We start from the raw sequence: 72,089 nt of genomic DNA, 5'->3' as shown, positions 1-72,089 counted from the left end.
TCTGTGAAAAATGCCCTTGGTACATTTTAAGGGATAGCATTGAATCTATATTTTGCCTTGGGTAGAGTGGATACAAAAACAACACATGTATAAATATGATGTCTTTAAGAGACTCATTACAACTCTAGTGAGACATACATATTGAAAGTGAGAGGATGAAATAAAATATTCTATGCAAATGGGAATCAACAAAAAGCTGGAATAGCAATACACATACGAGACAAAATAGAATTTAAAATGAAGAATATTTAAGGGACAAAAAGGTCATTACCTAATGATCAAAGGATCAATCCAAGAAGAAGATATAACAATTTTAAATATCTATGCACCCTACATGGGATCACCACAATATATAAGGCAACTGCCAACAACCTTAAAAGGAGAAATCAACAGCAACACAATAACAGTCATGATTTAACACACATACAGCAATGGACAGATCATCCAGACAGAAAATCAATAAGGAAACACAGGCCCAGAATGAAGCATTAGACCAGATGGACTTAATAGATATTTATAGGACATTCCATCCAAAAGCAACAGAATACACATTCTTCTCAAGTGCACATGGAACATTCTCTAAGATGGATCACATCCTGGGCCTCAAATCAACCCTCAGTAACTGTAAGAACATTGAAATCATATCAAGAATCTTTTCCAACCACAATGCTATATGACTGGAAATCAACATCAAGAAAAAAAAATGCAAAAAACACAAACACGTGGAGACTAAGCAACATGCTACTAAACAACCAATGGATCACTGAAGAAATCAAAGAGGTTATTAAAAAATACCTAGAAGCAAATGACTACAGAGATACAACACTCCAAAACCTATGGGATGCAGCAAAAGCCATTCTAAGAGGAAAGTTTATAGCAATACAAGCCCACCTCAGGAAACAAGAAAAACCTCAAATAAACAAGCTAACTTTACATCTAAAGCAGCTAGAGAGAGAAGAGCAGACAAGACCTAAAGTTAGCAGAAGGAAAGAAATCATAAAGATCAGAGCAGAAATCAATGAAATAGAACCAAAGAAAACCACAGAAAAGATCAATGAAACGAAAAGCTGGTTCTTTGAAAAGATCAACAAAATGGACAAATCCTTGGCCAGCCTCATCAAGCAAAAAAGAGAGAGGCTTCAAATCAATAAAAGTAGAAATGAAAAAGGAGAAGTAAGAACGGACATCACAGAAATACACAGGATCGTAAGAGACTAACCATATGCAACTATATGCCATTAAAACGGAGAACCTGGAAGAAATGGGCAAATTTTTAGAAAAGTACAATCTTCCAAGACTAATCCAAGAAGAAATAGGAAAGATGAATAGACCCATCACAAGTAGTGAAATTGAAGCCGTGATTAAAAACCTTCCAACAAACAAAAGTCCAGGACCAGATGGCTTCAGAGGTGAATTCTATCAAACAGTTAGAGGAGGGCTAACGTCTCTCCTTCTGAATTTATTCCAAAACATCACAGAGGAAGGGATACTCCCAAACTCATTCTATGAGGCCACCATCACCCTGATACCAAAACCAGACAAAGACCCCGCAAAAAAAGAAAACTACAGGCCAATTTCACTGATGAACATTGGTGTAAAAATCCTCAACAAGATACTAGCAAACTGCATCCAACAATACATGAAAAGGATTGTACATCATGATCAAGTGGGATTTATCCCAGGGATGCAAGGGTTCTTCAATAGCCACAAATCAATCAGTGTGATGTGACGCATTAACAACCTGAAGAATAAAAACTGTATGATCCTCTCGATACATGCTGAAAAAGCCTTTGACAAAATCCAACACCCATTTCTTTTTTTTTTTTTTTTTTGTCTTTTTGCTATTTCTTGGGCCGCTCCCGTGGCATATGGAGGTTCCCAGGCTAGGGGTTGAATCGGAGCCGTGGCCACCGGCCTACACCAGAGCCACAGCAACGCAGGATCCGAGCCACGTCTGCAACCTACACCACAGCTCACGGCAATGCCGGATCATTAACCCACTGAGCAAGGGCAGGGACCGAACCCGCAACCTCATGGTTCCTAGTCGGATTCGTTAACCACTGCGCCACGACGGGAACTCCCCAACACCCATTTCTGATCAAAACCCTTCAGAAAGTGGGCATAGCAGGAACCTACCTCAACATCATAAAGGCCATATATGACAAACCCACAGCGAACATCATTCTCAATGGTGAAGAGCTGAAGGAATTCCTGCTGAGATCAGGAACAAGACAAGGATGTCTGCTCTTGCCACTACTCTTCAACACAGTTTTGGAAGCCCTAGCCATGGCAATCAGAGAAGTAAAAGAAATAAAAGGAATCCAAATTGGAAAAGAAGAAGCAAAACTATCACTGTTTGCAGATGACATGATACTATACCTAGAGAATCCTAAAGACTCTACCTGAAAACTATTAGAGCTCATCCATGAATTTCGCCATATGGCAGGATACAAAATTAATACACGAAATGGAAGCATTTCTATACACTAACAATGAAAGAGCCGAAAGAGAAATTAGGGAAGCAGTCCCATTTACTATCGCATCCAAAAGAATAAAATACCTGGGAGTAAACCTACCTAAAGAGACAAAAGACCTGCACTCTGAAAACTATAAGACACTAATGAAAGAAATCAAAAGATGACACAAACAGATGGACAGGCATACCATGCTCTTGGTCTGGAGGAGTCAATATTGTCAAAATGACTATACTACCTAAGGCAATCTACAGATTCACTGCAATCCCTATCAAATTACCAAGGAAAGTTTTCACAGAACTTGAACAAAATATCCTAAAGTCTTTTTGGAAGCACAACAGACCCAAATACATCCTGTAAAAGAAAAATGGAGGTGGAGGAATCAGGCTCTTAGACTTCAGATTATACTACAAAGCAACAGTCATCAAAACTGCACGGTTTTGGCGCAATGACAGAAATAGACATCAATGGAACAGGATAGAATTCCCATAATTACAACCTTGCACCTACAGCCAACTAATCTATGACAAAGGAAGCAAGAATATACAACGGAGAAAGGACAGCTTGTTCAATAAGTGGTGCTAAGAAAACTGGACAGCCACATGGAAAAGAATGAAATTAGAACACTCCCTAACACCATACACAAAAATAAACTCCAAATGGATTGAAGACCTAGATATAAGACCAGACACCATAAAACTCTTAGTGGAAAACATAGGCCAAACACTCTCTGACATAAACGACAGCAACATCTTCTCAGATCCACCTATCAGAATATTGACAATAAGAACAAAAATAAATAAATGGGACCTACTCAAACTTCAAAGTTTCTGCACAGCAAAGGAAAGCCTAAACAAATTGAAAAGACAACTCACAGAATGGGAGAAAATCTTTGCAAGTGAATCCATTGACAAGTGATTAATCTCCAAAATTTAGGAACACCTTCTGAAGCTCCATATCAAAAAAACAAACAAAAATATCAAAAAATGGCCAGAAGGTCTAAACAGACAGTTCCCCAAAGAAGACATACAGATGGCCAAAAAACACATGAAAAGACGTTTAACATCACTCATTCTTAGAGAAATGCAAATCAAAACCACTCTGAGGTACCACCTTACACCAGCCAGAATGGCCATCATCCAAAAGTCTATAAACAATAAGTGCTGGAGAAGGTATGGAGAAAAAGGAACCCTAGTACACTGTTGGTGGGATTGTACATTGGTGCAACCAGTGTGGAAAGCAGTATGGAGATTCCTCAGAAAACTAAACATAGAACTCCAGCAATCCCACTCCTGTGCATCTATCCAGAGAAAACCATGACTCGCAAAGACACATGTACTCCAATGTTCTTTGCAGTGCTATTTACAATAGCCAAGACATGGAAACAACCTAAATGTCCATCGACAGAGGAGTGGATCAAGAAGAATTGGTACATATACATAATGGAATATTACTCAGCCATTAAAAAGAATGAAACCAGCATTCTTAGCAACATGGATGGACCTAGAAACTATCATGCAAAGTGAAGTCAGCCATACAATGAGACACCAACATGAAATGCTTTCACTGACATGTGGAATCTGAACAAAGGACAGACAGAACTTCTTTGCAGAACAGTTGCTGACTCACAGACATTGCAAAACTTATGGTCCCCGCACGAGACAGTTTGGGGGGTGGGAGGATGTGCTTGTGTTGTAGGATTGAAATCCTGTGAAATCTGATTGTTATGATCATTATATAACTACAGAATTGATAAATTCATTTGAGTAATAAAAAAAGAGCATCGTTAAAATTATAATGTGAGTAAGTGCAACAAGCTCACTTTTTTGGACCATTTTTTCCAGGTTTATTGAAATGTTGACAATTAATTTTATATAATTTTAGGGAATACAATATACTGATTTAACTTGAGTATTTCATCAAATTATTTCCATGATTCATTAAGTTAACACCCTTCATCTCACATAGATGCAAAAATGTATTAAAATGATATTTTTTCATATAATGAGCAGTCAGGATTTATAGTCTTAACAATTTTTCAAAACTCATACATCAGTGTATCTATATTTACCAATTGCACATTTTATCCATAGTACATATATAACTTACAGTGAGTTTTGACCTATTTCGTCCAATTCCATGTCCCTGCACTCAATAACCCCAAATCTGGTCTCTCTATGAGATTTTATTTGTTTGTTTTTTGTTCCACATATAAATGAGTTCATATAGTATTTGTCTTTCTCTGTATGAGTTATTTCACTAGCATCATATGCTGAAGATGCATCCATGCTGTTTCAAGTGGCACAATTTCCTCATTTATTTTTTAGCATTAATAACATTCCATTGTATACATGTTGTTAAGTAGAATTCATATTCTTCTGTTCTTATATGGAATGTTATGAGTATGTCTTTTAGGTCCTGTTGTTCAAATCTGCTATTTCCTTAATTGATTTTCTATCTTGATGATCTATCCATTGTTGAGAGTGTGGTATTGAGTTCCCCAACTATTGCTCTATTGTTGTTTATTTCCTCTTTTAGCTCTCTTTTTACTTTTTAATTTGTATGTTATGTGCTCTGATGTTTGGTGGATAAATATTTAAAATTCTTATACTTTCTGGACAACTTGACCCCTTTATAGTTATACAATGAACTTTGTCTCTTTTTACCTAGTTTATTTTATAGTCTACTGTGTGTGATATAATTACAGCTACTTCTACTTTTTTTTGAGGATGGATTACCATTTACTTGAAATAACTTTGTCAACTCTTTACTCTCAAAGACTGTCTTTCTCACTGTCTTTCAGCCTAAAGTGAGTCTCTTGCAGGGAGAATATTTGGGTGGTGGGATTGTTTTGTTTCTCTTGTTATATATTCAGCCATTCTGTCTTTTGGTTGGAAAGTTCAGTCAGCTTATATTTAAGGTAATTATTGATAGGTAAGGACTTACTAATGCCATTTTGTCATTAATTATTGTTCATTGTTTTTTAGACCTATTGTTCCTTATGTTTTGTCCTATTGCATTTTTCATGTGTTTTGATATATTTTAGGATCTGTATCCTTGGATTTTTCACATTCTTTTGAGTAATTATTACAGTTTTTTTCTCATTCTGATTAACATGAAACTTACTTAAAATTATTAAATTTATAACAGCTTGTTTTTAAATGGATAACAACTTAACTTCATTAGATTTTATAAACTTTACTCTTTTATATCCACCCCTCTCATATTTTAGGTATTGATATTAGAGATTAGTTATTTTGTATATGTTGTGACTAATAATATATTATTGTAATTATGGTTATTCTCAGTACATTTAGTTTTCAATTTTTAGACTAGAATTTTAAAGTAATTATTTACCACAATCACTTTATTGTAGAATCTAAATTTCACTGTATATTTACTTTTACTGGTAAGTTTTATGCTACTTTCTTATGTTATTATGATGTTAATTAGCATCATTTTATTTCCACTCAGAGAACTTCCTATAGCATTTCCTGTAAGGCAGTTCTAGTGATAATAAACTCAGTCAACTTCTGTTTATTCAGCAAAGTCTTGATCCTACATTACTTTTGAAGGACAGCTTTGCCAGATATAGAAGTCTTGACTGACAATTTTATTTTTTCTTTCAATATTTTAAATGTATTATCATTTTCTCTTCTGGTCTGAAAAGTTTCTGTTGAAAAAATCTTCCCATGGTGTTACGAAGTTTCCCTTATATATACATCTCTTGTTTCTCTTACTGCTTTTAGAATTATTACTTTTTAATCTTTGACATTTGAAAACAATTATACTATGTGTCAAGTTCAATATATTTGAGATTTATGGGTAATGTGCATTTTTCTTCCAGGTTTGGGAAATTTTAACTTAGTATTTTTCTAAAATACTTTTAGTTATTTTCCTTTTACTTCCCATTCTAAAAATCTATAATGTGGCTATTAATTTTTATGATTGTGTTTCATGATATTTGTAGGTTTTTCCCACTTTTTTCACATTGTTTACATCATTCTTACATTATTTTTAATAACAGATATAAATAGTAAAATTTGATATAAATTACAATTAGTTGTTTTTTTTTCTAGTGGAAGAGTATGAATTTGGGATCTTCACTACATTTAAAATACAACTTAATCATAATTCGTTATTGTGTTTTCCTTTCTTCAACATCAGTTAAAAGTTACTATGGGTACATCAAATTTATACTATGAAATAAATGAAAAGTTATGAAATCCTTCTGCATTTTCTATAAATATTTCTATAGTAATTTCAAAATATGGATTTTTTTTTTTTGCCTTTTAGGGCCACACCCATAGCACATGGAATTTTCCAGGCTAGGGATTTAATCAGAGATACAGCTGCCAGCTTACACCATAGTCACAGCAATGCAGAATCTGAGTTGCATCTGCAACCTACACCACAGCTCACAGCAATGCTATATCCTTAAACCACTGAGTGAGGCCAGGGATTGAAACTACAACCTAATGGTTACTAATAGGATTCATTTCCACTGTACCACAATGGGAACTCCCAAAATATGGAATAATTTTTGAAGAAAACTATTTTTGAGGTATATTTAATCTTTAATCCAATTTGTATGTATGGTGTATAAGTCCAGTTGCAGTTTTTTGCATGTGAATATCTAGATTCCACCAACATTATTTATTGAAGAAATTCATTTCCCCCTGGTCTATTCTTGGTATTTTGTCAAGGATTATTCAACTGTATATATCTACATTTTATTTCGAATTCCCCGGTTTTTTTCCATTGTTTGTATCTGTTTTTATATCCATAAAATATGGTTTTGATTATCATAGTTTTGTAATATATTTTGCTACCAGGAGTATGACACATTCAACTTTGTTTTTTTCTGAATATATTTTTGGCTACTCAAAGTATTTTTTTGTGGTTACAATTGAATTTTATATTTTTTTATTGTTTTGTAAAGAATGCCATTAACATTTTGATAGAAATTAAATTCATGGATCAATTTGAGTAGTATGGAAATTTTAACAATATTTTATTCCAATCCATAAATATGAATCTTTAGATTTATTTGTGCTTTCATATATTTCTTTCATCAAAGATTTTCAGTGTTCAGTGTATGAGAATTTCACTTCATTGGATAAGTTCATTCCTAAGTATTTAATTATTTTTGGTGCTATAAATAATATTTCCTTAGTTACATTATCTGATAGTTAATTGTTAGCATAAATAAGCATGACTGATTATTGTATGTTGATTTTGATTTTGTATCTTGCAACTTCTTTGAATTTATTATTTCTAACTCTGTGTGTGTGTGTGTGTGTGTGTGTGTGTGTGTGTGTGTGTGTGTGTGTGTGGAGTCTTTATGATTTTCTATGTATAAGATTGGATGCATTCCAAATCAGATGCTATTTATTTATTTATGCCTAGTTTTTCTGGCTAGGCATTGTTTTCTACATTAAAGGGAAGATACAAAAGTTTCTTCAACTTTTTACTAGTCTTAGAGGAAAAGCATTTAGTTTTTCAATTGAGTTTGAAATTAGCTCTGGGTTGGACTTTTATTTTCAAGATAGAAGCAAATTCTTTCTATACTTAATTTTTTGAGAGATTTCTGTTTGTTTTTTTGTTCTTGTTTGTCTTTTTAGGGCTGCACCACAGCACATGGAAGTTCCCAGGCTAGGGGTAGAATCAGAGCTGAGGCTGCCAGCCTATGCCACAGCCACAGAAATAACAGATCCTTAACCCACTGAGTGAGTCCAGGGATTGATCCCACATCCTCATTAATACTGTTCAACTTTACTACCACTGATTCACAATATGGATTCCTGTTGAGTTTATATCATTAAAGTATAAAATGATTTTTCTACGTCTCTTCAGATGTGGGAAAATGTGGTTTTTATCATTTATTCCCTTAATGTGATTTATTATGCTGACTGATTCTTCATATGTTTAACTATCCATTTATCCCAGGGATGTTACCTGGAGTTTTATTTTCTTGTAGTGTCTTTTACTGGCTTTAATATAAGGGAAATCCTGGTGAGTTTGGATGTGCTTTCTCTACTTCAATTTTTTTTTGAATAATTTAAGAGGAATAGTATTAAAACTTTTTTAGTCATTCCTGTCATTGCTCAGTGGTTCACAAGCTCGACTAGCATCCATGAGGATGCAGGTTCAATCCCTCGCCTGGCTCAGTGGGTTAAGGATCTGGAACTGCTGTGAGCTGTGGCGTACAGCGCAGATGTGCCTCAGATCCCTTGTTGCTATGGCGGTGGCATAGGATGGCTGCTACAGCTCTGATTGGATCCCTAGGCTGAGAACCTCTGTATGCCATGGATGTAGCCTTAAAAAGACTATATATATAAATAGTAGAATTCACCAGTGAAGCCATCTGATCATGGGCTTTCTGTTAGGGGAGATAATTTAATTACTGATTTAATCTTATTTTTTTATTGATATGTTCCATTTTCCTATATTTTTGTGATTGTATAATTATAGAAATGTATTCTTCTCTTCTGGATTGCCCAACTTTTTTTCAGTATATTTACTTATAGTAGTCTCTTATTGTCCAAATTTATTTCTAATGCATTTGTCATGAAGTTTCCTTTTTCATGCATAAATTTACTTATGAGTCTTCTCTATCCCTTCCTGTTTGTCTGCATCTATTTCTGTCTTGTTAACTATTGCTTTAGTTTGTCAAATTTATTTATGTTTACAAAGAAAAACAACTTGTATTTTTTTACTTTTCACATTGTTTTCTCTATTCCATTCATTTCTGCTTTTATCTTTGTTATTTCCTTCTTTTGCTATCTTTTAATTTAATTTGTTATTCTTTTTCTACTTTTTTGAGGTATAAATTTAGGTTATTTACTTGAGATCTTTCTTGAAATCAGTAAAAACTTCCATCTCAGTGCTGCTTTTTCTCCATTCTAGAGGTTTTTTTTATGTGTATTTGTATTTGCCTGAAAGTATTTTCTGTATTTTCTATTTTTTCTTTTGATTTCTTCTTTTACCCTTTGGTTGTAGAAGAGTGTGTTGTTTAATTTCCACATATTTGTGAATTTTCTAATTTTTATTCTGTTGTTGATTTCTTGTCTATGTCATTGTATTCTAAATGTTAATTCAACATCCTTAAATTTGTTGAGACTTGTTTTGTGACCTATATATGATCTATTCTTGAGAATGTTCCTTGTGTGCTTGAGAATAATGTCATTGCTGTTGTTTGATGGATTATTCTATATGTTTCTGTTAGGTTCATTTTGACTATAGTGTTATTTGAGTCTGCTGTTTCCTTGTTAATTTGCTGTCTGAATGATCTATCCTTTGATAAAAATGATATATTGAAGTCTCCTACTATTTTTCTATTGCTAAATATTTTCTCATATTTATGAAAAGTTGTTCTACATATTTATATTTTTTTATGCTTTCTGAATATTGTTATATTTTCCTGATAAATTGAATTTTTATTACTACATAATGACCTTTTTATTTCTTTTAAAATATATTGGAATATAGTTGATTTACAAAGTTGTGTTAATTTAAGTTGTATTAATTTTCAGTTAATTATAGTAAATCAGTTATATATATATATATAATATATATGTAAAATATATATATAATATACATATATCCATTCATTTTTTTATACTTTTCCCACATAGGTTGCTACACAGTACTGAATAAATGTCCCTGGGCGATACAGTATGTTCTCGTTATCAGTGTATTTATATATATAAATATATATATACATAGTAGTGAGTATATATATCATTCCCAAACCCCTAATTTATCCCTCCATGTTCTGCTTTGGTAAACATAAAATTGGTTTCAAAGCTTTAAGTCTATTTCTGTCGTGCAAGTTCTATTGTATCTTTTCTATCAGATTCCACATGTTAGCGATATCATATGCTATCTGTCTTTCTCTGTCTGACTTACTTCACCAAGTATGTGAAAGACCTATCAGGTCTGCTCATGTTGCTGCAAATGGCATTATTTCATTATTTTTTATGGCTGAATAGCATTCCATTATATACATGCAACACATCTCCTTTATCTAATCCTTTGTTGATGGACATTTTCATTGCTATTATAAATAGTGCAGCAGTGAACATTGGGGTGCATGTATCTTTTTTATTTTTTATTTTTAGGGCTGCACCTGTTGCATATGGAAGTCCCCAGGCTAGGGGTTGAAACGGAACTATAGCTGCTGTCCTACACCACAGCCATGTCTGTGATCTACACCACAGCTCACAGCAATGCTGGATCTTTAACCCATCGAGTGAGGGCAGGGATCAAACCTCCATATCCTCACAGATAATAGTCAGGTTTGTTACCACTGAGACACAATGGGAACTTCCACTTGTGTATTTTTGAATTAGTGTTTTCTCTAGATGGATGCCCAGGACTGGTATTTTTGAATCGTATGGTAGTTCTTTTTTTTTTTTTTTTTTGTCTTTTTTCATTTAGGGCTGCACCCGTGGCATATGGAGGTTCCCAGGCTAGGGGTCTAATCAGAGCTGTACCTGGCAGTCTATGCCACAGCCACAGCAATGCCAGATCCAAGCTGCATCTGTGACCTACAACACAGTCCACCACAACACCAGATCCTCAACTCACTGAGCAAGGCCAGGGATCGAGCCTGCAACCTCACGATTTCTAGTAGGATTCGTTTCTGCTACACCACTACAGAAACTCCTGAATCATATGATAGTTCTATATTGTTTTTTAAAGAACCTCCATACTGTTCTCTGTAGTGGTTGTATCAGCTTACATTTCCACCAACATTGTTGTTCCCACCAACAGTTCCCTTTTCTCCATAACCTCTACAGCATTTTTCATTTGTAGACTTTTTAATGAATGGTCATTCTGAGGGGTGTGAGGTAAAACTTCGCTGTAATTTTGATTTGCATTACTCCAATAATTTTGGTGATATTGAGCAAATTTTCATGTGCTTCTTGGCCATCTGTCTGTTTTCTTGAAGAAATGTCTATTTAGATCTTCTGGAAAATTTTTAATTGGATTGTTTTTTTGATATAAACTTGTATGAGATATTTGCATATTTTGGAGTTTAAGCCCTTGTTGGTCATTTCATTTACAAAAATTTTCTCCCATTTTCTGTTGTGTTTTTGTCTTCTAATGGTTTCCTTGGCTGTGCAAAATGTTTTAATTAAGTCCCACATATTTATTTTTGTATTTATTTTCAGTATTCTAGGAGGTGGATCAAAAAAGATATTCTTGCAATTTATGTCAAAGACTGTTTTGCCTATGTTATCCACTAGGAGTTTAATAATATCTGGTCTGATTTAGGTATTTAACCCATTTTGAGTTTATTTTTGTACATGGTGGCATATTGTAGCTATCCAGGTTTCCCAGAGCCAATTATTTTCTTTTCCTTTTTGCTTTCTTTCTTTTTTTGAGGGGTGTGTGTGGGGGTCTTTGTGGCATGTGGAAGTTCCCAGGCTAAGTGTCAAATCAGAGCTGTAGCTGCTGACCTATGCTATAGCCACAGCAATGTGGGATTCAAGGTGTGGTCTGTGACCTACACCACAGCTCAAAGCAATGCTGGATCCTTAACATACTAAGTAATGCCAGGGATCAAACCCACATCCTCATGGATGCTAGTTATGTTTGTTTTTGCTGAGCCATAGAAAGAATTCCTCCAGCACCAATTATTGAAGACTTTGTCTTTTCTCCATTATATATTCTTAATTCCTTTGCGGTAGATTAATTGACCATATGTGTATGGATTTATTTCTAAGCTTTCCTCCTGTTCCATTGATCTATATGTCTGTTTTTGTACCAGTACCATGCTGTTTTGATGAGCTGTAGCTTTGTCATATACTCTAAAGTCAGGGAGCCTGATTCCTTAAACTCCATTTTTCTTTCTCAAGATTAGTTCTTTTGTGTTTCCATATAAGTTTTTAAATTTTTTGTTCTAGTTTTTTGAAAATGCCATTGTTAATTAATTAATTTGCTTTTTGGGCTGTACCCTCAGCATGTTCCAGGCTAGGGGTCAAATAAGAACTGTAGCTGCTGGCCTACACCACAGCAGCACAGGATCCAAGTGACATATGCACCTATACCACAGCTCATCGCAATGTTGGCTCCCCAACCCACTGAGCAAGGACAGGGATCAAACCTGCATCCTCATGGATACTAGTTGGGTTCATTTTTGCTGAACCACAAGAGGAACTCCTGCCATTGGTAATATAATAGGGATTACACTGAATTTGTAGATTTCTTTGGGTAGTATAGTAATTTTTAATGTTACCTCTTCCCATCCAAGAACATTGTATACCTCTTTATCTGGGTTTGTAGACAGCATGTGCATGCGGCTTCTTTTTGTATCCATTCAGATATTCTATGTATTTCATTTTCAGTTTGTTTCAAAAGTGTCTTATAGTTTTAAGAGTACAGATCTTTTGTCTCCTTAGGTAGATTAACTACCAGGTATTTATTTCTCTTTGCTAAAATTATAAACTGGATTATTTCCTTAATTTATTTTTCAGATCTTTCATTGCTGGTGTATAGAAATACAAGAGATTTCTATATGTTAATTTTTTATCCTGAAACATTACTGATTTCACTGATGACCTCTAGTAGTTCTCTTTCTGGTAGCTTCTTTAGGATTTCCATGTATATTATCTTGTCATCTGCAAAGTGTGGCAATTTTACTTCTTTTCCAATTTAGATTCCACTTATTTCTTTTTATTCTGTAACTACTGTATCTAGAACTTCCAAAACTATGCTGAATAAAAGTGGTGAGATTGGACATCTTGTCTAAATCCTGATCTTAGAAGAAATTCTTTCAGGTTTTAACACTGAAAATAATGTTAGTTGTGGGTTTGTCATGTATAGCTCTTATTATGTTGAGGTAGGTTCCCTCTATGTGTATGTATCAGAAATGGGTGTTCAATTTTATCAACAGTTTTTTCAGAATCTTATGAGATGGTCATATGGTTTTTATTTTTCAGTTTTTTGATGCAGTGTATAACAATGATTGATTTGTGTATATAGAAAAACCCTTGCATCACTGAGGTAAATCCCATTTGATCATGGTGTATGGTCCTTGTAATGTATTGTTGTATTATTTTTGCTGAAGTTTTATTGAGAATTTTTGCACCTATACTCATCAATAATATTAGGCTTTTGTTTTCTTCCTTTTTTTAAAATGTTTTTATCTGGTTTTGGTATCAGGGTGATGGTGACCTCATAGAATGGGTTTATGGGTGGTTCTTCTGCTGAAATTTTTTGGAAGAGTTTCAGAAGGATAGGTGTTAACTCTTCTTTAAATGTTCGATAGGATTCCACTATGATGCCAACAGGTCCTCCTGGATTTTTTTTTTTTTTGAAGCTTTTAAATCACATTTTCAATTTCAGTACTTGTGACTGGCCTCTTCATATTTTCTGTTTTGTCTTGGTTCATTCTTGGAAGCTTTGTGCCTTTTGAAGAATTTGTCCTTTTTTCTAGGTTGTCCATTTTATAGGCATGTAATTGCTTGTACTTGCATCTTATGATCTTTTGTAATGTGGTGTTTGTTGTAATTTCTCCTTTTTAATTTCTAATTTTATTGATTCGAGCCCTCTCCCTTTGTTTCTTGATGAATCTGGCTAAAGATTTATCAATTTTACTTATCTTTTCAAAGTACTAGTTTTGATTTCATTGATCTTTTCTATTTTTTTGTCTCTCTCTCTCTCATTTATTTATGCTATGATCTTTATGATTTATTTCCTTCTACTAATATTGCAATTTGTTTGTTCTTTCCATAGTTATTTTAGATGTAAAGTTAGGGGGTTTATTTGGGACATTTTTGTTTCCTGTGGTGAGATTATCTTGCTATAAATTTTCCTCTCAGAACTACTTTACTGTGTCTCATATGTTATAGAACATTATATCTTCATTCTAATTTCTGCACTTGAGAAGAATATGTATTCTGCTGTTTTCAGATGGAATGTTTTATAAATATTAATTAGATCTATCTGGTCTAATTTGTCATTTGAAGCCTGTGTTTCTCTATTGATTTTCTGTTTGGGTGATCATCAATAGATGTAATGGGATGTTCAATTCCACTACTATTGTTGTGTAGTAGAATATGGTAATATTATTATTACATAATAATAATAATAATAATGTATTACAGCTTATTTCTCCTTTTATGTCTGTTAGCAGTTGCATCATATAATGTGGTACTCTGTTTTTGGTCATATATATTCACAGCTGTTAGATATTCTTCTTGAATTGATCCCTTGATCATTAAGTAGTGTCCTTCTTTGTCTCTTGTAATAGTCTTTATTTTAAAATCTATTTTGGTTGGTATGAGTGTTGTCACTCCAGTATACTTTTGAGTTCCTTGTGCATGGAATAGATTCTTCAGTTTGTTTTTCTCCCTAGATCTGTAATGGGTATCTTTTAGACAGCATGTGCATGTGGCTTCTTTTTGTATCCATTCAGATATTCTATGTATTTTGTTTGAAACACTTAATCCATATACATTCAAAGTCATTACTGCTATATATGTGCTTATTTTCATTTTATTAATTGTCTCAGATTTGTTGATACTGGATCTTTTTTTCTTCCCTTCCTCTTTTGTTTTCTTCTCTTGTGATTTGATGAATATCTTTGGTATTGTATTTGGATTACTTTTCATTCTATTTTTCTTTATATTTGTGTCTATTTTCCTTTTTTTGGTTAGTTGTTCCCACTAGGTTTTGATGTAGCATTCTGTATATACACAAAATTATTTTAAGTTGTTGGTATCTTTATTTCAAATGTTTTTCCAATATTCTGCATTTATACTTTCCCACAGGTGTTGATTTTGATATCATTTTTGTGTGTGGATTTTTTCCTACCTTTTCTATTTCCCTTTATTTGTAAGTTTTTATATCCATAATGTTCTTATTTCTAGCTATTGCCTTTTCTTTTAAACCTAGATAAGCTTGTTTAGCATTTATTGTAAAGCCAGTTTGGTAGTGCTGAATTCTTTTAGCTTTTGCTTATTTGTAAACTTTTGATTTCTCCATCAAATCTGAACAAGAGCCTTGCAGTTTAGGTTATTCTTGTTTCTACCTTACATCATATTAAACATATCTTTTCATTCTCTTATAGTTTGCAGACTTTTTCCTGAAAAATGATCTACTATCCTTGTGGGGTTTCCCTTGTATGATATATGCTGTTTATGGCTTTTAATATTTTTCTTTGTACTTAATTTTGTCACTATGATTAGTATGTGTCTCAGCATGTTCCTCCTTGAGTTTATCATGTATGGGATTCTCTGTGCTTCTGCAACTTGAGTGAACTTTTCCTTTCACATATTAGGGAAGTTTTCAGCTACAATCTCTTTAAGTAATTTATCTAGCACTTTCTTTCCCTCTTCTCCTTTTGGGACCCCTATAATGTGAATGTTGCTCTGTTTAACTTTTTCCCAGAGGTCCCCTTAGACTCTTCTCAATAGTTTTTATTCTTTATTCTTTGTGGAAGTGATTTTCTCCACTCTGTCTTTTACTTTACTTATTCATTTTCTGCTTCCATTATCCTGCTATTGATTCCTTCTAATGTATTTTTTTTAAATTTCAGATAATGTTCTATTCAACTGTGTTTGCTTGCTCTTTAAATCTTCTGGATTTTTTTTGAACATTTCTTGTAACTTCTTGATCTGTGCCTTCATTCTTTTCAAAGATCTTGGATCATGTTTACTATCATCAATCTGAAGACTTTTACAGGTAGATCACCTATATCCTCTTCATTTAGTTCTTTTGTGTATTTTAACTTTGTTCCTTTGTCTAAAACATATTTTTCACTATTTCATATTGTCTAACATTATATGTTTGTTTTCCCCTTGAGAGCAGATGTAGATGAAGCATCTGGTGTTTAGTCGTGGCCTTCTCAGGGGTGGTGGTGGCTCATGTGTACCCAGAGAACATGATAGGAGCTTCTGTATCATGTTACCGCTCCTGGAGCTGGGGGGATGCTGGGGATGGGATCCCTGAGGGAGATGGCTAGCAGTTCCTCCAATTCATAGGACTGCTTTTGGAGCAGGGGGAGCAGAACTAGCTCCCATAACACCTCATATTACAGGTGGCTCTCAGGACCACTCCCTGCAACTGGCAACATCAGAAGCTGCTCCTGAGCTCCCTTCTTTTTCCAGGTGGCCCATAGGATAAATCTCTGTACCTATGAGGGCATATGCCATTCCTGTGGGCAAATTTCCTCCCTTTGGTGGGTGGTTCATGGAAGAGCTCTCTGTAGCTGCAGGCTCACATGATATTGGCAGGGTCCCTCCTTTTGCTAGGTGGCTGATGGGATCACTCTCAGTAGCTGTGATGGGGCTGGTGGCTTCTCCTCCCATCACTAGCCAGCAGCTGATTATGCAATGACTCCTGGAGCTAGAGCAGGTGGTGTCCTGATGCCTGAGAATGTTTGTAGGGAATAAGGCTGTAGTGGTGTATCCCACCCCTTCTTTATAGAACCCCCAAACAATGAAACTTGGCCTCCAAGCCCAAGCTGGTTTCCTCAGCTTACATTCTCAAATCTTATAAGCCTAGATTCTTCTACATCCAAGCTTTTTCTGCATGGCCAACCCAGGTTTTACCTTTGATGCCAGCCACAGCTCTCTTTCTGAGTCTGATCTCCAAAGCCTGAGTTTTCTTTTTTCCCCCAACCCATCTGCACCAGTCTTCTCAGCCTGGGAAGTGAAGGGCAGTAGTACTGACTATGCAGGACTCTTTCCATTTTAATTACTTCAAAATAATTGCTGTGTTCTCCTCTGAGACTCTAAAGTTCATGCTCCATCTGGGCTGATCTCCCCAATGAAGAGTGTACTTCTCAGGGTCCAGGAGTTTCTCTTCTTTCCCAACTCCATCCAGGGGGTGGAGGTCCCATCCTGCTTCCTTTTTCATTTTATTTCTCTCTTCTTCTTTCTTTTGTCCTACCAGGATTTGTGAAGATTTTCTTGCTCTGTTGGAATCCTAAGGTCTGCCAATTTTATGTGCAAATTGTTCCACACATAAGTATACCTCTGATGCATTTGTGGGAATAAATGGGTTTCAAGTCCTACTACTCCACCATCTTCTCCTCAATACTGTTGTTTCTTGTAAGAGTTTTTTCCTTAAAGTCTCTTTTGTTTGATATAAGAATAATCAGATCTCTCTTTAGATGATACTTTGCATGGAATTTCTTTTTTCCACACTTTCACTTTTAGCCTATGTTTTGTTTAATTTCAAAATGAGTCTTTTTTTAGATGGTATATCGTTGGATTTTTTTCATACAATCACCAACTATTACTTTTGATCAGCAGTTTGACCCATTTATATATAAAGTAGTTATTAATAGATAGAAATTTACTGTTGGCATTTTGTTCATTGTTTTAGGCCTAACTTGCTGTTCTTGTGTTTTGTTGCATATTATCCTCTCTTACCATCTCCCTTTGTGACTTTTTAATTTTTTTTCAGGGAATCCTTTGATTTTTTTTTCTTTTGAGTATCTCCTGTGTGTGTTATTCTTTGTGATTACCAGGGAAATTGTCTAAAACATTTTAAAGTTATAACTATCTTGAACTTATAGCAACTTAGGTCACATACAAAACACTATATTTTTACTTTCCCTACATGTTTTGTTTTTGATGTCAGCTTACTTCATTTGTACTGTGTAGCTCTTAACACAATTTTTATAGTTATACTCATTCTTAACACTTCTGTCTTTTAATTTTAGAATAATAAGTGATGTATTTATTTATTTATTATTTATTTTTATTATTATTTCCCCAACACCTTTTTTTCCCACTGTAGAGCATAGGGACCCAGTTACACATACACACACATATATATTTTTTTCTCCCATATTTGTGCTCCATTGTAAGTATCTAGACATAGTTCTCAGTGCTACACAGCAGGATCTCATTGTAAATCCATTCTAAAAGCAATAGTTGGCATCTATTAACCCCATGGTCCCAATCCATCCCACTCCCTTCCCCTCCACTTGGGCAACCACAAGTCTATTCTCCAAGTCCATGATTTTCTCTTCTGTGGAAATGTTCATTTGTACTGTGTATTAGATACCAGATATGAGTGATATCATATGGTATTTGTCTTTCTCTTTCTGACACACTTCATTCAGGATGAGTCTCTAGTTCCAACCATGTTGCTGAAAATGACATTAATTTGTTCTTTTTTATGGCTGAATAGTATTCCATTGTGTATATATACCACATCTTCTTAATCCAGTCATCTGTTAATGGACGTTTGGGTTGTTTCCACATCTTGGTTATTGTGAATAGAGCTGCAATGTACATGCAGGTACATGTGTCTTTTTAAGTACAGTTTTGTCTGGATATATGCACAAGAGTGGGATTGCTGGATCATATGGTAGTTTTATGTATGGATTTATAAGGTACTCCCATACCATTTTCCATAGTGGCTGACCAGCTTACATTCCCACCAACCGTGCCAGATTGTCAAATTTGTTGGCATATAATTGTGCAATTCTCTCATGGTTTTTGTATTTCTGTAGTATCTATTGTGATTTCTCCCTTTTAATTTCTTATTTTGTTTCTTTGGGTTCTTTCTCTTCTCTTCTTACTGAGTCTAGCCAGAGGTTTGTCTATTTTGTTTAGCTTTTCAAAGAAACAGCTCTTGGTTTGGTTGATTTTATCTATTGTTTTTTGAATCTCTATTTTATTGATTTCCTCTTTGATCTTTATGATTTCCTTCCTTCTGCTGACTTTAAGGTTTTTTTGTTCTTTTTCTAATTCATTTAGGTCATAGGTTAAGTTGTCAATTTTAGATCTTTCTTCTTTTTTGAGCAAAGCGTGTATTGCTATGAACTTCCCTCTGAGCTCTGCTTTTGTGTCATCCATTAATTTTGCAGAGTTGTGTCTTCATTATCATTTATTGAGGTAATTTTTAAATTTCCTTCTTGCTTTCTTCATTGATCCATTGATTTTTTAGTATCATGTTGTTTAGTCTCCATTTAATATTTATTTTGTCATTTTTTTCCCATTGTTGAAATTGCTATTGTGGTCAGAGAAGACACTTGAAATAATTTCTGTACTCTTAAATTTGTTGAGGTTAGCTTTGTGCCCCAATATGTGATCAATTATTGAGAATGTTCCATGTGCACTTGAGAAGAATGCATATTCTGACTTTTTATTTTTTGTATGTAATGTCCTGAAAATGTCAATTAAGTCTAAATTTTCTATTATTTCCTTTAGGATCTCTGTTGATTTATTGGTGTTCTGTCTAAAGGATCTGTCCATTGATATGAGTGGGGTGTTATTAAAGTCTCCTACTATAATTATGTGCCAATCAATTTCTCCTTTTATGTCTGTTAATGTTTGTTGTATGTATCTTGGTGTTCCTACATTTGGGGCATATATGTTGATGATTTGTAATATCCTCTTCTTGAATGGATCCTTTAACCATTAAATAGTGTCCTTCTTTGTCTTTCTTTATGGCCTTTGTTTTAAAGTCCATTTTGTCTGGTATGAATATTGAAACTCCTGCTTTCCTGTCTTGTCCATTGGCATGAGATATCTTTTCCCATCCCCCTCACTTTCAATCTATATGTGTCCTTTGTCCTAAGATGAATTTCTTGTAGGCAGCAGATTGAAGGTTTTTGCTTTTTTATCCAATCTGCCACTCTGTATCTTTTGGTTGGAGCATTCAGTCCATTGACATTTAAGGTGATTACTGATAGATGTTTATTTATTGCCATTGTAAACCTCATTTTCCGGTTGATTCTATGATTCTCCATTCTTCCTTTCTTTTTCTTTGGTTGATTGGTCTCCAATTATTTTCTGCTGGAATACATTTCATTTTTTGTGAATGTAATATTTGGTTTTGATTTGTGCTTGCCCTCTTTTTAAAGTATGTTAACCCTTTCCTATTGTGCATTTCAGCCTATTGGTCTTATAGGTTCAAACACTTCATTGCCATAAGAAAAGTTAAAAAAAAAAGAGAAAAAAAAGAATATATTTATTTCCTTACTTTCCTTGCCCACATTTTATGATTTTGATTTTTTTAAATTATATTATATTTTAAACATCTTAATAATTAGATCTGTATGCTGGCTTATTCAAGTGACTGTTCTCTGATTGTGTTTTCCTCCATCCTAGCTCTTCCTCTTTTTTTTTTTTTTAATTTAGAGGAGCCCTTTCACTATTTCTTTTAGAACAGTTTCGTATTGCTCTTTTAACTTTTGTTTGTTGGTGAAATTCTTTATTCCCCTTTCTATTTTAAATGATATTCTTGATGGATAGAGTATTCTAGGTTGCATAATTTTTTCTTTCAGTGCTTTAAATAACTCTTGCTGTTCCCTCTTGGCCCATAGTGTTTCTGTAGAGAAATCAGCTGATAGCCTTATTGGGGTTTCCTTATAAGTGACACTTTGCTTTTCTCTTGCTGCATTTAAGATCCTCTCTTTATCATTAACTTTTGCCATTTTTATTATAATATATCTTGCTGTGGGTCTATTTGGGTTCAACTTGTTTGGAGCTCTCTGTGCTTCCTGTATCATGAAATCAGTATCATTTAGATTTGGAAAGTTTCCAGCAATAATTTCTTCAAATATATTTTCAATCCCCTTTTCTTTTCTTCTCCTTCTGGAATTCCTATTATGTGTAGATTGGCCTGCTTTATATTATCCCATAGGTCTCTTATATTGCTTTCCTGTTTTTTTTCATTTGGTTTTCTGTCTGCTGTCCTGTTTGGGTGATTTCCATTATTCCATCTTCCACATCACTAATTCATTCCTCTGCATTATTCATTCTGGTCTTTATTGACTTTAGCTCTGTTCATATCTCTACAAATGAATATTCTAGTTTTTCTTGGCTCTTATTTCTATTTTCTAGTTCCTTTCTGAGGGAATCTGCATTACTGTTCATATCCTCTCTTAATTCCTTCAGTATTTTCACTATCTCCCTTTTGAACATGAAGTCTGTCAGACTGCAGAAGTCTGTTTCATTGTTTTCTGCTTTAGGTGAGTTCTCTTGTTGCCTTAATTGGGAATGGTTTCTGAGTTTCTTCATCTTGCTTGTATTTTTCTTTTTCATGGTGGAGGTTCACTCCCCATGGCTGAGCAGGGTTTGCCCTGGTGCTACTGCGGAGTGCTTCCTGAGGGTGGGTGGTGTTGGCTGGCCTGCTTTGTGGCAGCAGGGCTTTTCCTGAGGGTGGGTGGGGCTAGAAGGGTCACTCTGAGGCAAAGGAGCACTTTCTGAGGGCATGCGGACTGGCAGGTGCACACCACGGTGGAGGTGCACTTCTCATGTCCAGGCAGGGCTTACCCTCGCATTCCAGTGCTATGGAGACCTTCCCAAGGGCAGACAGTGCTGGGCTGCTTGCTCTGCCTATGTGGAGCACTTCCCCTGGGTGGGCAGGGCTAGATGACTCGCCTCAAGGCAAAGGAGCACTTCCTGAGGGCAGATGGGGCTGGCAGGTGTGCACCACAGTGGAGGTGCTCTTCCCGTGGTCAGGCAAGACTTGCTCTGGTGCTTCTGGGCTGCAGAGCTCTTCCTGAGATTGAGTGGTGCCGGGCAGCTTGCTCCACAGGATTGGGGCACTTCCTGTGTGCAGGCAGGCCTGGTCGGGGAAAGCCATGGTGGTGGTTGCCTTCCCTCAGGTGGTGAGGCCAGTCCACTGGCATGGCAGGTGGCTTCTGGCCAGGCATGCATGGGGTGCGGGAGGGGGAATGCACTGGGAAGCTCTGCTGTCTACTAGCTGGTGGGAAACCATGCATTTTGGGGTGCAAGGAGTATTCTATGGTGGCCCACCCTTCCTCCTCTCCCCTCCCTGACTCTGGCACATTGTCTCTCCTGTGGGTCCAGACCTTCTCCTGGGTTCCCTCTGTTGTGGCTTTTCACTCCCCAGCAATTAGCCTATTGCTCCCTCCACCCACAATGCACTGCTTCCTAGTCCCTCAGGCTGTTTCCACAATGCCAACCCCAGCCTGCTCCCAGGGACTAACCTCCAGAGCCTAGGGCTTGGTGCCCAGCCCCCACCCAAGCATCTCAATTTTTGGTGTCTTTGCCAGTGGTTCAGATGATCTGTGCAGCTCTCACTCTGCTTTTCAGTTCTCATACCTGCTGCTGTGCTTTTCTCAGTGTCTGGAGATCCCTCTGACTTGGATGACCTTTCTGTTGGTTAGATGACTTTCCAGGGTCTGGGTTCCCTTTCTCATTCACAGTTCCCTCTCTGGAGTTCCAGTCCAGTCCTCATTCCCCTTCTCTCTCTCTCTTTTCTCTTGTTTTACCCAGTTATCTCAAGAGATTTTTGCCATTTTTGGAGGTTTAAGTTCTTCTGCCAGCATTCAGTTGCTATTCTGTGTGAGTCATTTTATGCATAGATGTGTTTTTTTGTTGTGTTTTTGCATCCCCCTACTCTTCTGCCATCTTGACTCCTCTCAAAAAGTGATTTATAAATGAAGTTTTTGTCTATATAGTTACCCTATTAAGTTGTATATATTTATATGTTTTCATCTTGCTTCTTGGCATCTTTTTACTTAAACTTAAGAAATTCCCTTTAGTATTTGTGGTAAGGCAGGTGTAGTAATGATGGATTTCTTCAGATTTTGTTTTGCTAGGAAAGTCTTTATCTCTCCTTTATTTTGAAGGACAACTTCTTAAGTATGGTATTTTTGTTGGTAGTGTTTATCTTTAAGCACTTCAAATTCCACTCTTTATCATCTAAAAGTTTCTTCTGGAAAGTATGCTAATAGTTTTATGATGGCTCTTTTGTATGTGATGAAAGAATCAATTTTATCTTGCTATTTCAAAATGTTTCTTAGTCTCTGATACAATGATTATAGTATTTCTTGGCATAACCTTATTTGGATTCATATGATTAGAATTTTTTGAAATATATTAATCTCAATATGCATTTATATATCTCAATATTTGCAATATGACGAAGGAAGGAGGAAGGTGGAAGAGTAGTAGGATGTGAGGCTCAAATACATTGAGGATGCATGTACATGTGAGAACTATCACACAGAAAATTTGCTAAACACTGACAAGAGACACCAAGATAATGATAGAGTGAGAAAAAACTTCACAAAACCATATAGGACAAAAGAAAGAAGAAAGAAGAAAAGAGTGAAGAGAAAAGTGATATGGGACCTGCTCCCTAGGAGGGAGCTGGAAGGAGAAAAAACTCCTGCACCCTGGGAAGTCCTCCCACTAGCAAGGTGTCAGGTGTGACAAAAGAGGAACTTTAGAGTAGCGGAGAACATAGGAATTAATGTAAAGCAGTTACAATGGAAACAATACTCCACAAATAATCAATGGTACAGAAATTAGCAACTGTATGCCAGTGCCAGCAACTATTGGGAAATAAAACTCTGGCCTTAGAGATAAGAGTCAAAGAGAGAGCTGAGGCTGACTATGTGGGGAAAAAAAAAACAAAAACGAAAAAACAAAAAACTGCAGTTTGCTGTGTAGAAACAGCCTGAAAGGAGTAGAGTCTAGGGTGACCACATTCGAGGGCATAAACTGAGGCAACCCAGTCAGGCTTAGCATCTAGGCACCATTGTTTGGGAGAACTGGAGGGAAGGGGCAGGATCCACCACTAGAGTCTTGTTCCCTGGATGTGCTCTAAGGCTGCAGGACACTGTCTGCTTCAGTTCAGCTCAGGGAGCCACTTAGGGTTCCAGAGAACTCGGAACAGGCAGAATAAACCCTCAGGGGGATAACACACACTCTGTGATTCCTGCCAGTGGCTCCTGCACTAGCCACACCCATTCTGTGCCAAAAGAGTCACAAAAGGGCTGCTTTTATCCTGGGTAGATAAAAGCACAGGTTCTTCAGCTCCTGCTAGTGGCCCCAGTGGCACTATTCCACACCAAGGTAGCTGTGGGGGGCCATTTGGTCTACATTCTGATCTTCAGAGGACACAAAGAATACTCCTGCTGGCAGCTAGATGATGGGGAGGGAAAGCCAAAACTTCACATCCTGCACAGAGGGCCATTAGCAACAGTTAGGGAGCAGCCCCAGCCTTTGGTTCTGCAGAGAGAGATCCCTAGATTGGTAAAATAAAGGAAGTGACCAGAGAATAGGACCTGCCCCTATGGCTACAGAGAGAAGTCCCAAGAGCCTATCCAGGAAAGGAAGGGACTGCAGGAGCATCTGATGACATTGGCAGCTAAGGAAATACTACTGCAAGCAACCTGGTAGCAAGAAGGGTCACAAAAGCCACTGCTGCTCATGCATGCTACAAAAGCAATCCTGTGAACTGTGAATCATCATCACCTTCCTCACAAACTCCATAACTAGCCACCAAATATCATGCACATATAATATAAGGGAACCCCCATAAGAATAACAGCTGATTTTTCAACAGAAACTCTACAAGTTAGAAGGGAGTGACAATAGAGACTTGAGATGATGAAGAAGAGGAACCCAGAATCAAAAATACTATACACAGCAAAACTCTCATTCAGATTTGAGGGAGAGATCAAAAGCCTTTCAGACAAGTAAAAGCTAAGAGAATTCAGCACCTCCAAACCAGGTGTACAATTACTAAATGAACATTTTTAAGCAGAAAAGGAAAAGCCAGAACCAGAAACAAGAATATTATAAATGAAAAAGCTCACTGGTAAAGGCAAAGATAAAGTAGGAAATCATCCATTTTTAAATATGATATCAAAACTACCAAAAATGAGAAGAGGAGAGGACAAATGCAGAACACCAAAATGCATTTGAAATTAAAAGACCAGCAATGAGAAACAATTCTGCACATATATATTAGGTTATATCAAAAAATAACAGGCACCACAAATAAAAAAAAACTTTATGGACACTTAGATTAAAAAAAGCAATTGAAGCATAACACATAATGATGGTCAGCAAATCACAAGAAAAGACAATAAAAGAGGAAGGGAAGAAAAAAGACCTAAAATAACAATCCAAAAAATGTAAGAAAATGGAAATAAGTACATACTTAGCAATAATTATATTGAATTATAATGGATTAAATCTCCAACTAAAGACACAGACTGGCTGAATGGATACAAAAACAAGACTCATATATACACTGTTTAAAAGTCTACTACTTCAGATCTGAGGACACATAGCAACTTAAAGTGAGGGGATATACAGAAATATTATATGCAAAAGGAAGTCATAGAAAAGCAGGAGTAGAAATACTCATATCAGACCAAATAGATTTTAAAATAAAGAAGGTCACAAGAGACAAAGAAGGACATCACATACTGATCAAGGGATCAATTCAAGAAGATGTGACAATTATAAATATATATGTATACCAACATAGGAGCACCTCAATATATAAGGCAACTGCTAACAGCTATAAAAGGAGAAATTGACAGCAACACACAAATAGTATGTGACTTTTAACACCCACTTACACAAATGAACAGATCATACAGACAAGAATATCAACAAGGAAACACAAGCTTTACATAACACACTAGACCAGATAGACTTAATTGATATTTATAGAACATTACATCCCAAAGTGGCAGAATATACATTCTTTTAAAGTGCATGTGAACCATTTTCCAGGACAGATTACATTTTGGGCCACAGAGAAAGACTTGATAAATTTTTTAAAAAAATGAAAATATCTCAATTATTTTCTCTGACCAAAATGCTATCAGACTAGAATCAACTACAAGAAAGTACAGCAAAAAAAAAAAAAAAAAAAAAAAAAAAAAAACTCCTAGAAACTAAACAATGTGCTACTAAGCAACCAAAAGATCATTGAAGCAATCAAAGGTGGAAATCAAAAGATCTTTAGAGACAAATGACAGTGAAGATACAACATTCCAAAATCTATGGGACACAACAAAAGCAGTTCTGAGAAGGGAGTATAGCAATACAATCTTATCTCAGGAAAGAAGAAAACACTCTAATAAAAAAAACTAAACTTATCTAAAACATCTAGAGAAGGAAAAACAAACAAGCCCCAAAACTAGTAGAAGGAAATAAATCATAAAAATTAGAGTAGAAATTGGAGTTGCATTGTGGCTCAGCAGTAATGAACCTGATTAGTATTCATGACAATGCCAATTCAATCCCTGGGCTCACTGGTTCTTTAAGGATCCAGTGTTGCCATGAGCTGTGGTGTACGTCACAGACACAGCTCAGATCTGGCATTGCTTTGGCTGTGGTATATGCCAGCAACTACAGCTCTAATTTTACCTGTAGCCTGGAAACTTGCATATGCTATGGGAGGGGCCCTAAAAAACAAACAAAAAAAGAGATTAGAGCAGAAATTAATAATATAGAGACAAAGAAAAGAATGAAGATCAATGATACCAAAAATTGTTTATGAAAAGATCAACAACATTGATAAACCTTTAGCCAGACTCATCAGGAAAATAAGGTACAGTGTTCAAATCAATAAAATTAGAAATGAAAAAGGAGAAGTCACAACTGACACCACAGAAATACAAAGAATAATGAGACGACTATGAGCAACTCTATGCCAATAAAATGGATAACCTAGAAGAAATGGAGATTCTAATATCCAGCACAAATGATTCTTTTTTTTGAATCACTAATTTAAATTTTTATTGAATTATAGTTGATTTACAGTATTGTAGTAATTTCTGCTGTACAGCAAAATGATTCATTTATACATATACATATCCTTTTTTTCCCAGGTTTTTCCCATATAGGTTTTACAGAATATTGGGTACAATTCTCTGTGCTATACAGCAGGTCCTCTGTTGATGATCCATTCCATATATAATATGCCAATGTGCCAATCCCATACCCCCAATTAAGTCATCAGTTTTAGACATTATCATTGACTTTCTGATAGGTGAAAACAAAACTCTTACACTACTTACACCATACTTTGCTTCATTTCCCCAGGATGGTTACATCTGACTTTTGGTTAAATGAATCAGTAGTTGATTTTTTTCTTTTTTCTTTTTTTTTTCATTTTTTTTTATTACTCAAATGAATTTATCAATTCTGTAGTTATATAATGATCATAACAATCTAATTTCACAGGATTTCCATCCCACAGCCCAAGCACATCCCCCACCCCCCAAACTGTCTCCTCCAGAGACCATAAGTTTTTCAATGTCTGTGAGTCAGCATCTACTCTGCAAAGAAGTTCAGTCTGTCCTTTGTTCAGATTCCACATGTCAGTGAAAGCATTGGATGTTGGTGTCTCCTTGTATGGCTGACTTCACTTAGCATGATAGTTTCTAGGTCCATCCATGTTGCTAAAAATGCAGGTATTTCATTCTTTTTGATGGCTGAGTAATATTCCATTGTGTATATGTACCACTTCTCAATCCACTCCTCTGTCGATGGACATTTAGGTTGTTTCCATGTCTTGGCTATTGTAAAGAGTGCTGCAATGAACATTGGAGTACATGTGTCTTTGTGAGTCGTGGTTTTCTCTGGATAGATGCCCAGTAGTGGGATTGCTGGATCAAATGGTAGTCCTATGTTTAGTTTTCTGAGGCATCTCCATACTTATTTCCACAGTGGTTGCACCAATTTACAATCCCATCAACAGTGTAGTAGGGTTCCTTTTTCTCCACACCCTCTCCAGCCCTTATTGTTTGCAGACTTTTGGATGATGGCCATTCTGGCTGGTGTAAGGGGGTACCTCATCGTGGTTTTGATTTGCATCTCTCTAATAATGAGTGATGCTGAACATCTTTTCATGTGTTTCTCGGCCATCTGTATGTCTTCTTTGGAGAATTGTCTGTTTAGATCTTCTGCCCATTTTTGGATGGGATTGTTTGTTTTTTTGGCATGGAGCTGCAGAAGTTGTTTATAAATTTTGGAGATTAATCCCTTGTCTGTTGATTCATTTGCAAAGATTTTCTCCCATTCTGTGGGTTGTCTTTTCATTTTGTTTAGGCTTTCCTTTGCTGTGCAGAAACTTTGAAATTTGAGTAGGTCCCACTTGCTTGTTTTTCTTTTTATTGTCAATACTCTGATAGGTGGATCTGAGAAGATGTTGCTGTCATTTATGTTAGAGCGTGTTTGGCCTATGTTATCCTCTAGGAGTTTGATAGTGTCTGGTCTTATATCTAGGTCTTTAATCCATTTGGAGTTTCTTTTTGTGTGTGGTGTTAGGGAGTGTTCTAATTTCATTCTTTTCCATGTGGCTGTCCAGTTTTCCCAGCACCACTTATTGAACAAGCTGTCCTTTCTCCATTGTATAGACTTGCTTCCTTTGTCATAGATGAGTTGGCTGTAGGTGTGTGGGTTTAATTCTGGGCTTTCTCTCCTGTTCCACTGATCTGTATGTCTGTCTTTGTGCCAGTACCATGCAGTTTTGATGCCTGTTGCTTTGTAGTATAGTCTGAAGTTTGGGAGCCTGAATCCTCCAGCTCCATTTTTCTTTTTCAGGATGTCTTTGGTGGACAGATTCTTACAAAGGTACAACCTACCATGACTGAACCAGGACGAAATAGAAAATAGGAATAGACCAATCATAAGCACTGAAATTGAAACTATGATTAAATAATCTCTCCCCCAAAAAAGTCCAAGACATGATGGTTTCACAGGTGAAATCTATCAAACATTCAGAGAAAAGTTAACACCTCTTCTTCTGAAACTCTTCCAAAAAATTACAGAGGAAGGAACACTCCCAAACCTGGTAATGAAATTAAGATACCACAAAAATAGAAAACTCAGGCCAATATCACTGATGAATGTAGATGCAAAAATCTTCAACAAAATATTAGCAAACCACATAAAATATACATTCAAAAATCATATACCATGATCAAGTGGAATTTATCCCAGGAATTCAAGGATTCTTCAATAGCTGGAAATCAATCAGTCTGAAATATCATATCAAAATACTGGAAAATAAAAACCATATAATCATTTCAATAGACACATAAAAATCTTTTGATAGAATGAAATACACATTTCTGATAAAATCTTTCCATAAAGTGGGCATAGAGTTAACTTACCTCAACAAGCCATATATGGCAAAACCATAGCTAACATCATTCTCAATGGTGAAAAACTGAAAGCATTTCTGCTAATATCAGAATGAGGAATGAGACAAGAATGTCCACTTTCACCACTGTTAATCAACATAGATTTTGAAGTCCTAGCCATGGCAATTAGAGAAGAAAAAGAAACAAAATAATCCAAATTGAAAAATAAGTAAAACTATAACTGTTTCCAGATGACATGATACTGTACCAAAAAAAAAAAATTCAAAAGATACTACAAGTAAACTGTTAGAGCTCATCGATGAATTTGGTAAAATTGTAGGATACAAAATTAACACAAAGAAATCAATTATATTTCTATATACTAAAATGAAGTATCAGAAATAGAAATTAGTGAAATCATCCCATTTACCATCATATAAAAAATGAATAGGAATTAAATTAACCTAAAGAGACAAAAGACATGTACACTGAAAAACAATAAGCCACTGATGAAAGACATCAAACAATAAGATATTGTGATGACCAAAATAGTTGAAAAGATATAACATGCTCGTAGATGAGAAAATTCAATATAGTCAAAATGACAATACTATTAAGGCAAAAATGACAATACTATTAAGGCAATCTACAGATTTAATGCAATACCTATCAAATTACCAATAACTTTTTTACAGAACTAGAACAAAATATTTTAAAATGTGTATAAAAACACAAAATACCTCATAAAGCCAAATCAATATAGAAGAAAATAAAAAAGGAACTGGAGGAATCATGCTCCCTGGCTTCAGACTATACTACAAAGCTACAATCATTTAAACACTATGGTACTGCAAAAAAAAACCCAGTAATATAAATCACAGGAACAGGATAGAAAGTCCATAAATAAACCCAATCACCTATGGTTAACTAATCTATGACAAAAGAGGCAATAACATACAATGGAGGAAAGATTGTGTCTTCAATAAATGGTTCTGGGAAAACTGGACAACAGCCTGTAAAATAATGAAATTAGAATATTTTTTAACACCATACAGAGAAATAAACTCAAAATGAATTAAGGACCTAGATGTAAGGCTGCATATTATAAAACTCCTAGAGGAAAACATAGGCAGAACACACTTTAACACAAACTACAGCAACATCTTGTTTCCACTTCCTAAAATAATGACAATAAAAACAACAATAAACCAATGTGACCTAATTAAACTCAAAAAATTCTGCACAGTAAAGGAAACCAATAAAAAAAGAAAAGACAACCCACAGAATGGGAGGAAATTTTTCCAAACAATTCAACCAACAAAGGTTTAATCTCCAAAATATGCAAACAACTCATTCAACTCAACAGCTCAACAACAACAAAAACAACCCATTTGAAAAATAGGCAGAAAACCTAATAGATATTTCACCAAAGAAGATATACAGATGGCCAGGAGGCACATTAAAAAATGCACACCATCACTAATTATTAGAGAAATGCAAATCAAAACAACAATGAGGTACCACCACACACCAGTCAGAATAGCCATTATTAACAAGTCAACAAATAACAAATGCTAGAGAGGATGTGGAGAAAAGCAAACCCTCCTTCACTATTGGTGGAAATGTAAATTGGTATAACTCTATAGAAAACAGTGTGGGAGTACTTCAGAAAACTAAATATAAACCTACCGTATGACACAGAAATCCCACACCTGGGTATGTATCTGCACAAAACTTTCATGATAAAAGATACTTCCACCCCTGTGTTCACTGCAGCAGTATTCACAGTAGCCAAAACTTGGAAACAACCCAAATGTACATCAACAGATTAATGGATTAAGATGGAAGGGGGAAGAAGGGGATATATGTGTAGTTTGGTGTTGGGAGATGCAAACTATTAAATTTAAAATGGATAAATAGGTATTCCCATTGTGGCTCAGCAGACATGAATCTGACTAGCATCCATGAAGAGGCAAATTCAATCCCTGGCCTAGCTTAGTGGGTTAAGGATCTGGTGTTGCTGTGAGCTGTGATGTAAGTCACAGATGCAACTAGGATCTGTTGTTCCTATGGCTGTGGCATAGGCCAGCAGCTATAATTCTTATTAGATACCTATCCTGGGAACTTCCATATACTGTGGGTGTGGCCCTACAAAGACAATAAAATAATTAATGGATAATGGAGTCCTACTACACAGGAAACTGTATTCAGTCTCTTGGGTTAGAACATGATGGAAGAAAGAATAAAAAAAAGAACGTGTGTATGTGTAGCTGGGTCTCTTCACAATACAACAGAAGTAGATGGAACATTTTAAATTAATTATACTCTAATATTTTTTTCAAACATTTTTGAATTACAATGAAAAATATTTGCAGTTTTCTGCCATTATTTCTTTAAATAAGCTTTCTGCCCTTTCAGGTATTATACTGTTCACCTCCAGAATTTCTTTTTCATTCTTTTCTATTGTTTCTTTCTTCTGAGCTGAAGGAAAAGTCACCTTCTTTCAAATGGTTTATTCCACTTGGAGAAAGCACAGGAATGAGCCTTCTCCTCCAAGAGGGAGAGAGGAATGGAGCTTGGAACCCATATCGCTGACCTTTCAGTGGACACATGAAAGAGCTGATTTATGGCCCAATTCCCACAGAATTCTGAAGGAAGTAATGTATTCAGTCACCAAAGAAAGCAAGAGATTACAAATTACTAAAAAGGAAAAAAAAATTAGACAACTAAGATAGCTAGGAACCAAAGTACAGAACCTTAACTAGACTGACTGATAAAAAATATTTCCCGAAGCAAGTCCATAAAGACTCAGCATTATGGATGCTTCTTCAAATGGGCAGTCACTAGTTGCAAGCCACAAGGAACATAAAAATTAGAAAAACATTACAACTTTCAATCAAAAAAACAGAATAAATTCATGGTAACTGACCTGAAGAGATGAATATCTACATATTTACTGAAAAATAATTCAAAATAACTTTGTTAAAGCAGCTTAATGAGTTACAAAAGTACAGACAATGAAATCAGCAAAAATGTACTTGAATAACATTAGTATATTGACTTTTTTTTTTTTGGTCTTTTCTAGGGCTGCACCCACAGCATATGGAGATTCCCAAGCCAGGGGTCTAACCAGAGCTGTAGCCGCCAGCCTATGCTACAGCCACAGCAATATGGTATCCAAGCTGTGTCTGTGACCTATACCACAGTTCAAGGCAATGCCAGATTCTTAACCCACTGAGCAAGGCCAGGGATCGAACCCACAACCTCATCATTCATAGTCAGATTTGTTAACCCCTAAGCCATGATGGGAACTCTGAGTATATTGCCTTTTGTCTTTGAGTATTCATCTTATTATCTAGTAAATTTACAAAATTCTATTATACAATTAAGTGATTTGTCTCCAGATATCTTTAAGTAGTTCCTTCTTTAATGGTTGATATATTTTGTTTTTCATGCATGTCATGGTTTTAAATGGAATGCTATTAATGTTTTACCGTTATATATGCTCTTTTAAATACTTAAGATAAATAAGTTCCTATTTATTTCTAATTAGCTATAAAGATGGTCATAAATGCAGACTTCTTTTTAAAAATTATTTTATTTGCGATGTGAGGATGAGACAGGATTAGGATGGTGGAATAGAAGGACTGGAGCTCAACTTCACTCCTAAAAACAACAAAATTCACAACTAAAGGCTGAGCAATCTCCAGACAAATGGACCAGAAACCTTAAAAAATATATGCTACTCCAGAAGGAAAAGAGGAGGCCACATCAAGAGGTAGGAGGGGTGATTTCATGATATAAACAACCCCATACCTCCCGGGTGGGAAGCTCCATAGACTGGAAACTGTGTCACAGAGACTCACCTACAGGAGTAAGAGTTCTGAGGCCCACATCAAACCCTCACCTATGGGGATCTGGCACTGGGAGAAAGAGCCTCTGGAGCATCTGGCATTGAAGGCCAGTGGGGCTTGTGCACAGGAGCTCCACAGGACTGGGGGAAATGGAGACCCCATTCTTAAAAGGCAAACACAGACTTTGATGTGCACTGGGTCCCAGGTCAGAGCAAAGTCTCCATGGGAATCTGGGTCAAACCTGACTGCAGTTCTTGGAGGACATCCTGAGAAAAGAGGGATGAATGTGGCTTGGTGTGGGGGAGGGTCATTGAAGGCAAAGCTCTCAGGAATATTCAGCAGCCTGCCTTTCTCTGGAGGTGGACATTTTGGGAAAATCTGGCCCTACTCCTCAGTCAGCTGCTTAGAAGCCCCAGAGAAAACAGCAATCCAGGTGGGATCACAGCCCCACCCATCGGTAAACAGGCTACCCTACCTAAAGACCCCTCAGGCACACATCTGCCTCTATTCCCATCCAGAGACTAAGCCCTGCTCACCAGAGGGATTAGAATCAGCTCCACCTACCAGTGGGCAGGCGTCAGCCCCTCCCACCAGGAAGCCTACAGCAAGCCCCCATACATACTTCAACCACAAGGGGGGCAGACACCAGAAGTAAGAGAGGCTACAACTCTATTATCTGTAAAAAGGTCACCACACCAGAAAGCTATAAAAATGAAAAGACAGAGCACTATAACTCAGATGAGGGAGAAAGGAAAAGCCCCAGAAAAACAGCTAAGCAATGAGGAGATTCTCAGCATCCAGGAAAAAGACTTTAGACTGTTGATGCTGAAGATGATGCAAGACATTGGAAATGAACTGGAGGCAAAGATGGATAACTTACAGGAAACACTGATCAAAGAGATGCAAGATACAAAACTTAAGAAGAGATGCAAAATACATTCACTGAAATAAAAAACTCACTAGAAGCAGCTAACAGCAGAATAGAGGAGGCAGAGGAATGAATAAGTGAGATGGAGGACAGATTAGTGGAAATTATGGATGCAGAACAGAAAAGAGGAAAAAAAGATTGAAAACAAATGAAGAGAGTCTCAGAGAACTCTGGGACAATGTTAAATGCACCAACATCTGTATAATAGGGCTGCCAGAAGGAGAAGAGAGAGAGGAGGGGACAGAAAAAATATTCCCAGAGATAATAGCCGAAAACTTCCCTAACATGGGAAAGGAACCACTCACTCAAATCCAGGAAGCACAACAAGTACCATATAAAATAAAGCCAAGGAGGAATACACCAAGACACATGTTAATTAAACTGACCACAATTAAAGACAAAGAGAAAATCTTGATAGCAGCTAGGGAAAAGGAACAAGTAACATACAAGGGAACCCCAATAAGGTTATCGGCAGATTTTTCAGCTGAAATTCTGCAGGCCAGAAGGGAGTGGCATGGAATACTTAACATTATGAAAGGAAAAAACCTCCAAGCAAGATTACTCTAACCAGCAAGGCTCTCATTCTGATTTGAAGGAGAAATCAAAACCTTCACAGAGAAGCAAAAGTTGAGAGAATTCAGCAACACTAAACCAGCCTCACAACAAATACTAAAGGAACTTCTCTAGGCAGAAAAGATAAAACAGCAGCAGGAAACAAAAATTTCACAAATGACAAGGCTCGCCAGTAAAGGTATATATACAATAAAGATGCGAAATCATCCATGCACAATTATTCCACCGAAAATCCAAGAAGAGGTGGGTACAAATGAAGGACACTGGATATGAACTTGAGATTAAGAGAACAACTTAAAACGATCTCATATACATATAGAGTCTTATATAAAAACTTCAGAATAACTGCAAACCAAAAATACAATTGATACACAAACAAGGAATCTCTGGAGAAGAAATATATCTCATAGTAAATAAGTTCATAATCCACCATGAAGGGGGTCATTTGACATCATTCTTGGAAGGCTGAAGTCTTCTCACATCTGATTCTGATTTCTCCTCCATCAAAGAATTTATGATAATTATAATTAAATACTGCAACTGTACAATTAAATAATACAGTTCTAAAAAATTAGAATAGAATCTAATATGCCATGATATTTTGCATTACTCTATTTTTAATAGTTTTCTCTGTATAAATGATTGATAAATTTGGATTTTAAAATTTCCTTTTAATTACTGTTCTTTTCTAGTCTTTGATTAAGTATAATATAAATATCATAAAATAAGATTGGAACACACCTTCTTTCTCTATTCATTGAAGACACTTGGGAAAGTTTGATATTATCTGTTTGAATAGTTTCCAGAAAAACAATGGAAAATTATTTAGTTCTGTCACTTTTTTTGAGTATGGAAGGAGGTGGGCAAAATAAAATTTTAGTCTACTTATTTCATTATTTTTTTGTGATAAGACCATTAAAATTTCCATTTCTTAGTTTTTTAAACACTTTCTTAAGGAATTTATCTTTCTCACCTCCTTTCCCATGTCTTTCTATTTTTGTCTACTCATTCTTATATATGGAATTTGGATTGTTTATTTTTAATAATATTTGTTATTTTTTGGTGAAGTTATGCTAGTGTTTGTTGATTTTGTGTAAATTCTTCGAAGTCTGCCTGAGTATATTTTCCCAGAGATTGTTTGCATTCTAACTTTCATCCCAAGAAAATGTATACTTGAGTCAATAAATGTATAGAGAGAAATATTTGTTTAGATATCTAATTATAGATCTACTTAGGCATCAGCAGCCCCACACATATCAGGGCTTTAGATTCTCAGTTCTAACACCAGATCAAATTTTTTTGGCTTGTTTATTGATGTTTTATGGCTTTTTAAGAATGTCTTTATTTTCCTATGAATCCAGAGAAAACCGAAAATATATTTGGCTAATTATCCAATGCTGAGATTGAGTTTTCTCAACATTAGCCCTGCCACTGTGAAGGTAATAGGTTGATAAATGTTTAGGTTTTTTTTTGGTTTTTTGTTTTATTTTTATGGCCACATCTGTGGCATATGGATATTCCCAGGCCAGAGACTGAATCCAACATATACCACAGCTGCAGCCATACCAAATTCTTTAACCCACTGTGGCCAAGCCAGGAATCAAATTTGCACCTCCTCAGTGACCCAAACTATTGCAGTCAGATTCTTAACTCATTGCATCACACCAGGAAATCAGATAAATGTATTTTTTACTTCTGATAATTTTATTCTCCTTTTTCCTTTTTCGTATTTAAACTAAAATTTTCATCTATGACTTAGGGGATGAAAGAAATAATAGATTACATAGAACAAAAGAAAATGATTATCTATTTTTGAAATTACAAAACTAAGATTCTGTGATAAACAAAAATTGAGAAGTTCCTTATAGATTTAGTTCCTTCCATCCAATTCAAATTCTCACCCAAGGAAGGGATTATACTTTCTAGTTGGGAAGAATTCTGAAAGCACTCACTGGATGAGAAAAGGCCCTGCATCTTGCCCATTTACCTTGCTGAACAATTTGTTTGAAGGAGGATAAAATATCCTTGCAGTAGATATTTTCTTTAGTCCTTTAGGCAGAAAATGAACAATCAGAATAATTAAAAATAACTTGATGTTAGAAAAGTGAATTATAAATGAGTATTCAGCTTGTGTATTCATATGAATTTTATTTTCCAAAATATTAGACAACTTTTCTTCTTCTTTTCTTCTAAGATATGGAACCAGGTGAATTAGTCTTATACTTAGTGTGAGGAGTACACAAAGTGTATATGCTACCACCGAAAATGACAGAAAACCACAGTGGGACAAAGATTTTTCTTTAGAGTCTACTTACTTACAACAGGATCCCCAAACAGATCAGTAGCAACAGCAGCAGCTTATTCTGGGAGGCTATTAGAAATGAAGAATTTTAGGTCCCAGCAAAGGTCTATTTAACATGAGTCCATATTTTAAAAAGATCCCTCAAAGATGACAGCTTGAAACAATGAAAATAACTGGATGAACAGATAAAACAAAATACATTCTTAAAAGTGATGTCAGATGACTTCAGTACTAGACATCTTTTCTTTCTTTATAATTACTGATTGGCTCTACAAAAGCTCAGAATGACTGAGGAAAATAGGGACAGTGATACTCTAATTGACAGAGAGAATCTCCCTTTTCAAATTATCCTAAGATTAGATGTCTAGCTACAGATAAATTTGGTATTAATATAGAGATAAAATATCAAAGATAATTAGGAAAAATTTCCTTTTTTGACATATTTCATGGTCTGAAATATCTTTCTGCCATGTAAATTTTATTTTTCTAACTAATGTGTCACAAATCTTTGAGAGCAAAGATATGCTTCATAACTTTCAAATTACTCACAGAATTTTGCCCAATATGATGCAAAAATTATGTACTCAATAACTATTTTTACATACATATAATAGTAAATATAAAAATAGCAAAGAATAGTATAATTTGTGAAAAAAATAGTTTTCCATACATTTAATATTTCAGGAAGCTAATTAGAGAATTTTCCTCAATCTAATTAAAAATGAAGTTTTAATGATGAAGTGAGCATGTTAGTATCAGAAAAGTAACTTATTAGCATTCACTAACTACCGAACATCTAATCTGTTTGAGAACTTCAGATTATTGTTTTGGATTATAGTTTTCTCTTGGATTGCTGGATCATATATTAGTTCTATATTTAGTTTTTTAAAGAAGCTCCATACTATTCTTCACAATGGCTATACTAATTAACCATCTCACCAACAGTGTAGGAGATTTCCCTTGTATGTATATCCTGTCCAGCATTTATTGTTTGTAAACTTTTTGATGATGGTCATCAGTTAGACTGATGTAAAGTGGTATCTCATTGTATATTGTACAATGTACAATGTCGAGCATCTTTTCATGTGATTTTTGGTCACCTGTATATTTTGAAGAAATGTCTATTTAGATTTTCTGCTGATTTTTTAATTTTTTTAATGCAAAGCTGTAGGAGATATTTGTCTATTTTGGAGATGAATCCCATACTGCTTCCTTCATTTGCAAAGATTTTCAACCATACTATGGGTTGTATTTTAATTTTGTTTATTATTTCTTTTCCTGTGCAAAAAGATTTTAAGTTTAATTAGGTCCCATATATTTATTTTGTTTTAATTTTTGTTACTCTAGGAAGTGGATCCAAAAAGATCTTGCTGTCATTTATGTCAGAGAGTGTTCTGCCTAGGTTTACCACTAAGAGTTTTATAGTATCTGGCTTTACATTTAGGTCTTTAATCTGTTTTGAGTTTATTTTTGTACATTGTATTAATGAATATTCTAATTTTATTCTTTTACATGTAGCTATCCAGTTTTCCCAGCACCACTTATTGAATAGACTGTCTTTTCTCCATGTAAATTCTTGTAAATTTTCTCCATTACATTAAATTCTCCATGTAAATTCTCCTATGTCATGTATTAATAGACTATATGTGCTTGATTTTATTTCTGGGCTTTCTATACTCTACTATTGATCTATATTTCTGTTTTTGTGCTGGTATCATACTGTTTTGATGATTATAGCATTGTAGTATACACTGAAGCCAGGGATCTTTATCCCTCTAGTTCCATTGGTATGTGTGTGTTGTCCCCTAAGGATAGCTTTGATATTTGGAGTCTTTTTTGGAACCCATGCACATTTTGATATTTTTTGTTCTAGTTTTGTGAAAAATGCCATTCTTAATTTATAGGGATTGCAATGAATCTGTAGATTGCCTGGATCTGTATACTCCTTTTGATAATATTGATTCTTCCAATCTAGGAACATGGTATATCTTTCCCTTTGTGCCATCTTTGTCTTTCAAAGCAAAGTCTTTCAGTGCCTTAATATTTTCAGAGTACATGTCTTTTGCCTCTTTAGGTAGGTTTGTTACTTGGTATTGTATTTTTTGATGTGATGGTAAATGGGATTATTTCCTTAATTTCTCTTTCTGATTTTCATTGTTAGTGTGTAGAAATGCAAGAGATTTCTGTGTATTAATTTTGTGTCCTGATACTTTACTGAATTCATTGATGAGCTTTGGTTGTGTTTTAGTAGCCTCTTTAGGATTTTCTATATATAATATCATGTCATTTGTAATTAGCTACAGTTTTACTACTCTTCTAATTTGCATTATTTTTATTTCCTTTTCTTCTTTGATTGCCATGGCTATGACTTTCAAAGCTATTTTTAATAAAATTGGCAAGAGTGGAAATCCTGATCTTGCTCCTGATCTCAGAGGAAATGCTTTCAGCTTTTCACCATTGAAAACAGTGGTAGCTGTGGTTTTGTCATATATGGCCTTTCTTATGCCAAGCTAGGTTCCCTCTATGCCCATATTATGGAGAGTTTATTTTTTATCATAATTAGATGTTGACTTTTATCAAATCTTTTTCTGCATTAATCAATATGATCATATGTTTTTTATTCTTCAGTTTGTTAATGAGTTGTATCACACTGATTGATTTTTAGATACTGAAAAAAATGCATCCATGCGATAAATCCCATTTGGTCATTGGTGTATGATTGTTTTATGGCATATTGCTGCTAGCATTTTGTTAATTTTTTTTTTTTTTTGTCTTTTGTCATTTCTTGGGCTGCTCCCATGGCGGCATATGGAGGTTCCCAGGCTAGGGGTTGAATAGGAGCCAGCCTACACCAGAGCCACAGCAACGTGGGATCCGAGCTGTTTCTGCAACCTACACCAGAGCTCATGGCAATGCCAGATCCTTAACCCACTGAGCAGGGCCGGGGATGACCCCTCAACTTCATGGTTCCTAGTCGGATTCATCAACCACTGAGCCACAAAGGGAATTATTTTTGTGTCTGTGTTCATCAGTGATATTGGCCTATAATTTTCTTTTTGTTTTTGTAGTGTCTTTTGTTTTAATATCAGGATGATGTTGGCTTAAAAATGAGCTTGGGAGTGTTCCTTCCTCTGCATTTTTTGGGAATAATCTCAGAAGAAATGGTGCTAATTCTTCCCTAAATATTTGATAGAATTCACCTGTGAAGCCGTCTGGTCCTGGACTTTTGTTTGCTGAATGTTCTTTAATCACAGGTTCAATTTCTATATTTGTGCTTGGTCTGTTCATATTTTCTATTTTCAGGTTTTAGTTTCATTATCATTTCTATTGCTTTCCTCTCTATTTCATTTATTTCTGCTCTTATTAATTTATTACTTTCCTTCAAATAACTAAGTTTTCACTTGTTCTTCTTTCTCTAGTTGCTTTAGGTGTAGGGTTAGGTTGCTTATTTGATATTTTTCTTCTATTGTTTTGACTATTTTAGATTTCTTATTGAAGTGGTATCATGTAGTGTTCATCCTTCAGTGTTCATTATTTTTTTCATTTAGCACAATTTCTCCCAGGTTAATTCATGTTATTAAAAATGGACACATTTTATTTTTTATTTTATTTTTTCTAATATTAATATTTTATTGTATTTCTATACCATATTTTCTTTATCCATTTATTTATCAATGGATATTTCATTTGCTTCATTGTGTTGGCTTTTGCAAATAATGCTTCAATGAACAAGGGTATACAAGTATACTTTGAAGTTTCTGATTTTAATTATTTGGGGCAAATACCCAGAAGTAGGATTAGTAGATCTTTGGTAGTTATATTTTAATCTTTTGAGAAACTTCCATAATATTTTCCATAGTGGTTGTATCAATTTACATTATCACTAACAGTGTTCAATTGTTCCTTTTTGTACACATCCTTGGCAAAATTTGTCTTTTTATAATAAGCATTCTAATATGTGTGAGCTTGTATCTCATGGTTATATTGATTTGCATTTCCTTGATGATTAAAAATATTGAGCACATTTTTCAATACTTGTTGGCCATTTGTATATCTTCCTTGGATAAATGTCTATTCAGTTTCTTTGCCTATTTTAATCGTGACATTTGCTTTATTGTCATTGAATTGAATATTGTCTCTACATATTTTGGCTAATCCTTTACCAGATATATTGTTTGCAAATATTTTCTCCCATTCTTAAGGTTGTGTTTTATCATTTTTTTTGTTTTTATTGCTGCTCAACACCTTTTCAGTATGATGCGGTCTCACTGTCTATTTTTGCTTTTATTGATTGTGTTTTTGTTGTTGTTGCACACATTTCAAGACTTTTGAAAATTTTTTCATTTTTGTTTTACTTAATAGTAAATCTGTTGGATGTAATAAATGAATTAAATAAAGTTGCAGGATACAAAATTAATGTACAAAAATCAGCTCAATTTCTATACCAAAAATGAACAACCAGAGAAAGAAATTAAGAAATAATTACATTTTCAATAGTCTAGAAGTAATAAAATACTTACAAATAAACTTAACCAAGAAGGCAAAAAACTTCTACAGTAGAAGCTATAAAACTGATGTGTGAATGATAATTCCTCTCAATTAATAGCATGGGAAATCTTTCTATTTCTTTATATTATCTTCAATCTACTTCAGTGTTTTAAAGCTTTCAGAATATAGGTATTTAACCTACTAGGTTAAATTTATTACTAGATGGTTTATTTGTTTTGATGCACGAGTAAATGGATTTTTTTGTTTGTTTTTATTTTTGAGAGTTTGTTGTTAGTGATTAGAAAAGCAACAGATTTCCTTATATTAATTTTATATTCTGCAACTTTGCTAAATTTATAATAGTTTTGGGGTGGCGACTTTAGGATTTTCTATATAGAGTATCATGCCATCTGAATATAGTGATAGTTTTACTTCTTTTGTTCCATTTTTTAATGCCTTTTATTTTTTTCTCTTGCTTGCCTACTGTGCCAAGAGATTCCAAAACAATGTTAAATAGAAATGGCCAGATTGGGCAAAAAATCACTGGAAGAGGTCATAAGCAGAACACTCTGATATAAATCTAAGCAGTAAATTATTTGGCTCTGTCTCCTAAGGCAAGAGAAATAAAGCATTAACAAATGAAAACTAATTAAACTTTAGCTTTTGAAAAGAAAAGGAATCCATCAACAAAATGAAGAGAAATCTGAAATAATGGGAGAAAATATTTATAAAAAGTATGACCTATAAGGGGTAAATATCAAAATTTATAAACAATTGCCAGCAATTTCAGTCTTATATATATCTAGAAAAACAAAATAAACTAACTCAAAAAGATACATGTATCCCAATACTCATAGTAGCACTATTTACAATAGCCAAGATACAGAAGCAGTCCCAGTATCCATCAACAGATGAATGTATAAAGATGAATAATAGTCATAAAGAAGATTAACATTTTCCCATTTGTAGAAACATGGATGGACCTACAGAATATTATGCTTAGTGAAACAAGTCAAATACAGAAAGAAAAACACTGTATAATAACTTCTATATATGGAATCTAAAAAATAATACAAATGCATGTATACAGCAAAACAGAAATAGACTCCCAGGTATGGAAACCAAACTAGTGGATACAAGTGGGGAGAAGGAAGGAGTTCATGCTCAGGGTAGGGTTTTAAGAGATACAAACTACTATGTATAAAATAAATATGCAAGAAGGATATATTATATAGTACTGGGAATTATAGCCATTATTTCATTTCTCAAAAGAAGACATATAATTAGCAAACATGCACATGAAAAGATTCTCAACATCACTAATTATTAAATAAATGCAATTAAAAACCATAATGAGCTATCACCCCACTTAATCTGAAGAGCTATCATCAAAAATCTTATAAACAAATGCTGGAGAGTGTGTGGAGGAAAGGGAACCCTCTTACATTGTTGATGGTAATTTGTGTAGCCGCAATGGAAACTGTATGGAGGTTCCTTAGAAAACTAAAAATAAAACTACTGTATGATCCAGAAATTCCACTTCTGGATATATATCTGGGAAAAATGAAACCTTTAATTTGAAAAGGTATGCACACTTCAGTGTTCATAACAGCACTATTTATAATAGGCAAGACATGGAAGCAATCCAAGTGCCCATCAACATATGATCAGCTTAAGAAATGCCTTATGTATATATATATATATAAAATACAGTAACATGATAATGTGCAATAATATATTGTATATTATTACATATATTATTATGCATATTATTAATATACTATATAATATATATTTTATGTGTATCTATGTAGGTAATATACAGCATTTATAGACTTAGAGAATGTTATGTTTAGTGAAATACATCAAAGACAATACTACATAATATCACTTATACAAATCTAAAAAATAATATATGAATCTATACACAAAACATAAGCAGACTCATAGACATAGAAAACAAACATATGGTTACAAAAAGGAGAGAGGTAGGGGAAAATTAGAAACACGTGATTAATATATACCTGCTACTATACATAAAATATATAAAAAACAAAGAGTTATTGTATAGCACAGGTAATTTTACCCACTGACTTGTAATGACATATTATCTGAAAAATCCATGAATCACTATACTGTACATCTGAAATTAACACAATTTTGTAAGTCAACTCTACTTCAATTTTTTAATAAATCATAAGAAACTCAAAGTGTTGTTGATTTTCTGGTACATTGTCTCTAAAAATTATTTCATTTGATATTTTACAATTAAATTTTTGATTCATTTCCACTTAAAAATTTAGAGGTGTGAAATATGTCTCAAGGTTTTTGTTTTACTTTTATGTATATTTGATTGATTAATTTTTACTGAAAAGATTATGCTTTCCTCATTAAATTTCCTTTACATCTTTGTCAAATACCAGTTGGTTATATATGTGAAATCTATTTCTCCTTCCTTTTATATTTAACTTAATTTAGTCTTGTACTTACAGTGAGTTTGTCATAGAGAGCATATAGTTAGATTTTTTTCCTAATCAAATCTCGAAATTTCTCTCTGTAATATGTTTAAATATTCATATGTAAAATAATAATTAAAATAGATGCATTAAAATCAATTGCCTTCCAGGTGCTTTTTTTTTTTTTTTTGCATTTGTTCATTTTCCATCTCTTTTCTGCCTTCTCTAGATTTAATTTATGATATTTTATAACTCAATTCTGTTTTATTATTTATTTGTCTTCTGAGCATATTTGAGTCAATTTCCTTGGCTTTACATTATATATTTTCAGTAATTTGTGTCCATCTTCCAAATAACAGTATACAATTTCACATGTATTATAAAGACTTTATAACAGTATATGACCAGCTCAACTCTCCCATTTCTTGTCTCATACTTGTCATGCATTTCATTTTTTAAATATTTTCTAAGCACAGAACACGTTTTTGTTATTATTGCTTCAAAAGCTCTATTATCTCTTCAACTAACTAAGATGGACCTTAAAAGTATTATATTTCGTCTTCTCATCTTCATTTATTTCTCATTTTCGCTTTTTCTCTTTTTCCTAACATCCAAGTTGCTGAGCTATATTACATTATTTTTGTTCTGAAGAACTTCTTTTAACCTTTCCTTTAAAACAGAGGTCTGTTTAAAATCATCTGTGTTTTTTATTGCCTGAGAAATTTTTATATATATCCTTAATGTTTGAAAGATAATTTTGCTAGGTATAGATTCCCTGATTGATTCTTTTACTGTCAAAATTACTTTTTCTGGCTTGTATGTATTTTAATAAGAAAAATATTAGATTTTTTTTCTTGTTTTGTTGCGTCTTTCTCATCATGAATGCTTTCAAGTTTTGTCTTTATTACTTTAATTTTTAGCAGTTTTTTTTCTTGCTTATTATTCTTCTGCAATTTGGTATCTATCACTACCTTTGGAAAGTTCTTTTTTATTCCCTCTTTTTTTTTTATCTTTTTGCCATTTCTTGGACCATTCCCATGGCATATGGAGGTTCCCAGGCTAGGGGTTGAATCAGAGCCATAGCTGCCACCCTACACCAGAGCCACAGCAACGTGGGATCTGAGATGCATCTGCAACCTACACCACAGCTCAGAGCAATGCAGGATCCTTAACCCACTGAGCAAGGCCAGGGATCAAACCTGCAACCTCATGGTTCTTAGATTTGTTAACCACTGAACCATGATGGGAACTCCTGTTATTCCCTCTTAAAATATTTTCTCTGCCCCACTATCTTACTCTCTAGCACAGGAATTCCAATTATGAATGTTACACAGTTCCTTTGATGCTCTTTTATGGTTTATTTAAAAAACTGTTTTTTGGTTTGCATACTTTCTATTGCCCTATTTTCATGTTTACTGATTATTTCTGTGGTTGAGTTGAGTATACCAATGAGTGTACTGAATGTCATCATTTCTAATTCATCTGTCTCTGGCTTTTAGCATTTTAATTTGATTTTTCTTATATTTTCCATTTTTTTTCTGTAGAAATGCCTATCTCATCTTGCATGTTATTTAATTTTTTTTATTAGAATCTCTAACTATTTGCAAAATTTCCACCTACTTACAAATATACAATTATATTGGATAGGAGGTTCTGGTCATATATCACAATAGTTACTTTTCCCCTTCCCCTATCATTGGGAGCAAAAAATCTTGATTAGTTTGCATTTTCTATTTTTTTTACATTTATATTTTATAATAAAGTTGAGAGTCAGAGACCTTTCAGTATAATTTTTAGATTGAAATATCAACTTTATAAAGAATTTTAAAATTCCCTCTCATTCTCAAGGCAATTTTGTATTCCTTAAACCTGTTCTAGAACGATGTTGACTAATTTGATTCAAACAAATTTTCTTTCTGTTTACATTTTTATTTGCATAACATGTATGAAGGCATTTATCTGAACTTGATGCTGTGTAGTTGGATAAATACCCAGCGAGTAGAATACAAGAGATACAGGCAACTCCTTTTATTATTATAGAGTTTTATATAAATTATGAGTTTGCTAACTCAAGGTTCAGGAAGGCATAGTCATCACTTGATCACTTTTAGAAGTCCTGAAAATACCATTGACTGGAAAAGAGCAATACATTTGAACTATTAAATGTTGACTCAACAAGTAGACAGATAGATATTGGGCATAAAAGATTCATACATTTCTGAATGAGTAGCTATTGTCATAGTGTTAATAGAGTTCATAAGGGTGTTGTAAGAATCATAAGTGCTTTTAGAATTCAATTTAAACAGTAAGAATTAGATTATTTTTAAAATTTCTAAAAATGTAAATATTACTAAACTAGAATTTTAAAAAGCTATAAAAATGAAATTGATTTCTGTGTATTATTTGAAAAATTCATTGACAAATTCTAATAGTTTTCTGGCTGTTTCTTTAGGGTTTTGCAAGTATAGTATCATGTCATCTTCAAACAGTGATAGTTTAACTTCAATCAGAGAAACCATCCCAGTTACCATTGCATCAAAAAGGATAAAATACCTAGATATAAGTTTACCTAAATATACAAAAGTCCTATACTCTGAAAACTATAAGACATTGATGAAAGAAATCAAAGAAGGCACAAACAGATGGAAAGATTCATGATGCTCTTGGATTGGAAGAATCAATATTGTCAAAATGACCATATTAACCAAGGCATCTACAGATTCAACATAATCCCTATTAAATTACCAAGGATAGTCTTCACTGAACTAGAATTGAATATTTTAAAATTTGTATGGAAACATAAGTGACCCCAAATAGCAAAAGCAGTTTATTAAAAAAATGGAAATGGAGGGATCAGGCTCCCTGACTTTGTACAATATTACAAAGCTACAGTTATCAAAACAATATGATACTGGCAGAGAAAAAGAAATATAGATCAATGGAATAAGATAGAAAGCCCAGATATAAACCCAAGCACCTATGGTCTACTAATCTATGACAAAGGAGGTAAGAACATACAGTGGAAGAAAGATAAGCTCTTCAATAAGTGGTGCTGGGAAAACTGGAAAGCTATATATAAAAGAATGAAATTAGAATACTCTCTAACAGCACCCACAAAAATAAGCTAAAAATGGATTAAAGATCTAAATGTAAGGCCAGATACTATAAAACTCCTAAGGAAAACATAGGCAAATGTTCTTTGACATAAATCACAGCAACATCTTGTTTTATTTACCTCCTAGAATAAGGTCAGTAAAACCAAAAATAAATCAATGGGACCTAATTGAATTCAGGAGCTTTTGCACAACAAAGGAAACCATTAAAAAATGAAAAGACAACCCACAGAATAGAAGAAAATCTTTTCAAATGATGTAATATACAAAGGCCTAATCTCCAAAATATAAACAATTCATACAGCTCAAAAACAATAAAGATAAAATAACCAATTGAAATATGGACAGAAAACCTAAGTAGACATTTCTCTAAAGAAGACATATGGATGGCCAATAGGTATATGAAAAAATTCTCAACATCACTAATTATTAGAGAAATGCAAATAAAAGCTACAATGAGGTACCATGTCACACTGGTCAGATGGCCATCATTATGTCAAAAAAAATAGCAAATGCTGGAGAGGCTGTGGAGAAAAGGGTACCCCTTTCACTGGTGGTGGGAATGTAAATTGGTACAACTACTATGGAAAACAGTCTGGAGCTCCTTCATAAAACTAAATATAGAATGGCCATATAATACAGCAATCCCACTCCTGGGCATATTTCTGAACAAAATATTCAAAAAGATACTTGTACCCCTATGTTTATTTCAGCACTATTCACATAGCCAAGACATGGATACATTCTCAAAGTCCATTAAGAAATGAATGGATTAAGTTGTCATAGAACATACATGCAATGGAATCCTACTCAGCCATAAAAGGACAAAATAATGCCATCTGCATCAGCATCAGTGGAACTAGAGACACTCATACTAAGTGAAGAAAGTCAGAAAGAGAAAGGCAAATATGATATGATATGAGTTATATGTGGAATCTAATACATGGCACAGATGATCCTATCCACAAAAGAGAAACAGAACACAGACATGGAGAGCGGATTTGTGGTTGTTGGGGGAAGGGGGAAGGAAGTGGGATGGATTGGGAACTTGGGGTTTGTTGATGCAAACTGTAACATTTTGAATGAATAGGCAATGGGCTCCTACTGTACAGTACAGGGAACTGTATGTGCTAATTTGTTGTAAAACAGAAATTGAATAAACACTGTAAATCAACTATATTTTAATTTTTAAAAAGAAGCTATAGAAGAGTGATAATGAAATTTTAATTAAACATGAGGCAGAAAGAAGCTCATTTTCAGTGAAGACAGACATGAGAAGAGGAAAATTTGCAAATGGCAGGTGAAAATACAACAGGACAATTCAAATAGTAAATACTGGCTTTGAATCAGCAACAAGCTTTAGTCAACCCATAAATGTGTAAAATTAGGCACTACAAGAGATACTACATAAAAGTTAAACACATTGAATAAATGCAATTGGATGTTTAAATTATAAAAATTTAAATATATAAATAAAATTTATTTTAATATATTAATAAATATTGTGTCCTGATAAAATGACACATTTTACATTGTCTTTCAACCAAAAAAATGTTTTTTAAAAATCTGTAATTAATGGATATGCGTATATGTATGACTGAATCACTTTGTTGTACAGTAGAAATTACCATAGACTTGTAAATCAACTATACTACAATAAAACTTAAAAAATCAAAAAAGAAAAAAAAAAGAAAATATTACATCAAAAAATCTGTAATTAATCTTGTTATTGCTGGTTAGCATAATGTAGATGAATGTGCAACTACAAATAAATAAAACATAACTAAATACTAACAAAACAAATTAGGAAATTAGGAAAAAGAATAGGAAATCTTTCAGATTAAGAGCATTATACAGAACACAAAATAAATAAATCATTGATCTATGTCTTCTATTATGTAGACAAAAAGAAATCTTATTCAGTTTTTAAAGGCTTAACAGTATGTAATTTGAACTGCCTAATACTTAGAATGTTTATAAATGAAATTCTTCAACAACACAGATCATACCTATATTTATTCTAAATCCCAATATAAAACTATGTGTTTAATTAAGTACTTTGTTTTCAGAAACTAAATTCATTTTTAAGACTCAAGTGAAACATCAGTCTGAGATATCAACATCATATTTACTATTATTCCTTACCACCACTGAACTATTTTCCAATTTCACTAAACACCATATAATCTGACACAAACTTGCAAAATCCTTTTGCCAAAATGTTTATGAGTTGCAGCAAGAAATAAGAGGTTTTACTTAGAGCATTTTACAGAGAAAAATGAAAGTTGATGTGATTACTTATCCTTATAGAAGACCATATAGAAGACCATATAAAAGACATCTTTTCTTTTTAGTGTTTTTCATTTTGCACCAACATTGAATTATAAAACTTCCTATGCCACAAAAATCAACTAAGCTGAAATATAGGCATAATTGGAAAGAACTTCTGAAATCTGGGAAAGAGAATGTGTTTTGCATTATATTGATGTACACCTGTCTGTTTATTTTTTGTTATTATTTTGTCATGAGCTTAACAATGGGAAAAATGATTTTTTTTTGTCTTTTCTAGGGCTGCACCCATGGCATATGGAGGTTCCCAGGATAGGGGTCTAATGGGAGCTGTAGCTGTTGGCCTATGCCACAGCCACAGCAATGCCAGATCCGAGCTGCATCTGTGACCTACACCACAGCTCACGGCAATGCCAGATCATTAACCCACTGAGTGAGGCCAGGGATCAAACCTGAAACTTCATTGTACCTAGTTGGATTCATTAACCACTGCACCAGGATGAGAACTCCCAGAGAAATTATGTTTATTTAAAAAAAAAGAAGAAACACAAAGCCAGAGAAGAACAACACAGAGGAATACGTATTTCTTTTTGAAGATAATGCTTAGTATTTTCTTGGGTTTGTTATTTAATATGGGGGAGTTCATTATCCCACTTCATGTTTGAAAAAATGGAGTTACTTAAAAGAACATCAAAGTTAGCTGAAAGTGCTCTCAATGCAAAAGCTAGAATATTAACCACAAAGAATGCAGTATTTATTTATAGTCTCCCAAATAAGTAAACACCCATAAATCATAAAATATAAATTAATGATATAATTTAGCATATAGGTAGAAAAGACAAATATCATTTGTATAAGAATTTAAAATAATTTGTGTACTATACCTTCTAGTAAGGAGAGTGTAACTTTCCACTTAATATAGGGTGAACAAAATGACCTCCTTCAAAGAGTACAGCATGGAAAGGGGGAAAACAGGCTAACTTTATGTTGAAGAAACATGGTTAATTCTACTTTGCCAGGTGATTAAGATCAATATGAACAGTCATGAACAGAACTGATAGTGTATATCCTAGACATGAGTGATGAAATGGTATTTTAGCTCTGTGATCTTTATCTGCTGAATCTAAAACACCAGTTTTATCATGAGAAAAATAGGAGACAAATTCCAATAGAGAGGCATTCTGCAAAATGCCTAGTTGGTATTCTTCAAAAATGTAAAAGTTAATAAATCAAAGGAAGTCTGATGAATTGTTAGTCAAGAGGATCTTAAGGAAAAAAAAACTATTTGCAATGTGGTACACTAGATGAGATTCTAGAACAGAAGAAAGATTTTAGGTAAAAACAAAAGAAAATCTGAATAGAGAGGTGTCCAAGATGGTAGTGTAGGAAGACCCTAAGCTCACCTTTTCCCATGGACATACCAAATACACACTTACACATAGGGAAATTCCTTTTGGAAAAGAACTTAGGGCTGATTGAACAGCTACTGCACATAGAAGGAGCATATAGAAATGAGTAGGGAAGACAGAGACATCCCACCAAGTTATTCTTAGGCAAGTTGCTCTCCAGAAATAGCATCTAGGCTGGGCCACTCTAGCCACAGAGAAGTAACAATGTGATTTTAAGTGGGGACTGGCCACATTGGAAAAGACATATGATTTGGCATGATGGCTTTAAGTCATACAGTATCAGTTGACATGGAGACAGATAAATCACATGGGAAATCAATGAATTGGTCATCCTTCTGTGACTGGTGTCCCAACAAATGCTCTGAACACTAGAGCTTGAGTGGGCTTCTCTAGGTGGCAACACTCCATAGGTGTTGTCAATTGATACCAGGAAAGAAATTGTCTGACTTCACAAGGAGAGGGCTAGAAGTTACTTCCCTGACTCTGCCCTGTGTTCTTCTTTGCTGGGTTGATTTTGTTCTTCCTTCATTCACTGAAATGCACCATAACCATGAATATTATAGCTTTCAGTATGTTCTGTAAGTCCTTATAGAAAATTATCAATACTAAGGGCTGGTTTTAGAACCCCTTGAACTTGCAGTTGGTATCAAATGTAGTGGTCTCTTGTGAGACCAATTCTAACTTGAAGCTGGCTAGCATGGGACTATCACATAATAGAATAATAAGTGTTTAGCAATCTGAAGTCATTAATTTATGCAAAAATCTATTTATAAATTCTTCTTGTAAGAAGATTAGAATTTCAAAAAACAAGCAAACAAAATACCTCTCTGATGAGTTTATTATGTCATTCCTAGAAGAAGTTGAGATGCATAGTTCTCAATTCCATTAGCAAATACTAAAGCAATTCAAAGGCAAAAGTAGTTCACACTTTTCCTTTTACCCTGGATCACACTAATTTTAGGAAAATGGTAGCTAGTCATGAGGTTTCTGTAGATTTTTAAAAAAGAAGAGGAGAAGGGTACATGTCTTTAGCTCTTAAGTGTATGTTAAGTCCTAAACCTAAATGATAAAAACTGTTTTAATTTAATCTTTTTTAATATTTTTATTGTTATTTCCCAAATAGAATTTTTCTCTACCGTACATCATGGTGACCCAGTTACACATACATGTATACATTTTTTTTCTCACATTATCATGCTCCATCATAAGTGACTAGACATGGTTATCAGTGCTGCAAAGCAGGATCTCATTGCTAATCCATTCCAAAAGCAATAGTTTGCATCTATTAACCCCAAGCTGCCAATCTATCCCATTCTCTCCCCCACCCCCTTGGCAACAACAAATGTATTCTCCAAGTCCATGATTTTCTTTTCTGTGTGAAGGTTCCTTTGCACGGTATATTAGATTCCAGATATAAGTGATATCATATGGTATTTGTCTTTCTCTTTCTGACTTACTTCACTCAGGATGAGAGTCTCTAATTCCATCCATGTTGCTGCAAATGGCATTATTTCATTCTTTTTATGGGTGAGTAGTACTTCATTGTGTATAAATACCACTTCTTCCTAATCCTATCATATATCAATGGACATTTGGGTTGATTCAATATCTTGGCTATTGGCGAATAGCACTGCAATGAACATGTGGGTGCATGTGTCTTTTTTTAAGGGGAGTTTTGTCCAGATGTATGCCCAGGAGTGGGATTGCTGAGTCATATGGTAGTTCTAAGTAGAGTTTTCTAAGGAACCTCTACAGTGTTTGTACCAGCTTACATTCCCACCAACAGTGCAGGAAGGGTTCCCTTTTCTCCACACCTCTACCAGAATTTGCTATTTGTGGAGTTATTAATGATGGACATTCTTATTGGTATGAGGTGGTATTTCATGGTAGTTTTGATTTGCATTTCTCCAATATTCAGGGATGTTGAGCATTTTTTCATGTGCTTGTAGGCCATCTGTATATCTTCCTTGGAGAAATGTCTATTTAGGTCTTTTGCCAATTTTTTCCATTGGGTTGTTGCCTTTTTTTGCTGTTGAGTTGTGTAAGATCCTTGTATATTCTAGAGATTAAGCCCTTGTCAGTTGCTTCATTTGAAACTATTTTCTCCCATTCTGTAAGGTGTCTTTTTGGTTTCTTTTTGGTTTTCTTTGCTGTGCAAATGCTTGTCAGTTAGATTAGGTCCCATTGGTTTATTGTTGCATTTATTTCTGTGGCTTTTGGAGACTGACCTGAGAAAATATTCATAAGGTTGATGTCAGAGAATGCTTGGCCTATGTTCCCTTCCAGGAGTTTGATGGTGTCTTCTCTTATGTTTAAGTCTTTCAGCCATTTTGAGTTTATTTTTGTGCATGGTGCAGCAGGATATAAGGTTAACATTCAGATTAAATCAGTCACATTTATGTTAACTAACAATGAAATATTAGAAAAGATATACAAAAATATAATACCTTTTAAAATTGCACCCTTGGGAATTTCTGTCGTGGCTCAGTGGTTAACTAGACTGACGAGGAACCATGAAGTTGTGGGTTCAATCCCTGGCCTTGCTCAGTGGGTTAAGGATCTTATGTTGCCCTGAGCTGTGGTGTGGGTTGCAGATGCAGCTCAGATCCTGCATTACTGTGGCTGTGGCTTAGGCTGGAAGTTACAGCTGCGATTCGACCCCTAGCCTTGGAACCTCCATATGCCATGGGAGCAGCCCCAGAAATGGTAAAAAAAAATAATAATAAAAAAATAAAAAAATAAAATTGCACCCCAAAAAGTAAAATAACTATGAATACACCTCACCAAGGAGGTAAAAGGCTTATATGCTGAGAACTATAAAACATTAATCAAGGAAATTAAAAAAATGTAAAGAATGGAAAGATATTCCATGCTCCTGGGTTGGAAAACTAAATATTGTAAAAATGGCCATACTATCTAAAGCAATCTACAGTTTCAATGCAATCCCTATCCAATTACCCATTACATTTTTCACAGAAGTAGCACAAATAATCCAAAGATTTATATGGAACCACAAAAGACCCAGAATTGCCAAAGCAATTCTGAGGAACAAAAACGAAGCAGGAGGCATCTCTCTCCCATACTTCAGGCAATATTACAAAGCCACAGTCATCAAGACAGTGTGGTAATGGTACCAAAACAGACAAACAGAGCAATGGAACAGAATAGAGAACTCAGAAATAAACCCAGACACTTTTGGTTAATTAATCTTTGACATTGGAGGCAAGAATATAAAATGGGCAAAAGACAGTCTTTTCAGGAAGTCTTGCTTGGAAACCTGGACAGCTGCATGCAAATCAATGAAACTAGAACACCCCCTTACACCATGCACTAAAATAAACCCAAATATATTTTAATATGTGTTGATTTTTTATTTTATGTTTGAATTATTTTCTCAAGTTTAAGTGAGCACCTCTCAATATTAAAAATTAGTATAGCTTCATATTTCTCTGACTCTATATTTACCTTATAAATGAATTCATGTGCTAGGTAGCTTAGCAAATTGAGTATAGTTATTGATAAACTCAATATCAGTTTTTTATTCAATATAAATATGTCTGATTGAATGTTAATTCTGTCAAGTTCTCCATTTCTGTATATAGGCAGCAAAATTTTTACATATATTTTACTGACATAGAATCAAACAAAGACTTTGCAACTTATGGCATTTTTTCAAAATGAAATGACATAGATTAATATTACAAGATAAATGCACAAGCTGATATACTACAAAGCCAAGAGTGATTACCAGTGCTTGCCACATACTCCCATATTTGATAAATAGCTAATCAACTTTTTACATGAAGTCATTTTTGGCATAGTGTGTTCATTTATGTAATTTACTGCAACTGAAATGCAATTCTCTCTGTAGCTTCTCATAAAAAACCCAATTTTTGATTTGGTCTTTTCTGGTTTGTGTTAAAGTCCCATTTTTTATTGCATTAATTCTCAGCCTGCATTCTCTCTGGGTGAATCTGGAATAGTAGGTCAAACAATATTTCTGCCATTTTGCTTGTGTTAGTCTCTACTATGGGTCCTGTCCTTTCTTTTGTTGTTAGACATTTTGAGCTACAAATAAAAGCTATATCATCATTTCAATTCACTAGCTGAACATTTTTAATATGTGTTTTGTATTCTTATTGTTTTCTTCCTTCATATTTGTAAATTAAATTTATATTTATCTGCCCACATACACTGAATAAATTATAAATTAAAGATGAAACAAATCACTTGATATAGGGTATATTTGGTAATATAAGCATTGTATTGCATCCCAATGGAGAGGGAAAAACTTGGTTCACAGATGGTGAGCTACAGGAAACATTTTTTGCTTTCATTTCTCCACAGTCTTCACTGCTGAACAAAAATAAAACAAAGATATAAGAATAGTGAATAAAATGAGATCATGGTCTACACTCAGACATGCAGGGAACCTATTAGACATCTGGATACTAGATTCTTTTTGATAATTCATGGCAGGTGTGGCTACATAATCATTGAGTGTAGCCTGTAATGCCAAGTTCCTTGGAGATGAAAAACATAGTAACACACAACACAATTTTTGATATTCTGAACTAGGACTGATTTATTATTTCATTTTCCTCCCAAATAAAGTATTGGTGTGTTTCCTATCAATATATTCATGCTACTAGTGTTATAGAATACTCTTCAAAAACCAGAAATAAATAAGTTTTATTCTTCCAAACTAATGCCTTATATAAGGAGATCTGAAGAGATTTGATATGTAATATATATGTTAAGACTTCTGGGTTATTTAGTTGAATTTGTTGAAAATGGAGTAAGTTCAATGAAAATTTAGCTAAATTTATGAAGGCACTACCAATGAACTCCAACTTTGAACTTCAGGAACTCTTGTTTTATGAGATTTTTAACATGATATTTTATAAAGTGTTGTTTAATTCTAAAGATAGATGAACTAATTTGATTAATCTTCATTTATTGTTAACTTTTATTTAGTAGAGCACTTCTTACAAGGCAAGGAATTAATGTGAACTGGGGACAAGTTATTTCAGAGACAGACAGACAATCTGTACATCTGTAGTAAATTCTGACAACATCTATTGCTGATGATGGCTCTGACATGACTTTTCTTTGAACCTTAGTTTCCTCAATAGTTAAATAAAACAAAGGATAACTACCTCATAAATTTGCTATGAGGATGTAATTCTTGACACTCAATTACTGTTATACTGGTAGGGAAGATTAAATAAGACTTCTATATCCCAGCATTTTTTAGCTGTTTTGTGATAGAGTGAGAAATGAACAACGATTATTCTCCTAGGTATATATTCCTCTGAATCTTTATTTTGCTATGTCCTATAATAAGTATAAAAATAAGTATAGACAATAAAGTATAAGTGTAAATTTTTTACATATTTTCCAAAGTGATTTGTTTAATATTACTTTTATTGTTGTTTGGAGTGTATAAAATATGAGAGAGTATTATCTAGGATAACAGAAGGACTACTTTTCTTAAAAAATATTTATTCATTATTTTAAAGCTTGGTAAGAGCTATAAAATTTCTCTAGAGAAAGTCAGATTCTTTTCTTTCCTTTTGTGATATATACATGTTGGCTTCTAATGTAGAATAAAATAAATGGAAAATATGTACATAAGATACTATCTTACCTTGATTGTGATGTCTGAAGGGGTTTATGCTTCTTTATAAATGTCTTTTTATTGACATTTAAGTAGCTTAAAAGTTTTTCAGAATAGTGTCATTGTGCTTCAATAATTACACTTTGGGGGTAAACCCTGATGAATAAGCAATTATAATCCCAAATGATATGAAATCATTTTCTGAGAAGCATAAATCATTTAGCTGTTGACTCAATTGATTTAATTTTTGAACAACACATGTTAACTATGTGAGTCCACTTATAGGTAGTTTTTTTTTTCAAATAAATACATGCTACATGGATATAGAGGGTCAACTGTAAAGCTATAGAGAGATTTTTGAATTTGTGGAGGATTGGCACCCCTAACTCCCACATTATTGAAGGCCAACATTATTTCCCACAAAATTTCTTGGAGGAATATTATTTATTTGTGATTATTAATTTTGTGTGTTACTGTGACTGTGCTGCCTAGATATTTGTTCATATATTATTCTGAGTGTTTCTATAAAATTGCAACTGAAATTGGTAGAATGAATAAAGTGGAGCACCCTTTATAATATAGGTGAGCCTCATATAAAAATTGAAAAAAACTAAATAGAATAAAAGACTGATCATACCTTGAATAAAGGAGAATTCTCCTTTCTTACATACTTTGAACATCCAAGTTCTGCAGCAGCCAAATGATCTTTGGACTCAAAGTATGACACTTGCTCTTTAAGTTTTGCATATGCCACATTCCACAGTCATACATAAACCAATTTATCATAAGAAATCAATATCTATATGTATAAGAAGATAGAAGATCATATTATTTTTAAGGAGAAATCCATTATAATTTTTATTCTTGTTCCTCTAAACATAAATTAAACACACACACACACACACACACACACACACACACACACACACACACAAAGATATTCTCTCTCTTCTTCTACTCTAGGTATATCTTGCTATTTCTTTTCGTCCTTCATATCCCTTTCTTTATTTTCTTCTTCCTCACAGAAGTGGAATGACAATATTTCCCTTTCCTATCTTGCACAGAGTTATTTTGAGTCTTGCCCTTCTTTTCCATGAGTTGTATTTGGCTTAGTTATCCACTAAGCCATAATTACAGAATAGCTTCAGAGAAATGCACATTTATGATTTATGAGGTGAAATAAGAATATTTGCTAGTATATTGTTTCTAAAACATTATCCACTCTACACAGAGCTCTTTGGGTCTTTGGTTTGAGAAAAAGTGTGATCTCTTTTTTAAAAGGTCATAGGTAATATAGAATCTATAGAGAAAAGGACAGTTTTAAATCCAAAATGCCAAACAAACATTGGTTAAAAACTGTAGGAGAGTGTGTTTAAAGTTGAGTAACCAATTAGTGCAATGCAAAATGTTTTAGGTCAAGAGTGGGAGGATAGGATGCAATACCAAGTCAAAGGAAAATGGGAAAAATTTTTTGACTTAGGAGTGTCGTTACATGCAAATATTCACTTAACCATTAGTCTTTTTAAGGAAAAAAAAAACCAAAATACTTTATACAGTAAATGAGAATCTTGATCAATTCGTCCTTAATTTCCTTTATACATCTATTTTTTAATGTCATTACAAATTATTATAATTATTATTCAAATATCTCTGCTAACATTTCCTGAAAGGACATTTGCTTATGAGGTCTTACTATATGAGATTCTTATATGTTCTCATAGAATCATGTTCTAGTTCTTTAGAATATGCATCTCAGTTTGCAATGACATATTTACTAGTTTGATTATTTAATACATATCTCCATAACCAGACAATAAGCTTTCTGAAAGAATAAAGTATAGCTAACTCTGAAACAATGCTCTGTCTAAAATCTGTCTATAATTTTACAGTCAACCCTGTACATGTTGGCCAACTCATGGATTCAATGATTGTGCAGTGCACAATTTTTGAAAAAAAAATTCAGTTATATATATACCCACACAGTCAAAACCAAGTCAGTCAAGGGTAAACTATGCATCTTGTTTTACCTACCACTCTATGCTCAGCATTTAGCACAGTATCTTCTAAGTGATAAAAACTCTGCCAGTATCTTGAATTAGAGATTGAATGAATTCACTGAATTCTAAGTCCTGAATAAAACTGTGGTATAACAAGATTGTGGAGTAGAAGGACTTGACCTCACCTTCTCTCAAGAAAAAACTAAAATTGCAACTAATTTCTGAACAATTATTAACAAAAAAAGTCTGGAAAAAGAGTATCAAGCACCCAAAGACAAAGAAGAAGCCACAAGGGGATGGTAGGAGGGGTTTCACATTGTAAGCAAATCACATACCTGCTGGGTGGGGGAAACAGACTGAAAAATAACTATATCACAGAAGGTTTCATATAGAAGTGAGTTCCAGACTTACTGCATGTGAATTTTTCCAGCTTGGGGATATGGCTTTGAGAAGAGGAGACCAGAGAGCATTTTGGTGTTGAAGGCCAGTGGGGCTTGAGTGCAGTAGCTCCACAGGCCTTGGGGAAACAGATAATCCACTCTTGGAAGGAACACAGAATATTTCTCATGGACTTAGTCTCAAGGAAATGTATGTGATCACAACTTCACCCATCAGTAGACAGTTTGTTTAAAGTCATTGTAAGGACACAGTCACCTCTAATCCAACCATTGTCATGGCCTTACCCATCAGAGGGACAAGAGTCAGCTGCACCCACCAGGGAGGAAACACCAGAATCAAAAGGGCTACAACCCTGCAACCTGGAGAAAGGAGACCACAAACTCAGAAAGCTAGACAAAATGAAAGAGCAGAGAAATGTGTTTTAGATGAAGGAATAAGACAAAACCCCAGAAATACAATTAAGTAAAGTGAAGGTAAACAACCTTCATGAAAAAATATTCAGAGTAATGATAGTAAGGATGATCCAAGATCTTAGAGAAAAAAATGGAAGTACAGATAGAGAAATTACAAGAAATACTTACTAAAGAAATAGAAGATTTAAAGAACAAACAAAAATAGATGAACTATAAAAATAACTGGGGAAAAAAACGCTAGAAGGAAGCAATAGAATAGTACATGAAACAGAGGAACAAATAAGAAGACATATTGGTAGAAATCACTGACATGGAACAGAATAAAGAAAAAGAAATGAGGAGAGTCTAACAGTAATCTGGGACAACATTAAACTCACCAACATTCACATTATAGAGGGGACAGAAGGATAAGAGAGACTGAAAGGGCTGGAGAAAATATTTGAAGAAATAATAGCTGAAAACTTACTTAATATGGGATTGAAAATATTCAAGTGCAAGAAGAATAGTGAGTCCTCTACAGGATAAAATCAAGGAAGAACACGATAAGACATATTAATCAAATCGATGAAAATTAAAAAGCAAGAAAAATATTGAAAACAACTAAGGAAAGTCAATAAATAACATACAAATAAATCCCAATAAGATAATCAGCTGATTTTCCAGCAGAAATTTTTCAGGATAGAAGGGAGTTACATGATATATTTAAAGTGATGAAAGGGGAAAATCCTATAACCAAAACTACTCTATCCAGCTAGGTTTTCATTCAGATTTGATAGAAAAATCAAAAGATTTACAGACAAGAAAAAGCTAAGAGAATTCCACACAACTAAACAAGCTTTAAAACAAATGCTGTACAGATAGCTCTGGGAGGAAAAAAAATGGAAACAGCTAGAAAAAATCATAAATCTCACTGGTAAAGGCAAACATACAGTAAAGGCTGTAAATCATGCACACAAAATATGACATCAAACCCGGAAATCATGAGGAGAGTATGAATGCAGGATACTGGTGAGGAATTTGAAATTAAGAGATCAGAAACTTAAAATAATCTTATATATGTATAGTCTATTGTATCAAAACCTAATGGGAATGAAAAACCAAAAATCTATGACATACACATACACATAGATAAGAAAAAAACAATCCTAAAGCAACACTAAATATAGTCATAAAATCACAAGAGCAGAGAACAAAAGAGGAAGAGAAGAAATAAAAAACTACAAAACAAATTCAAAACAACAAAATCACACTAAGAATAGGCATATCTACAACCACGTTAAATATAAAGATTAAAAGGCATTCCCATTGTGGCTCAGAAATAATGAACCTGACTAGTATCCATGAAGTTGCAGGGGTTTGATCCCTGGCCTTGTTCAGTGGATTAAGGATCTGGTATTGCCATGATCTATGGTGTAGGTTGCAGATGTAGCTCAGATCCTGCATTGCTGTGTCTGTGACATAGGCTGGCACCTGCTGCTCCAATTTGACAACTAGCCTGGGAACCTCCATATTCCGTAGGTGCTGCCCTAAAAAGCAAAAAACTAAAACAAAAAACAAAGAAACAAAACAAAACAAAACCTACAAAAAACACAGATATGTGGAGACTAAACAATATGTTAATAAACAATCCATGAATCACTTAAGAAATCAAAGAGGAAATCAAAACTACCTAGAGACAAATGACAATGAAAACATACTGATTCAAATACTATGGAATGCAGCAAAAGCAATTTTGAGACATGATTATAGCAATACAATCCTGCCTCAAGAGACAAGAAAAATCTTAAACAAACAGCCTAAACTTACACATAAAGCAACTAGAGAAAGAAGAACAAACAAAACTGAAAGTTAGTAAAAGGAAGTAAATCATAAAAATCAGAGCAGAAATAAACAAAAGAGAGATAAAGAAAACAATAGAAAAGGATGGAACTTACCTCAACATAACAAGTCATATATGACAGTCCCATAGCTAACATCACATTCAATGTTTAAAAGCTGAAACCAGAAACAATGCAAGGTTGTCCACTCTCACCACTATCATTAACATTCTTTTGGAAGTCCTAGCAATGGCAATCAGAGAATACAATAAATAAAAGGATTCCAGATTGGAAAAGACATAAAACTGTTGCTATTTGCAGATGTCATGATAGTATACATAGAATATCCTAAAGAGGCTACTAGAAAACTATTAGAATTCATCGATGAATTCAGTAAAGTTGCAGGATAGAAAATTATTATACATAAATCTCTTGCATTTCTATACACTAAAAATAAAAGATCAGAGATGGAAATCAAGGGAGTTTGCATCATTTCATAGTGGTAACAAACCCAACTAGGATCCGTAAGGATGTGGGTTCAATCTCTGGCTTTGCTCAGTGGGCTTAGGACCTAGAATTGCCATGAACTGTGGCCCAGGTCACAAATCTGTCTTGGATCCAGAACTGCTGTGGCTGTGGCTGGCAGCTACAGGTCCTATTTGACCCCTAGCCTGGGAACTTCCGTATGCCACAGGTGCAGACCTAAAAAGCAAAAAGAAAGAATAAGAAGAAAGGAATGGAAATCAAGGAAACAATCAATTCATGATTGCATCAAAAAGAATAAAATACCTAAAATACCTAAGAATATATCCCACCTAAGGAGGAAGAAAACCTTGCACTCTGAAAACTATAAGATGCAGATGAAAGAAATCAAAGATTACACAAACAGAACAAAAGATATACCATGCTCTTAGATTGGAAGAATGAATATTGTCAAAAGAACTATCCTTCCCAGGGCTATCTATAGATTCAGTACATCTCTATCAAATTACCAATGGCATTTTTCACAGAACTAGAGAAGAATATTTTATAATTTGTATGGAAACACAAAATACCCAGAAAAGCCAAATCAATCTTGAGAAAGAAAGACTGGTGATGCGATATAATTCTTGTAGCATTGGTCACTGCATCTTGGTCAGCACCGTATGTTTTAATCAATATTTTAAAAAAAAATGATGATCATGTGTTTTTTCTTCTGTCAGTGTGATATACTAATATTAATTTTCATTTGTTTAACTGTGTCTGACTATGGACATGGTGGATGAGACTTTTTATATATTTTTGGATTTGTTTTGCTATTATTTTTGAGGATTTTTGCATCTGTATTAATCAAAAGTAATTTTTTTTCTAATGTCTTTGGTTTTGCTATCAGGGTATGTCTTCATAAATTCAATTTTGGAGTGTTCTTGCATCTTTGATCTTTTGGAATAGTTGAGAATTGTAGGCATTAATTATTTTTTTCATGTTTGGTCTGATTCCCCAGTGAAGCTGTCCAGTCCTGGGCTTTTTTTTTTTTGTAGGGAGTTTTTTAAATTACATACTCTGTTTCACTTCTAGTGAATGGTCAATTCAACTTATCTATTTTTTTTTCTTGATTAAGTTCTGGAAAGGTATATGTTTCTAGAAATTCACCCATTTTTCTAGGTTTTCCAATGTGTTGCTATGTAGTTGTTCATAGTGTTTTCTTGTATTTTTTTTTTTTTGGTAATTTCTGTGATATCTGTTGTTATTTCTCACCTTTCATTTCTTATTTTGTGTATTTGGGTCCTCTCTCATCTCTTCTTGATGAGTTTGGTGAAACTTTTGTCAATTTTGTTTACCATTTCAAAGAACCATTTAAATTCTTAAACTTTTATAATTAAATGCTCTTAAATTTTTATAATTAAAAGGTTTTTTAATTTTTATATTTTTATCAATAAAATATTATCAATAAAAATTTTATATTTTATCTGTTTTATGTATTTTCCCTATGGTATTTATTATTTCCTTCCTTCTGCTTATTTTGGATTTTTTTTGTTCTTTTTCTAATTTTCAGATGGTAGATTTTGTTCTTCACTTGATATTTTCTTGTTCCTTTCTCTCTGTCAATCATACTCATGACATGTGGAATTTCCTGAGACAGGGCTTGAACACAATCCACAGCAGCAACAAAGCCACTGCAGTGACAATCCTTGGTCCTTAACCTGCTGTGCCACACTGGAACTCCAATTTTTCTTGTTTATTGAAGAAGGCATGTATCTTTATGAAATTCCCCCTTAGGAGGTCTTTTTCTGTATCAAATAGATTTTGTATCATTATATTCTCATGGTTATTTTTCTTGAGTATATATATATATATATATATATATATATATATATATATCTTTTCCTTTTTATTTCATCATTCACCCTTTTTTTTTCCTGTCTTTTTGTCTGTTTAGGGCCACACCTGTGGCATATGGAGGTTCCCAGTCTAGGGGTCTAATTGGAGCTGTTGCTGCTGGCCTATGCCACAGCCACAGCAATGCCAGATCCGAGCTGCATCTGTGACCTACACCATAGCTCATGGCAATACTGGATCGTTAGCCCACTGAGCAAGGCCAGGGATCAACTTGCAATCTCATGGGTCCTAGTTGGATTCATTTCTGCTGCTCCACAATGGGAACTCCTCATTTATTTATTTATTTTTTTTCAGTAGCAAGTATTTTAGTATCCATGTAATCATTTTTTTTTGGTCTTTTTTTTTGCCTTTTCTAGGGCCTCTCCTGTGGCCTACACCAGAGCCGTATCAACGAAGGATCTGAGCCACATCTGTGACCTACACCACAGCTCATGGCAATACCAGATCCTTAACCCACTGAGCAAGGCCAGGATCAAACCCGCAACCTCATGGTTCCTAGTTGGATTCATTAATCACTGTGCCACAATGGTATATCCTCCATGTAATCACTTTTTTTCCTTTTTTGATCTTTTCTCTTTCTGTGGTTGCTTTCTAGTTTCATGCTTGAAATAATTTCTAATCTCTTAAATATGTTGAGGCTTGTTTTATATCCTGTATGTGGTCTATTTTAAAGAATCTTCCATGTACACTTGAAAATAATGTATATTTTTAAAGAATAATCTGAAAATATCAAGTAATTCTATGTGTTCTATTGCATAATTTAGGATCTTTGTTATCTTATTAATTTCCTTTCTGAAAGATCTGTTCATTGATATCTGTAGAGTGTTAAAGTGTCATACTATTATTGTTTTCCTGTCAGTTTCTCCCTTTATATTTGTTATTATTTATTTTATGTATGTAAATTCTCCTAAATTGAGTGCATGTGTCTATAAATGTAATGTCCTCTTTTTCTATTGATCATTTTATCATTGTATAGTACTCTTCTTTGTCTTTACGGCCCTTATTTTAAAGCTGATTTTCTCTAATAAAAGTTTTATTTATTTCTTGATGCATCTATTATCCTCTCTTTAACTTTTGACATTTTAATTTTAATATGTCTTTAATATATATCTGTTTGTTTTCATTTTGTTTGGGACCCTCTTATTTTCTGTACCTGGAAATATGTTTCCTTATATTTGGGATGTTTTTAGCCATATTTATTCAAATGCATTTTCAGTCCCCTTTTTCTGTTACTTCTCTTTATGGGATTCCTATTATGTGTAAATTGATTCAATTTATATTATCCCATAAGTCTTGTATATTGCTTTCATTTTTAAAATTTTTCTCTGTCTGTTGTTTTGACTGGGTTATTTCTATCTTTTCTTCCACATCATTTATTTGTTCTTCTTCATTATTTAATTTGCTATTTATAGCATTTAGCTCAGCTTTCACCTCAACAAATGAGTTTTCTTATTTTATATGGTGCCTCTTTATAATTCCTAGTTCTTTTTCTTTTTTGTACAGTGGTCTGCATTACTATTGATAGTATTTCTTAATTCCTTCTGTGTTTTTTTACTTGCTTTCTGAAATGGGGGTCTAGTAGACTGAAAAGGTCTATTTCTATTTCATTGTTTCTTCTTCCAAGGAAATTCTCTTGATCTTTTAATTGGAAGTGGCTCCTCTGCTTCTTTAAATTACTTATATATTTTTTCTTCATCTATGAATTTAGTAGAAAAGTTTATATATTGTAGTCTTGAAGGGCTGTTTTTATGTGAGAGCATCCCTGAATAGCCTGTATAATTCTAATAGTTTTGGTGCAAGGGCTGCTGTTAGTACAGATGCCTGCCACATTTTTCCTGTGTGTGTTTTGGCCATTAACCCCTTTATTGGAAATTTGATTATTGTGGTAGAACAAGAGCCTGTACTGGATGTTAGTGGTGCCTCCTCTTTGCTTTATGATGGAGTCACAACATTGTCAGGGGCAACATCTATTACCCGATTGTTAGAGTAGAATCCCTGGTATCTATTTCTGAGCTGCAAGGTGAGGTAGGTGGGACTGGAGTGCTCCTGCTGGGCAAGGAGCCAGAGACTTCCTGCACAGGAGCTCAACCAAAATGTTCATTCATAGACGTCTTCTGTAACCCATTATGTGGGCTGACAATATACACCATTGTTGACACTGCCCTTGGCCCCATCTCCATCATGGGAATATAGACGATCATCTTGAAAGTCCTTAGGCTCTAGTCTCACAAAACCACCAGGAGAGATCCATCAGTTCTGATCCTCTGAAGTAAGGTGAAAGGAATGCTCTATTTATGCACCTGGACCCACTGAAGGAACTACAGAATCAGCACAGACTCCAGCCCTACCTCCATGTGTGCAACTATAGAGCCCACAGCTGCTAACAGTGGACCCACTCCAGCCATGAGAGAACCAGTAATGCATTCAGATATCCATCAGGTGCTGAGCTTACAAAGTTGTTGGCTGTGGAATAAATCCATGGGTTGCAGAGCTGCTGGGACAAGGCTGAGGTTTTAGCCCATCTCAGGATGTGAGAAACTCACAATGTTTTCATGCACAATGTTTGGAGCTCCATCTGCTGTGAGCATGCCAAAAATAAGGCTGCTATTACAGAGCTCCATCCTTCCCTTCACATGTGCATTAACAATGGAGTTTCTATTGCTGATCCTGGCTCTCTCCTGCATACACCCCTGTCTATGTCTTGTCCCACACTTCAGCTCCTTCAGGCTTTCACTGAGCAGCCAACACTAATCCCCTCCCCAGGTATGTCTACTTAAGCCTGGCTTTAAAATCCAGCTGCCACACACCAGTAGGTGTGTTTTGGGCTTGGGAGTCCCAGGATTTTGTGGACTGGTCTCTATCTGTTCTGCCTGCAGTAATCCTGCTGTTGCACTCTCCTTTGATACTCTGATGCTCCTTCTCCATCGCTGTTAATTTCCCTGCTGCTGAAGGGGTTCCAGGGTGAGGGAAACTTCCTCTTTCACAGCTACCTCTCAGGGATGCACATCCAATTCTTATTCCCCTTTTTACCCCTTTGACATATCAATTTAAGTGGCAATTTTTTCTTGCACCTTTGATCATATGACATCTTCTGTCAGTGTTCAGTAGGTAATCTGTGCATATTATTTCATATGTAGATGTATTTTTTTTGTATTTATATAGGTAAATGCCACATTCTTCTATTCCACCATCTTGTTCTCCCATTTTGCTCTTGTTTTAACACATGAACTATAAAAAATTGAACATTGCATGGCAATCTGAATATTATAGTTCTTTCCATTTGTTTCCTCATATTATCACTAGAACACACTTTTTATGTCTGTTCTTCGTTATTTGGAATTAAGTCATTCTTCTTGGGTTGAAACAAAAGTGGACAATGAATACTAAAGTCACACCACAATCACCATACCAATTTTGAAATTATGAATATTGTTATTCACTTCATGTAGTTGGGCTGGTTTTTCTTTTTCAAATAATTTCCAGTTGACTATGGAAAAGAATGTAGATTCATATTATGTGAAAGAAAAAACTATGGACCCTGACAGTTCTGTGTCATTCTTCCTTTCATTCTTTTTGTTTATTTTCCTATTGTTTCCATTCTTTGGTTTTAATAAAGCATTTTTTAGTATTCCATTTTCTCTCTTTTCATAGCATATCAATTATACTTATTTTTAAAAAATAAACATTGCTTGATATTTTTTCATATTTGTTTACAACTATCTAAATCCACTTTCAAATAATAGTACTCTCCTTCTCAAGTATTACATGTAACTAATAAAAGAGCAGACCCAATTCCCCCATCCCATTCTCTATAGTACCATAGTACTGCTTTCAACATATTTAACATATATATATACATATATATATGTATATACACAAAGATAAATATATATATATATGCCTTAAGGTAAATAAAGTATATAGGTATATAAAGGTAAATATATACATGCATGTATATATAATAAATATATATAGTATATATTACAGTATTATGTAAAGAAGTGTATATATATATATTTACTTTATTATTTGAACCATTATCTGACATAAATTAAGAAAAAATAAATTTACCTTACCTCTTTTTTTTTTTTTTTTTTTTTTTTTTTTTTTTAGGACTGCTCCTGTGGCATATGGAAGTTCCCAGGCTAGGGGTTTAATTAGAGCTGCAGCTTCTGGCCTACACCAAAGCCACAGAAATGCAGGATAAAAGCCACATCTGTGGCCTACACCACAGCCTATGGCAATGCTGGATCCTTGACCCACTGAGTGAGGCCAGGGATCAAATACACATCCTCATAAATACTAGTCAGGTTCATAATTCACTGAGCCACAACAGGAACTCCTACTTTACTTCTAATTACTTCTTCTTTAACATGATTCTTTCTTTCTGTAAACATAAGTGTCTCTTCTATATTATTTTCCTCTCCCTGAAGAACTTATTTTAACATTTCTCTCGACAAGCCGATTGTCAATGAATGTTTTTATAAGAAAGTCCTCATTTTTATGTCTAAGAAAGTTTTTATATGTCTAAGAATGTCCTCATTTTTTTCTTCACTTTTAAAGGATAATTTAACTGCATATAGAATTTTGGGTCAGTTTCCTATCACTATTTTAGCTATTTTATTCTGTTGTCTTGCATGATTTGTAATTGGAAATTCACTGTAGTTCTTATTCTTTTCCCTCTATATATAAAGTAACTTTTTCTAGCTTATTTTTAAGGTTTGCTTCTTGTCTGGTTTTCTAGATTTTGAACATGATATATATGAGTAAAATTTTGTGTTTTTTCTGATTTTGTAAAATCCAAATTTTGTAAATTTTCAGTTTTGTATCTCTCATTAATTTTGAAAAATTCTAAGCTATCGCTACTTCAAATTGTTCTTTTATTCCATTCTCTAGTCTTCTTATTCTAATATTTCAATTATGCATGTTATAATTTTTGAAATTGTACCACAGATTTTGATATCATTTTCTGATTTTTTTTTGCATTCTTTTAATCTTAACATTTCAATTTAAGAAGTTTCTTTCTACTTATCTTCAAGCTTACTGATTAATTCCTCAGCTATGTCACTCAATTTGTGATCTCATAAAAGCCATTCTTCACACACACAAAAAGGAGTTCCCATCATGGCTCATAAAAAACAAGTCTGACTAAGCACAGTGAGATGGCAGGTTCAATCCCTGACATCACTCAGTGGGTTAAGGATCTGGCGTTGCCATGAACTGTGGTGTAGATTGCAGATGTGACTTGGCCAAGAGGTCATGTATCAGTTTTATATAAATGTCTTGATTTTGACATTCTACTTTGTTTGGCAGATATGGTTTATTAATTGCGATTTGTAATTGCAGTAATTTTGTTCTATTTCATTTTATTTGTTATCATCAGTGTGCTTAAGGGAGGAGAGTGAAATAAAAAATACTTCTGCTACATTTGTAATATCAAGGGAAATGTGAGGAATAATTTTTAACATCCTATAATATGTTTCAGTCAACACTCAAAATTAATAGACAAATCAAGTAAAACTTTTGTATTATGAAACTTCCTTAGCCTTCACCCTCAAACTATATTGCCCTGACCTTTGTTCAAAATCACTTAATTCTTCTTCAAAGAGGCAAACAAAGTATAAGGCTCTATAGACACAATCATTCCATTTATAATCATATAATATTATAAAAAATATTAGCAAATTCATATGAAAAATAATTTTCTCAGCCCCCTTTTCAGTGTTAATTGAAAGGATATAATTTTAGTTTTAATTTTCAAATAGCACTGACATGAAATTACTTCCTTTGGTAGGACTTCAACCTTTTGCAGAGTACCTATAGTTATTTCTTTTTCTCCATAGTTAAGATCCTATAAAACTTCTATTGAACATTTCAAAACTGATTTCCTACAAGATTGTGCACTGCTCTTGTAATATATGTATAATAATATTATGTACAAAAATATAGTACAAAGAAGATATCTAAGGGAGTGGAAGATGCCTGGCCAGCTGCCTTGCAGGCAAAGTTCTCAGAACCCGGTCTGCCAGACCTCAAACGTGGAAACTGGCAACTCCCCTAACTCAGAGTCTGCCCTTTCCGGGCACTAGCACAGTTGATCAATATGCCTGAGATGGCCTTTGCAATTCCACGTCTCTCCCCATAAGCAGGTGGCTCCATACTCCAAAGGCCCTGGATTACTGGGACATGATGCAACCTTTCCTGAAGTCTGGGTGCCTTACCTTCTCTCTGGGCATACCATTCCCAAAGGCACAGTGAGGCAGGATTAAGACAGCAGAAAAGAAGGACTGGAGCTCAACTTCTCTCCTAAAAACAACAAAATTCATAACTAAAAACTTAGCATTCTTCAACCAAACGGATCAGAAACCTTAAAAAAGATATCCTATTCCAGAAGAAAAAAGGAGGACACATCAATAGGTAGGAGGGGTGATTTTATGATATAAACAACCCCATACCTCCCTGGTGGGAAGCCCCACAGACTGGAAACTGTGTCACAGAGACTCACCTACAGGAGTAAGAGTTCTGAGGCCCACATCAAACCCTCACCTGTGGGGATCTGGCACTGGGAGAAAGAGCCTCTGGAGCATCTGGCATTGAAGGCCAGTGGGGCTTGTGCACAGGAGCTCCACAGGACTGGGGGAAATGGAGACCCCATTCTTAAAAGGCACACACAGACTTTGACATGCAGTGGGTCCCAGGGCAATGCAGTCTCCATGGGACCCTGGGTCAAACCTGACTGCAGTTCTTGGAGGACATCCTGAGAAAACAGGGGTGAATGTGGCTAGTTGTGGGGGGAGGACATTGGAAACAAAGGTCTTAGGAATATTCAGCAGCCTGCCTTTCTCTGGAGGTGGACATTTTGGAAAAATCTGGCCCTACTCCTCAGTCAGCACTGAGAAATCCCAGGGAAAACAACAATCCAGGTGGGATCACAGCCCCACCCATCAGTAAACAGGCTACCTAAAGACCCCTCAGGCACACATCTGCCTCTATTCCCATCCAGAGACTAAGCCCTGCCCACCAGAGGGATTAGAATCAGTTCCACCTACCAGTGGCAGGCGTCAGCCCCTCCCACCAGGAAGCCTACAGCAAGCGCCACTTACCAACTTCAACCACAAGGGGGCAGACACCAGAAGTAAGAGAGGCTACAACTCTATTATCTGTAAAAAGGTCACCACACCAGAAAGCTATAAAAATGAAAAGACAGAGCACTATAACTCAGATGAGGGAGAAAGAAAAAAAACAACAGAAAATCGGCTAAGTGATCAGGAGATTCTCAGGCTCCAGGAAAAAGACTTTAGACTGTTGATGCTGAAGATGATGCAAGACATTGGAAATAAACTGGAGGCAAAGATGGATAACTTACAGGAAACATTGACCAAAAAGATACAATTTATAAAACTTAAACAAGGAGAGATGCAAAATACAATAACAAATAAAAAGTTCGCTAGAAGCAGCTAACACCAGAACACAGGAGCAGAAGAACAAATAAGCGAGGTAGAGGACAGAATAGTAGAAATTATGGACGTGGGACAGAAAAGAAAAAAAGATTGAAAACAAATGAAGTGAGTCTGAGAAATCTGAGACGACGTGAAATGCACCAACATGCATATTATAGGGGTGCCAGAAGGAGAAGAGAGAGAGGAGGGGACAGAAAAAATATTCCCAGAGATAATAGCCGAAAACTTCCCTAACATGGGAATGGAACCACTCACTCAAATCCAGGAAGCACAACAAGTACCATATAAAATAAACCCAAGGAGGAATACACCAAGACACATGTTAATCAAACTGACCACAATTAAAGACAAAGAGAAAATCTTGATAGCAGCTAGGGAAAAGGAACAAGTAATATACAAGGGAACCCCAATAAGGTTATTGGCAGATTTTTCAGCTGAAATTCTGCAGGCCAGAAGGGAGTGGCATGGAATACTTAACATTATGAAAGGAAAAAACCTCCAACCAAGATTTCTCTACCCAGCAAGGCTCTCATTCTGATTTGAAGGAGAAATCAAAACCTTCACAGAGAAGCAAAAGTTGAGAGAATTCAGCAACACTAAACCAGCCTCACAACAAATACTAAAGGAACTTCTCTAGGCAGAAAAGAACAAGAGAAGAAGGAAAGAAAAAAGAGCAACAAAAACAAATCCAAAGCAATTAATAAAATGGCAATAAGAACATACATATCAATAATTACCTTAAATGATAATGGACTAAATGCCCCAGCCAAATGACATAGACTGGCTGAATGGAAACAAAAAATAGACCCATATATATGCTGTCTTCAAGAGACCCACTTCACTTCTAGGGACACATACAAATTGAAATTGAGAGGATGGAAGAAAATATTTCATGCAAATGGGGATCAAGAGAAAGCTGGAGTAGCAATACTCATATCAAACAAAATAGACTTTAAAATGAAGACTATTTTAACGGACAAAGAATGATCATTACATAATGATCAAAGGATCAATCTAAGAAGAAGATACAACAATTTTAAATATCTACGTACTCAACATAGGTTCACCACAATATATAAGGCAACTGCTAACAACCTTAAAAGGACAAATTGACAATAACACAATAATAGTGGGGGACTTCAACAACCAACTCACAGCAATGGACAGATCAACAAGACAGAAAATCAATAAGGAGACGCAGGCCCGGAATGAAGCATTAAATTATATAGACTTAATAGATATTTATAGGACATTCCATCCAAAAGCAACAGAA

Source organism: Sus scrofa, chromosome 4 (genome assembly GCF_054392235.1).
Source record: "Sus scrofa isolate SSC_HxYL_T2T_F1_AM1 chromosome 4, Sscrofa_HxYL_maternal_Yorkshire_Landrace_v2.0, whole genome shotgun sequence".
Taxonomy (NCBI): Eukaryota; Metazoa; Chordata; class Mammalia; order Artiodactyla; family Suidae; genus Sus; species Sus scrofa.
Note: the sequence above shows the minus strand (reverse complement) of the source record.